This window comes from Lytechinus variegatus, chromosome 3 (assembly GCF_018143015.1).
Source record: "Lytechinus variegatus isolate NC3 chromosome 3, Lvar_3.0, whole genome shotgun sequence".
Lineage (NCBI taxonomy): Eukaryota > Metazoa > Echinodermata > Echinoidea > Temnopleuroida > Toxopneustidae > Lytechinus > Lytechinus variegatus.
The window spans coordinates 73,635,830-73,696,591 of record NC_054742.1 but is presented as its reverse complement, the minus strand read 5'-3'; the positions used below and the strand labels follow the sequence as shown (position 1 = coordinate 73,696,591).

General features: G+C 36.0%; 1 protein-coding gene and 1 long non-coding RNA gene across 3 annotated transcripts; one reads left to right on the top strand and one right to left on the bottom strand.

Moving 5' to 3' along the window:
* Positions 1-23,273: 23,273 nt before the first annotated feature.
* Positions 23,274-43,686, top strand: LOC121411901 (inactive tyrosine-protein kinase PEAK1-like). The gene is given in 7 exon segments (XM_041604789.1): positions 23,274-23,491; positions 26,363-27,020; positions 27,022-27,168; positions 27,170-28,999; positions 29,001-29,724; positions 39,152-39,903; positions 41,207-43,686. Coding segments are annotated over 6 exon segments (5,055 nt in total). The 5' UTR covers positions 23,274-23,491; positions 26,363-26,456; the 3' UTR covers positions 42,245-43,686.
* An 8,321-nt stretch (positions 43,687-52,007) lies between these two features.
* Positions 52,008-59,994, bottom strand: LOC121411900. Of its 2 annotated transcripts, none has more exons than XR_005969552.1 (2): positions 59,134-59,994; positions 52,008-53,572 (listed from the first exon to the last, which is right to left on the bottom strand). It is a non-coding gene; the product is annotated as an uncharacterized LOC121411900 (long non-coding RNA). The 2 variants fall into 2 exon arrangements; XR_005969553.1 differs by lacking the exon at positions 59,134-59,994 and adding an exon at positions 55,380-55,578.
* Between the last annotated feature and the right edge of the window lie 768 nt (positions 59,995-60,762).

Below are 60,762 nucleotides of genomic sequence, written 5' to 3'. Positions count from 1 at the left end.
TTCTGAACGGTTTTCCAGCACAGCCTGCATTCGCCGATCGGAATAGAATTTTGAGATCGCGATACCGGCGAAACCCCGTGAACTACTTTACACTTTCGTCCATGATTTTATAGTTTACGATCTTGCCGTAAATGTGGTAATTATTTCTTGAATTGGTTTTGTATAAATTATGAATAATTTGTGGACAAAATTAAGCCTGATGAATATTTTTGAAAAGTGCGCGAAGTTTGGACACCCCATCATACATGTTAAGTTCCCTGAGTCTCCTTTCATATGGTAAGTTTCTCAAATCCTTCACTAGTTTTGTTACTCGCCTCTGTACTCTCTCAACCTTGGCATGTTCTATAAATTTACCATTCCAGATGAAGCTCCCATATTCCAGATGTAGTCTTGTTGGAAGCTCCTTGGTCTAATTAATGTCTTGAAGAGAATTGGCAAGGTAGATTTGTTTAGTTGAGTGAAAGTTCTCTTATAATTCCAAGCAGTTGATATGCCTTATTAAGAGCTAGAGCCACATGCTGATGAAATTTCAATTGATTGTCAACTGTTACCCCAAGATCCTTTTCATTAGCTACTGATTTCACTTCTTGTTCCAGCATATAAAATTTTGCTTCTGGATTATTCCTTCCGATGTGTAGAACTTTACATTTAATGCTATTGAATGGTAACTGCCATTTCTCTGACCATAATTTAGTCTATCCAGGTCCTCTTGCAGATCTTTGATCTCTGATAAGTCACTATATTGTAAAGTTTTTGTAAAATGGGACCCAAGTCTTTTGTGTAAAAAATTATGGGAGTAAAATTGCATTTACATTAACATGTTTCCTACCTTTACTTTGCTCTATCGTGATGTTCTAGTGATAACTAGAGAGAAACTATTAGTGGTTCCTGTCCTGTCTATCTAACCTCACTGATTCCCATGGAGACACATTGTGTAAGACCGGCGAAAAAGCTGCATGCTTGCCTGGAAATGTAACCAAATCTATCAAGACATTTCACCTCTTATACGAACCTAGAGCATCGTTCTTTCATTATGAACTTTTTTGAATGCATAAGCGCTTGTAAGCTTAGTTAATAATGCGAGATACAAAAAATGTAACTTAGGTTATTACTCGATTTTAATTGTAGCGAATATTCTACATGGCTTTGTGTGTCGGAGTTGGCAAAAAGCCCGGGGGGGGGGGCAGTCAAATATATTGCTGTACACACGCGTGACCAAGGAATTTCCAAACACCCGGGCGGTATTCTGAAAGCTCAATTAGCGGTCGATTAGCGCTCAATTAGCATTTTGGTATTCTGAAAAGTCACTTAAGTGCCCCTTTCCTTATTTGGCAGGGTTGCGTTGCGCGCACTTGCAATAGTACGCGTTATGACCGCGCGAAGACTTAATTGAGTAGTTACGAGACTTTTGGTATTCTGAAAAGTCTCTTAGCGCTCAATTAGCGGACTTTCCAGTGAGGAAAGATAATGGTGATAAGAGGTCCATTAAGTCTCATCATATCTTGCTAAATGTGGCTTTCATTTCGTATAAATATCATCAAATCGGTTTAATACTAGGAGGAAGGAAGAGAATAAAGGAGAGAGCTAAAAGGGGAATAGAATAAAGGGGGAAATGTGGTATATAGAAACAAGTAACATAAGGATTAGGGACTATATTTGGTAATAAAGAAATTAGAAAAGGGGAAAAAGGAGACAGAAATTGTGTACTTATAGGGAAAATATGCCTTTTATTTTGCTATATTTTCTTTTATTATTAGCTTCATCATAAACTATTATGTGTTTTTGCTTACTTTTTTGACATTAATGAAATTGCCAAATCTCGGTAGATGCAGCAATGTGCAGGGGTGAATTAAACCTTGTTAAAAATAAGCATAGACCCCTTAATATTTAAACAAATATAGAATAAAAAAAAAAAGAAAAAATAACGAGTGATGCCATCGTTTTCCCCACCTATAAAAACCTATAAATGTCATAACGTTTGTACGTTTTTTAATAAAATTTCGGCTTTCTTTGTAAATAATGCTTGTTTGATTTTTAAAATATGTTTATTCCCATTTGTTGGAGAAGATTTCTCATATAAATGAAAAGTATGTAGTTTTTAATATAAGTAGGAATTAAGTTAAAGAAGAACCCCCTATCATGGCCCCGAGACGGAGGCAAATAAAATATTGTAAAAAAAGAAAGAAACCTACAAATGGATTCAAATAGGGGGATGTGAAAATCAGAACGCGTTCGAAAAAAGGGGAAAAGCACAAAGGTACAATAAATGAGAGAGAAAGTGAAAAGACAACAGGTAATTTCAACAACATAACGAACCTCTAATCTCCGATGCAAATGCTTTAGCATTTCAGCAAAAATTCTTTTTATCAAGATCGTGGTGCAGCGCACCTGCAGCAGCCGGGCGCTGCGCTGTAAGCAAAAGGCTGTAAGGCAACAAAGTGAAGAGACACTGCCACAGAAATACAATACACTGCGCGCCAGTAGAAAAATTTACGTTGTAAGAGCGCATTTTATTGGCTAATTCGGCTCAGTAGGGGAGTGGCCTAAAGGGAGTTAATTGAGCGCTAATAGAGTTTTCAGAATATGAATTTGGAGGTACATTAGCGCTCCATTAAATGGGTAACTTAAAAGGATATTTAAGTGGAAACTTACGAGACTTTTCAGAATACCCCCCCGAGTTTTTCTTTGTGTGCAAAATAACCCCCTAAACAAGTTTTTCGCGAGCTTAATTTACACATTTTTACCCCTAAACAATGTGACCTCGGGAAAAAAAGCTTTTGATACCCTTAACCAAGGGCGCCGGAAGCGGGGGGGGGGGCAAAACGAGATTTTGCCCCCCCCCCATGTGCCCTCCTGAAAGTAGAAAAATGATAAATTATTTAAGGACAAAAGTAAACGAAGGCACTTTTCTGCCTGAAAATTGTCATTTCCATTGTCAAAAATAAAAAAAAATTTGCCCCTGACGGGGCAAATATATTATCATAGTAAGCCTCGCGTCTTTTGACGAACAGTTCCTCTGTGAAACATACCTTTGATAAGCCCGTTTTCCATCTTATTACAGTGTGAAAACGTTTAACCTTTTAATGAATACATTTCAGACTAAAAGCGAATGGCCAATTGATAGTGGTCCACCAATTATAAGGTTTATAACTCTATGATGCTGGCTGTGTCGTCTAACAAACGCGCGGTCTCCCAGAAACGCTCAGACCGGACCCGATATCACTAACGCGCGTGAACACTTACTCGAGCAACATATGGAATCTATATGTGATTGGTGATTGAGTGATTGATTGGTGGTGATTTTTTACCTGATTGCTAAGAAAGCATGAATGCTTGTAAGCAAGCAACAAGAGGACCGACGGCTTAAGGTCCTCTCCGAAGGACCTGGTACTGAGGATTAATGCCTTACCAAAGGGCACTAGCGCACCAAGTGGGAATCGAACCGGGTCACCGGAATACGAATCCCCCGCTCTACCGACTGAGCTATCGCGCCTCCATATGTCATAGCTGTCAAGCCCAGAAACCATAACATCTCGAGAAACTTGTTTCAAATATTTTATTAATACAGTGATAACAATTCAGTGCCCTAAAGAATATATCAAGGTCATTTCAACTCAATATAGACTTGTTATCAGAGCATTTCACACAGAATAATCATGTGTAGAGGATTATAATTTATAATTTGTGAAAATGGTGAATCCCACTCGAAAGCAACTTTGAGATAAAGTTTAGACATGAAAAAAATAAAATCATCTGTGAAAGTGTCTTCTTGACCGGACTCATATTATCCGAGATATGAATAAAAATGTAAATAAAGAATATAAAAGAAAAAATAAGCGTTACAGTACTGCTCTACTATAAAAAAAAATCTTAAGATATTTTCACAGCCCCGTATTTTCCTCTATTCCTTTTCATTGGCATTATTGGAAGGCGTTTTGTCTGATACTATGTCAGCTCATATGATATAGCACTTATGTATTTTAGATTCCAAAACTTCTTCCCATTACCTGTTACTAATCAAATCGAGATGGCAGCTATGTTCTCTGGTTCATCCCAGCTTTTGTTATTCATATGATGGACGTTTGCAAAAATAAAAAAAAACATCCGGGAGTGGGTGGGGCTGCAAGACCTAAATTTTCGAAGAAACTTAAAGGGGAATCCAGCCTTGGCCATAAAATGTTGTGTGGGGAAGGAGAAAAATAAATGAAACAGAATGGTGAAAATTTGAAAGAAATCGGACAAGCAATAAGAAAGTTATAGCTGCTTAAAAATTGGGATCACTAATAGTATGTAGATTCCAAATTGGCAACTGGGTAAGTAAATTATGACAAGGGGCAAGGACAACTTTCCCATAGGCCATGTACTTTATTATCAGGGATTTGTGGTTTCTCCTAAGTACCCACTCCCCTGGGGCAGTAATCTAAATATAACCCAGGTAGTATATTGTTTAATGTCCTCATGAAAGAAAAATATTATTTGAAATAAAACTTTTGGGAAAAATGACATTTTAGCCATAATATGTAGTGGAGTACATGAAAGAGTAGTCCTTGCCTTACATCACAATTACATCCCATATGCGGCCAATTTGAAGTCTCCATGAATATAGTGATTACCAATATTTACAACTTTTAAAAATTCATAACTTTCTTGTTGTTTGTCCAATATTGTTCAAACTTTCACCTATCAACTTGTCTGATTTTTCTTTTTTTATAAAAAACAAGTTTTTATTTGGGTTGGATTCCCCTTTAAGAGCGAGGGGGTTTGTGATGGGGGAGCTTTTGCATTTTCTAGAATAAAATTGAAGGATTTCGTTCACACTCAATTTTGTGAATTTTGCCCTCTCGATCGGCGGCCCCCGGTTGCGTACGGTCATGTTTGTCAAAAGTCTTTAAAAGGCCTATATTACATTGGTTTGAAACAATTTCGTTTGCAATAAGGCTCGTCATTTGCGGGAACTGGGACCCTGATCATGAAAAAACACCATTCTGGGTAGGAGGAAACAGAAGGAGCAAAAAAAACTCCAAGACTGTTTAATTCTCAAGAAATTTATTTTTGGATGGTCTTAGAAATACAACTTTTATACTCCATTTTTACACAAAGTCCTTACCGGGGGGGGGGGGTCCCACAGCCTCTCCCGCTCGATCGCTTCGGTATCTCACGCTGTCAAAAATATTGTGCCTCCTTCGGGATTTCGCCCCCCCCCAAAAAAAAAAAAAACTGAAAGTGTTCCGGCGCGCCTACCCTTAACGAGTCCACGCGCGGACCGCGTCCAAAACTGAAAAAACTCTCCCCTTTAAACGGGTTTTTTTTTTGGTCACGCGTGTGTACAGAAAATATTTGACTGCCCCCTGGGGCAAAAAGGGCAGGATCGTCATATTCGCACATCATTGAAAAGGAACTTTGCTTTCCTCATGCCAGTGCTCTCTTTCGTTTCTTGTATGGCGCCATCTCGCGAAAAGTTAGCGATCGATTTGTTTAGCTAGCTAGCTTTGTGTTGTTGTGTTGTTCAGTTGGTAGCAGAAGACGGTCGGTAGAAATCTTGTGATGAATTCATAATTCATTTAATTTGGATACTATTACAGGCCATATTAAAAATCTCGTCGAATTTCAAGGTGAGTTTTGTGATGTGTTTTGTTTTCTGCGGCATTTATTGGCGCGTACATTGGACTGATCCGCTGCTAACCGTTTGCTGCTGAGCAGAAGCGTGTGTTTGCCGAGTAGTGATCGGACTTTCTCTCGCTTGTCTGCCCGTGCGGTGTGTGTGTGGGACGTTCCATCGCTCTCTGCTGCCCTGGTACTGATATAGGGAGGAGTGCGATGGTGTTGTGGGGATGAGATTATGACTGTGCTGTCGTGTGTATCATTTTTTTAAGTTTAATAAAGATCAACCAATTAATTCAATTTTGATATAGATCTACATGGTAAGTGTGTATAGTCACGTATTGTATTACCGGACACTATCATATTTCCGGACGCGCATAGTACTGCGTACGAAATCAATTTCGTACCGTAAGACTTCCGCAGTTCAATTTCACAGATCAATTAAAAGAACAAGTTTGCAAAAACAAGGCGAAAAAATCCAACTTTTACCTTATTTTTCTCTAAAATGACAGAAAATGCTTAAAATATCATATAACATAGTTTTGCATTAACAATTGATCCCAATTGATCTATTTTCTGATGGCAATACGGGCCTGATTCGCCGAATTTTAATCTCGTCCGCTCCATCGATCAGATCGTCGACGGCGGCTAGTTCTCAAGGTATATATCCCGGCCGTCCGTGCGCGAGGTAGAGAGCCGTCAACGATCGTCTGCGCATCGATAGAACTTGACTGAGGGGTCACGATATGAACGAGCATAAATACTGGAAAGTGCCATATCGAACACGCAATCAAAAAAATTATTAAAAAAATGAAATTAGTTAGCAAACACCAATTTATTACAAAGATCTGCTCAAAATCGATATAAGAAAGCAAACCAAAACTTAGAATTTACTCATGAGATGATATATCATGAAAAAATCACACCAACTTTTTCTTACACCATTATAATTAAGAATATTTTTACCCGTCCGTGGCGCGTCCGAATTATGATGTAATTTGTCACGCACGAAAATAATTGTTTTTCCGCGGAGGGGTATGCGGCAAGTGCAGTGCAAAGAAAACGGTTGGAAAATATAAAATAATTTCATCATATTCATAATTTTCAGAATATTTGGAATAGCAAGGTATAATTTTTCTTCATTGTATTTCCTCTAGTTGTCATTTTTAAAGCACTGAAATAAAGGTGTCCGGCAATAGGATACACTGCCATATGTGATGTATTTTCTAATTTCAAATTCAATGTCATGAATCAAGAGATAAATCAATGATTCTGAAGTTGAAGAAGGGAAGAAGTGAATGATCCGTGACTGAGACCAGGGGCCGTATTCTGAGGTCATTTTATCTTTAAAATATTTTATTTTATCTCTTAAAATGAAATTGGTATTCTGAGATGACATTTTATCTCTGAGATAAAATTTTCAATTTTATCTTGCGTATAAATTTTATCTTGCGTAACAATAGACGATACGCAACAGAACAGTGCCTGCGTAGACATACCCATCGCGTATCTTGGTATTGCAACGCGATGATGTGCTTGCGCTCATGTTACTTTGAGGAAAAAAATAAAATAAACTTAAAAGAGGGTAGGGGCTATTTTATCTCCGCGACGTTGATTTCACTAATATTTGTAGGTGAATTAACCCCAAATTTTGACATGAAAATGAAGAAAAATATATATTTATTGAGAATAACACCTTAATGTTATTCCTATACAATCAGAAAGTATTTCATAGGATATATCTTGACTAATGTTGTCTTTGAAATGATGCTTGAAAAAATGCGATGGAGACTTCGAAAGAAGAGAGTATTGTCCTTTTTGTTAAAAAGAAATCTCTGTAAAGACGCGCAAGCGTATAGTGCAAGCGTATTTCAAGTCAATAAATTGACGCAATCTGTCCCCTTTGACACACCTCCTGGCGGAATGGATTTCAATTGGTTAAGTGACACGAGAGAGCTATAAAAGCGCATTTCTAATTGGATATTGATTAAAAAGTAGGTGTGTCTTACAGAGATAAAATGAAGATGAAATTGTTCTCAGAATACCAATTCGGAGAGATTTTAAGGGTATTTTATCTCACTGATTTTAACGGAGATAAAATATTTTATCTGAGATAAAATGGATCTCAGAATACCACCCTGGCCCGAGTCTGAGTGAGAGTACGGAGTGAGGCATCTAACGTTAAATTTTATTGGTTCAAAGTTAAAGTTTTATATAATTAACTGACTGAGCTCCCTGGGTAAAATTTATACATTTATTCGATAAAAAGGGATTGCGACTTTATGATAATAATAAGAAGAAAAGGTCTAGATGGGATTTGTACAAAACTAGCACGCTAAAATGCACTCAACAGAGTGCCCAAGGCACAGTGAGAGACAAAAAGAGAGAAAAGTACAAGTCAAATACAACGATAAATTAAGGAACAATTTACAATCTTTCAAACAAATATGAATGTCCCCCCATAGGCCTAATGTACCTGTTTATCTTTTGCCCTGTTGATTGAGTATGCTCATTCTAAGTTTGTGATATACAGTGATGCTAAAAAATTAGTGAACCCAAGAAGAAAGTGAACATTTTTTAAAAGTGTTGAAGGTCTGCCCTCTTATAGATAATTTATTTTGAAGTCAGGTAATGAATAAAATATACAAGTACACTGAACTGAAAGTTTGTTTCTCTTAGCTCACCAGACAATGTACAGTAGTCTACATTCAACACTTAGAATATTATAAGGAGTGCATTTTCTGGTGGGGTTCACTAACTTTTTAGCATCACTGTATAGTGAGTGATTGTATTACTGACCGGCCTTGTATTACCGAACACGCGCATCATATGCGTCAGAAAATAATCAAATATGCTCAAACCTTTGCAACTTCCTCTCAAAGGGAACTTAAATAGAAAAATGATGAAAATTTATCAAAAACACAATATCGAAGTCTTTATATCCTCAAAACAATAAAATATGGTCAAAATAGTTCATCAGTGACTTTGTTGTTTTCCCAACTTTTCCCATAGAAAACACACGTTCGGTAATACGATACCTTTTCAAGTGACCAAAATATTTCACTTGCGAAGAGGGGTCCGATTGGAAGCTGATGTCGTAATAATGAAAAACAATTTCGGCAAAATTTCTGCATGTTTATAATTTGTAGGTATTTGTGTATTTATGGTGAGAGTTTGGTGAATTTTATTGGAATAATGTGTTTGATATGATCAAATTCATGAAAAGTGTTCTTTAATACGATCCACTACCATATGTGCGAAGATCATGCATTATTCAGTGAAAAAAAATAAGTGGAGTAGATTGTTTATCAGAGGCCAATGAGATTGAGGCCAAATGAAAGAGGACCATATTCTAAAGTCGGGTTTAACTTAAACTCAGGTTTAAAGTTGTGGTTTAAGTATGGATAGCCAATTAATACATAAATCACTAATGGTAGAGATATATTTCAGCTCATGTGGCATTCAAATCATTCATGATTGTCTAGGAAGTATAAATAAATGATTGTCTTCTCTATTGATGAATCAGGAAAGAGCACAGTAAACAATAGAAACATACACCGTAATAAAATTTTTGACCCTTTTGGCTTTTTCCATTGTCAATATCATGTATGTAAGTTTGTTTCAGGTGAGTTTACATACATCATTTAATGTTACTTCTCCAAGCTTGAACTTTTCTCTAACTTAGACTCCTTGAGCAATTTAAAGAGTATCTTGCAAACAAGGACGAGCCTCCATATTCAGTGGCCTCCATGATCAATAACAAGCTGGTCAGTTAAATGCAGGAAATAAGAATAGAATCCCAACAATGGCCCTCTCCCCTACTGACAAAAGATTTGTCACAAAAGGCTATTGAGCACTTTCCTTTGAAAGCCATCACATGGCTTAGTTCACATACACTGTGTAGGCTAACTGTATCGCTTATTACTAAATCGCTAAACCAAATCCAAATATCATTGTCATCTTGTGCATTTCTTGCTTCATTCATAGTGAGTATTGGACTTTGGTGACTTTGAACCTCTTTTCATATTTTTATTTTATTTTGGGGGTTTTGTCTTTCTTTTGTTTGTTGTTTCTGTTAAAAACTTGCTGTCATGTTTCATATTGCTGCCTACTTTTTATTATTGCCTAATTGCTTATACAGTGCTTGGGATAAAAGTGGAATCCGAAGTTTTGCATGCTCTGTACTAAGCCCAAGGTACTGTAGTGTACTGTATGCCATACCCAAGAGAGCCCCCCCCACACACACACCCCAAACACACACATGTTTAACTGATTACAAGATGGGTTCTTGTATTAAAGTACAGCTTTCATAATCATTGTAATTTGTATTATAGAATTTTGATATTATAAATTATCTACCGGTAGTTTGTTTATTTTGATTTTTACATTTCATTGTCAGAGGAAATGAAAATTAGCAAGCCTGGAAATAAGTATATTATAAAAAGAAATGTTGAGTTAAAGTATTAGTGTGAACAGTTAGAATTTGAAATCATAAAATTATTAACTTACATGTACATATAAAGAGGTGAGTCTTAAAAAAATCTCGAAATTTATACATTTATGTTATTTCATTACCGTACTACATGTACATGTATGTTCAGCAACCTTATGCATATGGGGCAAACATTTCATAACCATCTTTGTGAATTGCCTTTTGGATTTATTTAGGTGTTCTCAGGGCCACAATATCAGTGCTAGTTTTGGTGATGATCTACAATGTAGAGTCTACATGTACATATTAGTTTGACATACAAATAAAATAAAATCCAATAAAATACACTATTAACATGTGAATCTATACATTGTATGTGACAAATGAATCACATCATTGAACCTTTACCAAAGCTTTATGCAGGATTTAATGTCAAAGAAGGCAAATTTGGCTGGAATATCAAAGATTTTTTTAAAAATTCATATACGTGTGTAAAGTATTAACTCATTCTGATGGAAAATTATCTTCTGCAATCCGGTGTTCATTGTATCTTTATTTTGTGGTATAAGAAGGAGGAAAATAGCAACACATTTTATAAAACCGTTGAATATTGGAGAATAATTGACAGCACAGGTCTTTGTTGTGATGGAACTGTATTATCCTTGTATTGATCTGATTCTTGATGCGGAGTGAGGGTAACAAAAGGAAGAAGTTGAATCATTTGAATTGGGAAAAGTACACCTAATATAATAATGTAACCTAATTTAAGACATACACATAGGGAAGCACCCTCTCTGCAATGTTTTTCTGTTGTTATTTTAAGAGAGCCTTTTTAGCACACATCATGCAAATACATGTAAGCCTACATGTATGTCAGAAAGCTAGCGGCAATGATTATATCCGGAGATTTTCATTCCATTATTAAGCTTAAGGAGTTTCACAAAGAAAAGTACAGTATGTACATGAATTTATTTTATTGGAAAATATTAATAAAAACAAATTTTCATGCAAAAATCACAAAATAATTCATATCTACATGTACATGTACATGTAGAATGAATTGCAATAGTGGAGTATTTGCCAAAATATGCTTCAAAATCTCTAATGTTCATATTTATTGTGCAAAAGATCATAGCAGATTGGTGGGTTACAGGGGCTATGGAAATGGAGGGGGGGGGGGCACTTTTTGAAAATCAACATGTACAGGAGTGTAAAATTATCTGATTGTTTTTTTTTTCACTTGGTCACCCCTCCCCTCCCCCAACTTTCATTACCATTTTGTGGCCCCTGTACTGGAGAATTCCTCCATAATGATGTCCGCCTACATGTACTAGCACAGATCAATAGCTGTCGTGGGTAGTTTAAGTAACCCGGGGTCCCCTTGTTGGACCCCTTTATTTAAATACCCATCTTCTCATAAAGAAAGTGAAACTAACTCCTTGAAAACAATCTTGTAAACAGGAAAAAGAAACAATCAAATACTCTGATGTATTACACAAGACCGATAAAGAGGCTTATAATGGTCTTAACTTCGCACAGATGATGCAATGAGAAAGTTAAGTCCATCTAAGCTTAATTCAAAAGATTAATGATGACGCATGACATTGTTCCTACCTATTATTCAGATCTGTAGGCGGTATTTTTGTTTATTTCAGGGAGGTGTTACAACATGGATCACAAAGAGTGAAAAGTTTGACTTAAAAAAGTTGTACACCATGCACTCACGATATTGAATGAGTAATCTCATTGTCTAATACAAGGTAGCATGCAGTGGTGGATCCAGGTACATGAAGGAGGTCCACCCCCCCCCCCCATTTTGAGAGGCACAAAAAATGAGGGGAATATGTCAGGCAACAAAATGACCTCAATTTGGTCATAAAAGCTATTTTTTTTGCTTGTCAAATAGGGCCTACATGTATTTCCTGTACGAAAATGCTTTCCCCCTTTGGAAAATCCTGGATCCGCCATTGGTAGCCTATATCCCATACGTTACTATCCAATATGCTGCAAAAGAGAATTTCCATGTGACTGTTCAGTTTGACTTAAATGTTTGTGAAAACAAGTGGAAAGCAGACAAAATTCATGTTTAGCCTACAATCATTAAACATACCCAGGTATAAAAGGATGCTAAAATTAGCCTTTGCCCTATAAGCCTACATTTCCCAGGTTACAAAATCAACCCCTGGCACACAGCCTAAAGGGCTACTTGGTCCAGTAATTTTGTCATGAATAAAAGTAGGGAAATACATAAGCTACAAATTCAGTTCAATAAGAACAAAAACATGGAAGTCATGAGCGAGGTCATAGAGAGAGCAGAAGTTAGTCACATTTTGATGTTGAAAATACCAACAATATGAGTCATTCCTAGCTAGCAAGGGGTCAGTCTCCTTATTTCGTCTGGTCTTGTAAAAAATTTTATTGTGGTATTTTTTTTCTGGGAAGAAATTAATACTGGGCAGGTTGAAACATGGCAGGAGGGAGGTGATTATAGAACTTGAGAAACCAGCATCTGATGTCAATATTTACCAGAGGTTTCTTCTTGTTTGCCTTGATCCCTGACTCTCCTGAAGATTGTTTTGGTGGAGGCAGACCAGGAAAAAAGGGACAAAATAGAAAGGAAAGGACAAACTTTGTATCATCATATCCTGTACTGTAGGTCCATCATATTGTGTACATGTATGTAGCTCTTTTAAGGTGTTCACCCTGGAGAAAAGTCTTGTGTAAAAGTAGCAGAAAAGATAATAAAAAATGAGGAAAAGTCTTTTGTGAAAATTGTAGAAAAAATAAAAGATATTGGAGAAGAATCATTAAAGATCAAGAAAGTAATCAGAATTTAAAGTTTTGATTTGTTCCCCAAGTCTTAAATAGCCCAGTCCTCGATACATCTTAAATAGGCTGGTCCTTTTAAGGAGTTGTGGACCAGCAGCTGCCCCATATCTTAAATAATAAAAAATTATAATGATTTGTGACGACTTATTTTTCTTGGGTTTTTTTAGAAATGGGTGTGGAAAAAAGGTACAGTAAAATCTATATTCAATTTTCTGAGAAAATGAAATTTCATTGAGTTTTTACCACACAATGTACGATTTGAAGGAAAACTGCTCGCATATGACATCACAAATCAAATAATTAAAATTGTGATAATTCTTAATATTTTATTTTTGATGAATTTTTCTCAAATCTTTGGCATTATTTTCTACTATTTTTACAATGAACTTTTTGTCAGGGTGAACTTCCCCTTTTACTGCCTATTTGGTTCTGTCTGGCCTAACTTTTTTCCTTACCACTCCATCCCTGTCCCCCCCCCTCATTCTCTAAAAAGAGATTTTCCTCTTTTTTCTTTCTTCCTTTCTTTCTTTCTTTCTTTCTCATTCCTTGAGTTATGGTCAGTCTGTAAGATGATTATTTGAGCACAAGAGGGAAATATCAATCTTCTTCAATGATATGTTTACACATACAACTTTGTAATAGATTATCATTATAAGAGCTTGCATTGTAACCATGCTCTATATGAGATTAGAGAAATTCCTTGTTGAAACTTGCCAAAGTGCTTGTTGGGGATATGCAATTATAGGATTAGCCTTTCATTCAGTCAAATCAAAATAAATGGTTCCCCCATTTTAAGCTGCTTAAAAGCTTTGAATAATTAGAGTAATAAATAATGATTGATGAAGATGTATGCAGGCTAAGACCTATAGTGCACCCTTCAGCCAATACATTTGTCCATATTCAAAAAATGAAAGAACAACCCTCTGAGAAAGAGTCAGAAAGGTAAAAAGCAATTGCTCTTTGTTTTTTTTTTTTTGTGTGCGAACTCTTAAATTGATTATGTTAATGAATTCCTTGAATCTGATTGGATCAGAGCAAACTTGTCAGTGATAGATGCTTCATGAAACCCTCCCCAGCTCTCCTGTTTATGGTATCTGTTCTAGGACAGACTTATGACAAACTTTTGATACAGTCCAGGCCTAGGGCTACATGGGGGGGGGGGGGCACTTGCATTGATGAGTGGATACCATGCATGTCCATGGGCTCAAAAAACACATTTTCCATATTCTGAAAATGCACCCCTTAACAAGTATTGGCATGTGAAACCCTACAAGTATTGGAAACAAAACGATACTCTTGCCAAGTATTCCCTGAATTGACCCCCAAAACAAGTACCTACATGTACGTGTAAAGCGATATTTTTATTGTTATGTCACAGTAATTGGTTTTACCATGGACCTACCTGCATCATTGGGTTTAGCACAGCCCCACCTCCCACATCTCGGTGCAAATCGTACTCTTAACACTTAGTGCTGACTTGTGGGGCAAAAAGTACATCCTTTATCAAACATTTTTGTCTTAATTTTTTACCCCTCTCAAATTGACCCTAATCACATAGCTTTCCTTTAGAATGTAAATAGATACCCTTTATCATTATTTTTGTGTTTTGACACCCTTATTACTTTATACGTAACATGCCCTACACATCTTGAAAAAGACATCTTTTTTACAATTTTTTTTTGGTCGTGCATGGTATCCACTCGTCAATGTAAGTGCCCCCCCCCCCCCAGGCTACATGGTCTAGGGTGCGTTTATTCGACACTTTTTTACCCTAGAATCATGATTCAAATCACGATTCTGCAGAATCACGATTGCGTTTAGTCGAAATTGAATATAATCATGATTAGAATCACAAACATGAAACACGAAAAAAGGGGCGTTTGGAAAGACGTTTCTGTAGAATCACGAACGAAAAAGGTCGTATGAACGATATCGTGATTTGAATCATGATTCTATGACGTCATTGTGTCGTGCTTCTTCCGGGTTCGACTCAAAGGCGCGCGCTGTGTTCGTGCAGGTTAATTTTCGTGTAGCAGTATTGCCAGCATTTAGAATTATCATTCTGTGTATTGTACCCCCGGGGTTGTACTGTAGCGTCATTTGTATATTTCATTGTTTTCATCCATCATTTCTTCAAGTTCCAAAGGCACAAATTGGACTGACGATGAACTCAGGGCTCTGCTTGTGCTTTGGGCTCAGCCTGAAGCACAAGCATCCCTTACCGGGATTCACAGAAATAAGACGATCCCTTTCAGCGGCGCTTGCGAGGAAGGGATTTCAACGGAGATGTGGCACCGCCTGTCGAGACAAAATTAACAGAATTCGTGCCCAGTACAGGACCATCATAGACAAGAAAAATCGATCGGGAGGTGGGAGGGAGGATGATGACCCCTTCTGGTTCCCGATCAAAAACAATACGAGGTACAATACACAGAATTCTGGAAGTAAAAGAATTATTTTTCGGAAGCCGAGTAAGCGTTGCACTTGCACAAACGATCGCGCGTTAGCTCCGGTGGCAGCAAAAATCTAGCAGCCGACGTGAAGTTAGAAACACGTGCGAAAATGTTGACCTATACTTCCTGGGTCAAACTGCACACTGTGATGCGCACTGGATCGGCCCGAATTCAGGGAGAAACAGCATTAGAAAGATGGTCGTATAAACGCTGATTCTGTCGGATCGTGATTCATGCTGCTGTTTTGAATCATGATTCAAATGGTGATTCAAATCATGATTCTGGGTCGAGGTCGCATAAACGCAGCCCTACATACAAATTCAAAAATTTATTGATATAAAATCCTGACATTAAAGGATCATCATAAAAAACAAAGAAACATAAGAAAAAAAAAAATAAACAACATAAACATAACATACATGTAGGTAGCCCATAGCTAGGTCAATGGTACAATGTAGGCATGTCATGTGCTTGCCACAATGAGAACAGAAGTGTCCTCTTACATATTACTGTTATAAATTTACATGTAATAATACAATTGGTTTCCCATGCAGCCTGTCAAAGTGCAACCTCATTATCATGTTAATATTGATGATTGTTGACAAAGGCAACTCCATCAGTTCTGACACTCAGAAGTGGTCCAATGTTTGTTTTTGGCCTGCAGTACCAGGAGACTGCTGAGGAGTGTATCATGCAGTGTGTGGTCAGACATTGGTTTGTTTACTGTCTACAGGCTAGATTAAAATCCATGTGTCAATCATTCTTGTGGACAGAGACATGGATATATTAACTTTATTAACATAGAGTTAAAAAGAAAATAACTAAATTGATGAGGATACTCTTTATACAGTGTAGTGTGTTTACTTTCGAGGCCTACAAGGCTACATGAATATCGGCCTAGAGTACAGGCCACCTCCATATTTTATATGGTTAAATGCAAAACAGTTAAAGGACAAGTCCACCCCAACAAAACATTGATTTGAATAAAAAGAAAAAATCCAATAAGCATAACACTGAAAATTTCATCAAAATAGGATGTAAAATAAGAAAGTTATGACATTTTATTAAAAGTTGTACTTAATTTCACAAAATAGTTTATGCACATCCTAGTCGGTATGCAAATGAGGAGACTGATGACATCATCCACTCAATATTTCTTTTGTATTTTATTATATGAAATATGGCATATTCTAATTTTCTCTCCTTGTCAAGTAACAACAATTAATTACCCTGAACTGAACATGACATGTAGACATTATAATTATACTATACATGTTGTAAGTGACATGTCATTATTTATTATAAATCTATCAAAAAATAATACTGTATTATTTAATCAATTAAAAAAAAAGGAAACTGAGTGAATCATTGATTGTATTTTTCATGTGCTGGTATTAACTGATGTAATATTGTCACTGTTTTGTGAAAATTAAGCAAATTTTAAAAAATCATAATCTTTTACTTTTAATCTGATTTTGATGAAATTGTCACCGGTTTAGTTTGATTTTTCTCTATTTTTTTCATTTTTTTTTTCATTTCATTCGTTTATTTCCATTTTCAACAATTACAGTTTCTTCTGTACATGTTGACCTATATAAATAACAAAACATATTTCAAATATTCCTGTACAGAAAATTATATTCAAGATTTTCAGGTTGGAAATGGAGGAGGCTGCTAAAAAGCGGAGCTTGTAGAGTGCAGCCTCCTAATATACATTCAAATCATCATTATTCTGGAATGAACTTGACCTTTAAAAACAATAAAATTGAGGATACTATTTATGAATACAGTGTGTTGACTGTTGAGGCCTATGTACACTATACATGTAGGCCTACATGTATGGGCCTACAGTTAGCAAGCATGCACTATGAAACCACCCTTCCCCACCTCTCAAACCTCAATTTTAAATCTGGGTGGAAAGGTGTTTTTTTTCTCCCTAAATAATAAGATTTGGAAACATAGACATTTGTGTGGGCAACATATTCATGATAATGGTCAACACAATATACATATGCAATTTGTATATATCTATATGCCTATGGCCTATTATTTTTTAGTATACAAAAAAGTCACTAAACATTAAACAGTTAACGTACATTCAAATTTCGCTAGTCTTTGAGGCCTTTATATATTTTCTCCAATCAAAGCTAAATATGATATATTTTGTTTGAATTTTCAGTATTTTTTTATAGTGTGATGTTAAAAAAGCATAGAAAATACATTGAACATATGGTTGGGTACACATAGATCAAAATTGTTATTCACCAATTTTTTTTCATTAAATCTACTTCGAATGATCCCCCACGAATATGGTCCAATTGTATGTGGCTGATAGCACCGGGTGTTACCCATTCAATCAGTGGTTAAACGGCTGCAATCGTAAGGCAAGGGTTCTTCTATTCAACTCGGCTGATTCAATAACAAAGTTTGTTTACTTGATCTACCTCAGATCGATCTAGCAAATATATGGATTCATCATCTGTATTTGGGTTTCTTTGTTCTGGGATGATTAAGCTTATTTTTAGTACTTGATGAAATTTCCTTACTATAAAAGTGTTCCTGCATTAATCTTGGCATAAAAATATGATTTTGAACTTCATGTATTTGAATAAAAACATCAGTGTATATACTTTACTATTTGTTCTTATGATCACACTTCAATTGTTTAGTTATAAGTAATGTATGTATAGGCCTACCCCACTCCCATTTAGTTCAAATTTTGTATGGGCTAAAATAAATGTACCTGATGCAATATACATGTATCCATCACAGTGTACTGTACACGTACCATGTGGGGCTCTGTTATTTTCTTCTTTTTTTGGGGGGGCATACATGTACATCATGGGTCCTGGAAAGTACCACCATAGCTAACATCGGAAGACGTCAAAGACACTAACCCGGATAAGAAATAACAAAATATGCAGCGTGCCAATCCAAATTCCAAAATGTAATTTCAATTAACATGTAAGGTTTAAATTTGAATGTCAATATTGTGAAGAAAGTAAAATGAAAAGAAGAAATATTATTTACACAAAATTTTGAAGTCTTAGGTTTAGTTAGCAACATGATTGGAGCAAGATTTACATGTATACTATAATGAAACTTTAAGCTCATCTGGAATTGAAGGGTTTTTCATCCATTATCATGAGTAAATAATGTGTTAGATTGCTTCCTGTTCCCAGTATATTTGTTGTTGTTGTTCTTTTTATTGTAGTTAAGTGAAAAATAGTCTTAAATTTAGGATCATACTATCATAGAATACTGTAATTATCTTCCCAAGGGTGGGAAGCTGTATAAATTCTCCCTTAACATGTTGTTGATGAATCAAGGAGGAAGTGGACTGCAAACAAGATTGATGTAACTAGAATTCAAAATAATGAGAAAATAGACTCAATAATCTATGATGTAAGTCCCTGATTTGAGTAATAACGTTCTTGGAAGATGAATGGTTGCATCCTTGATAATACTTGACTAATCTTCCCAGTGGTTGTAGTGTACAGTACAGTGAACCTTGAGACTATAGATAAGCTACCACCAGTCAGTTCTGTTTCCTTATAATATTGATTATTCACAAATGGGGGAGGGGATACTGTATATATCACCTAGGCCTATATGTTATAAATGAAATCCAGGGTAAATTTATATGATTTTTTATTTCCTTTATTTTAAATTCTAATTTATATATTTTGTATATTTTTAGGCAGTCCTGCCTAAGTATTGTCTATCAGATTACTGTACTTTCGTTGATAATGTTTTCTTGTACATGTATGTAGTTTTTAGTGAATGAAATAAATTTATTGCTTCAGATCAAGGCATTACTCTTTGGAGGTTGCTAAAGAGATACATGTTATTTGCAATATTATGTTGAATAATAGCAATGCAACTGTAAACAAATCTTTTTTTTTTTAATTTCTATTCTTCATAAGAGACATCCTTGAAAATGATAACAATTAGTTCATTCCAGAATGATTGAACAAGCGTGATAGCATTACATGAAAACACACTTTGTGGTTGATCAAGTTTGATTAGCTTGAATCTTTTCTAAAAATACATGTGACTGCAGAGCTCAAGCCTTTGTACATACAGGAGGCAATTGTACTCACATGTGGGCGGAGTCCAGTTTCCCTGGTTTGGGCACCAAAGCAAAGAGAACATGCATCACTTTTAATACATTAGTCAGTACTTGTAATGTAGACATGTTTGTTCAAATACAGGTGGAAGTACCACAGACTTAAAAATCTTTTTATCACATGTACATATAGACCCCACTGTTATGAAAACTCATCTCATTAATACAGGACTCCTAAACCGGTTCAGGGAACCATTTTGAAAGATAACATTTGCTAATTGCTAGCATTCCCATCTTATCACCTGAAAGTGGTTTTCAAACCATTTCACGTAAAGCGGTTTCGTTGCTACGAGAACGCTCTCAGTGAGTGGACATGTTTTGCAAAATTTGAACGGCGACATTTTACACACAGTTTGTGGAGTACATGTACATGTAGCATGCTCAAAATGTGCGAAGCTTGCCATTTTAACGAGGCAAAGCGATCTTCAAAACTCCATCGCGAGGTTGTTTTCCAAACCTCTTGGAAGACCACTTAAGGTCGGTGCCAAGACCGCTTCCCATTATACATGTACTTTAAACTGGTTTCAAAACTAGCTTTTAAGATTGTAATGTGAATGGGGTCTTTTTGATAGATCATGATAGTTCAAACACAATAAGCAGATGGGTGTATGAACATAAGGTGACGGGAGGGGCGGATTGTCAACAGGGTTGGGTCTTCTCATTGCAGGATAACCTGAAATGTACAACATCTAGTACACCAAGCGAAAGAGAGTTATGACGTTTAGATTTTAAAAGAGTTTTGCTATGGTAATGTCTGCAGAAACTACATGTATATCGCAGGCTTTCACCTGACATTGTATACAAAAACTAGAGTATGAAGTGTCTATAGTTTCTTGATTGGAAAGAAATAAAGTGCCTGTAATTAGATCTTTGTCCAATAGAGATTGCAGGCTTTCTGTTCCACAAGATTCTACAGACTCCAGAATCCAAGAAACATCACAGACACAATTAAATTTTAGCAAGAAGTGTCATAATCTTATGTTTGCTTGATTTGAGGTTTCCATAATGAGTACTATACATGTAAAATGGAAATATGGAAATTTTCAGAATGTTTAACACAAGGTTATGTAGGTTCAATATTCTTAGAAAACGTACTGGACTTGGGTGAGAAAAATACTCTGATAGGTTCAATTGGCCCCAGTTCAAACGGTTATGGAGTTTAAACCTGCATGCTTAATACGGTAGCTATTTTTAATATCGCGTCATTTACTTATAAAACCATTATAAAAATAGGCCTACATGGTTGTTGGTGTTGACATAGGTTTTGTGAACCTTTGATCTACAGATCAACATCCTGTATGCTTACTTACTATTGCAAACAAGGATGCTGAGTGTGTTTGATGCCTCCCTCAACCTGTTGCAGATGATAAAACTAAGGTCAAATGTTTTATTATTTAGGGAAACCTTGATGTAAAATTTTGAAGAGATTTGGAGGGAAAATCCCTTTGTGAAATTACAAGTACATTTAGGCGTGTAGGCTTCTATTTGATTTAAAACATGCTGTTAGTAACAGGTACAATTTTAGTTTCTTGTCCAAATTATTTTTTGTTGTAGATTTGCAATGTGTGTAAATATATCACACCAGTATATTTTGAGTTTATTAAATTAATCAATTTCGACAACAGTAACAATAACTTAGGCAGAAAATTCTGCATGTTTTGTTTTTGTGTACCTGTAGGTGTACAGGCCTTTATTGTAGCTAAAAACTATTAGTTGTTGCCCCTATACTGATTTTTTCCTCTAAATATCTCTAATACAGAAAAATTAATTAGCTCATGAAAAAGAATTACATGTAAGGATTAAATGAACGTTTGTTTCCAATAAGGCTGGCAACAAGTAACTGAGCCATTATTTTCACGTCATTATTCCTTTTCGCCCTGCATCCATTGGGTGTGTACAGACCTATTCAGTGTCTCACCTGCGCAACAATCTCCCAGGTCATTGCGAAGTGCGAACATTTGTCAATTTCGGGTCATTGAATCAGAATATAATGCATTTTACGCCTCTCGCTCTATTGTGCCTAAATATTTATGGTATCATTTATTTGTGTAGGAGATATTAAACTGACACTAAGAGGAAATTGTCATAATTTGAGTGCTTTACAATTACATGTGTATTTTACATGTATGTCCTTGACATTTACAAATTATATGTTGAGAAGGTTGTAGCTTGGAGTTAGAGCCTAGATACATGTAGGTCTGGGTCCAGTCTTACAAAGAGTTACGATTGATCCAAACTATGGAAAGCCAGCAACATCAACATGTTTGTTCAAAATATACTCTAGATATGATGTATATTCATATATTCTGTTTTCTTGAGAATTCAGTATGCTTCTCTTTGTTTTCAAAGCGCAAATTTCCTAAAGAAAAAACTTTGACATTGATAGATTTCCATATACATTAGGTTAATTGGATCAATCATAACTCTTTGTATATAGGGGGGGGGGGGGCTGGTGGTATCGGTACAGTGATGATAGTGCAAAAAAGGAGTACTTTTATAATCTTATTGCATTATATACGGGTGGTGTATCAAGCTTTTCCTAAAAAGTAACACACATCTTTGCAAAGGATCTGTACATGTAGCCAATTACTTGCAGCCACCCTCCTTGGTTGAAATATTCACTATATTATTTGCAAAATAAAAATAAAGAAATACAGAATACATACATGTACAGTATTATGTTCATATACCACCAATGACCATGCCTATGAAAGGATGGCCTCAATTCACTGAGCATCTTGATTATGGCTTTATTTCTCCCAGGATACATCCCCAGGAAAAGAGAAAGTTGATCCTGCTCTAAACCTTGAACAAACATACAAGGTAACTGATCGAGGTCAACTGAGGTGAAAGGTCATGGAAAGTGCATAGTTGTTTATGCCTCTCCCATGATTTATTATGGCCCATTCCTCATCCCAATTCTTGGCTTCTGAAAAAAAAATGTGGGTGTGGGCTGATATTAAGTGCACTATCGAAAGTACTTGTCTACACCTGTGATTTATTGGTATGCTGCATGTACATTTGAACTTGAAGGTAGGGTCCATGGTTTTATCTTGACTCGACTAAATGTTCATCTTGGCCTATTTATACACATCCATTTCTTTGTTTTGTAATGTGCTTGAAAAGTTAAGATTTAATCATGGAGGTGTAGGCCTGCCCTCATGAATTACTATAATTTTAGGGCAAGTTATTTTTGTGTGGGCATTTTCTGTGTAACAGCACATATGAGACTTTTTTTTTGAAGGGGCAAAGTAAATATCCGATGCCAATGAAGCAAACTATAATGGCATCCAAGACCATAGATTTTGATCTACATTGGATCTAAACTTATCATGTCAAGCACATTAAATTAATATGGAAATAAATGGAAGTGTATAGGATAGGCCAAGATGAACATTTCAACAAGATAAAAACCTTTTTTTATCAAGTTCACTAGATATATGTTTAATTGAGGACATTTGGGGTTCTTGTGCAGGTCTACATGTACATCACAATGCATCACAGTCCTTGGAATTGTACAGCAGTGGTATGTTGACTATGTTCATTGAATGACTGTGATCATTATGATCATTTAAGTTATAGTTATAGTCAACTTAAAAACACTTTATTTCAAGTACTTTAGGCCAATGTAAATTGTGTGCAAGTATGCTGTACCAAATCTAAAGCGAGTATATACATATATTATAAAGATAGGAGTTTGCAGGAATTCTTCTACAGTGTAATAATAATTTTGACACCATCCGTTCATTCCCATCGGATTGATAATTTTTAGCTGAACTCTTGGCTATAAATTATCAGAATTTGTCTGCTGCCCTCTTGAGTCGTGATTTACCCAGGGTAGTACAGCTGATCAAACTTTTGGAGTGGTGTTGTGTGCAGTTCTTAAACTGCCGGTTTCCTTGAGTCGTGATTACTCTGGATTTGGTTACCTAGTAGGAAGGATCCGAAGGAATATTATGGGATAAGGAGAGTAGATATATCTTTGTGATTTTGTTGTGGACACGGACCGATTTGGAAATGGACAGTTTTGTAATCAAATAAATCATGGTGAGAGGCCTCTTGTTTATGAAGCTTAACATTATTTCTGCCAGTTTTAAAAAGTTTGAAAACCTGTATTGTTTGAAATGTAGATTTTGTTTAATATTCATTCATCAAGCCTTGTAATATCCTCTGCATTTACTGCACATAGGAAATGGGGATAAGAAAAGTATTTCATTGAATAATATTATAATTTACATGTATATTCATCTCACATAGATGATGAGGATAAACAATATTTAGAAAAAAAGTTTTTCTAGTTTATTTTTGTCATTTCAAAAAGTTTGCAAACCTGTATATACAATGTAGATTACTCTATCCATCCATGAAGCCTTGTATTTTCCTTTACATGGATGTGAGAATATTAGTATTTTATTGAACAATGTTTAATGATCTATATTCATCTCTCATTGATGATGAGGATAAACAATGCAAAACTGTTTTACTCCTTTTCCTAGAAGAGAGAACTTAATTGTAAAATTGTTCTCATTGATCTATTTTACCAAAATAATATTTTTTTTTTACATTCTCCTATTAGTTACTGAATTCCAATGATACACCGGAAAAAAATTCTCACAGCCCTGACACATCATTCTCCATACAATGTACAAGTATGGAATTATCAAACAAGTACATCTGATGAAGTGAATGTTTTTTACATACTTTTGTAAACCAAAAGTTTTGGTTACAATTTCTTTTTTTCTTTTCTACATCAGGTATTCTAAAAGAGATTTTGGGGGGATTAATTATTTTTTGTGAGGAATGTCCTCCGAGAATGCTGAGATTTTACTTTTATTTAAGAGGCCTGTATCAAGATCATTCTTTTTCAATATTAAAAAAAATCCTTTGTAAATGATTGCATTCTGATGCATTTTTTTTCTTGATTGGTTGTCAGGCACATTTTTCATTTCTATTCACATTTTTTTTTATGAGTCTTCAAATATCTTTTCTATTCTCCAAGACTCTAGAAATCATGTCATACATGTAGTACTCTATGCAAAGTAAAAAAAAAAAAAATCCCCAGTGAGTCACCTTGAAAATTGTAATCCTAGGATGGAATCCCACAAAATATCCAAAAATTGTCTTTATTAGAAATAATCTCAAAATTATTTTGATTTGGAAGATTTGCTGGAACAGAAGTAGCATGATATTGAAATCTCTGGCTGGTGTAAATATGCCCGTACTATCAAGGCGTATTTGAACCTGAAAAGAGGTCAAACCTTTGCCGAGCGTTGATAGCCCTCGGTTGCCATGAAGTCTGAGCAGGAACTTAGCCCTGAATGGAATGGATTTCTCCGTCATTGCTACCAGCTTTTATACCAGCAATATATTTCTTATCCGAAGAGGATTGATAGGGTTAAACTTTGGATTACTCCTGTGGAAAAGAGGTTAGGACGGTCTGTCCTAGTTGACAGAAGCCATGATGTTTGTTGTCATTTTTTCCACAAATATAATTTTTAGGGGGAAAAACATTTCATGTTAACTTTAGTTTGTAAAAATGGTGTAATGAGTAATTTAAGAAGAATTCGGCCTACTATCTTCCCTGTCAGTGACACAATTTATGTAGTTGTTGAGAGGAATATGACCTGTGTTTGTAAATATTGAAGTTCTTTATTAACTACAGTAAAAAATATTAATAATTCTTTATTTTTAAATTTTCTAAAGATACGTCTTTAGTTATGTTGTTGTGTGTGTGAGTGTATGTTTGGTTGGATGCTCATCTGTCTATCTGAAAAGGGCTTATTGTTTGTATTGAAAAATAAGGTCAGAATATATTTAATCTTGAAATTATGCACATTTCAGTATAAAAACAGTTGCGTGCATGTTGTGATGAATAGGTTGACGTTAGTCCACAGCATTTATAGTGCGCCATATTTCTGTTAAAAACATTCATACATGTATGTGCTGGCACATCCAATTCAGCTACATGTAATTACTCCAAATCTGCTGATATGCAATTGATGGTGATGTCTTAATACTTTCCTTTTTCTTATTTTGTCATATGAAATTTTAAATGTTATTTTTTTCAGTATACTTGTTGATTTCCCTTGTGACAGAATATTCAGTCAGTAGTCAAATATTTTTTAACATTCTTAGAGAAGAATAATTTGAATAATTTGATTACATACGTAAAAGAAATTCCAAAGAAAGGGTGAAGATATGACATCATCAACTGTTTCAGCAAAATATGGAATAACCCAAATTTGCCAAAACAATTGTTTTTACACATTTGAATATGATGAAATTTTCAGTGCTGTGCTTGTTCAATTTTACTTTTATTCATTTTATAGTGTTATTTTCAGCCTAGAGTATAAACTATTTAAAGCTTAATTTGTAATTTTGTGTGAGAACATAATATAGGACTAGGATGTACATTTGGCCTGGTATGATGTCAATTTGTCATGCAGTTTTACATGTATCAGAACAAAGTTTGAAAAAGCTGTTTAAGCTTGAATACATTCATGTGAGCAATTTTTCATCAAGTGTGATTCACCCACAAATGGGAGTTCATGTAGTAATTTGATGATTCATTTTCAACATTTTAGAGTTGTATCTGTGTGTCTGTATTATGGAATAAGAGTCAGAAGACATTTCAAGCATGCATTTCCCATTATTGTAAGTGATCTTATACTTGGTCGATAATATTTAATGTTCTATTATTGTTACAATGTATCAGGAATGCACACTTTGAGGTCGATATGACTTAAATCAATTAAAACTAGCTTATTGTGTTTTTTTTACTTTGTTATTGCATACTTGGGTGAAGTGCTGTACATGTACCACTTCAATGTTCCCACATGTGATATTGTTTTTTGAAACCTTATCATCAATACTTTATAACTAATGGTATTTTGTCTCATTGTTTTGTCTTTTCTTCAGGTCCATTTTGCGGATGAATAACCAAGTTAACTTGTCAACCATGAGGCTTGAACATCAAAGATTTTAAGGGAAGGGATCTGTTTCATTTAAAGAAATGTTGGAAGATCAGAAAGCTACCACTTCGGCTTGCTCGGCTTTCGAACAACATCGCTTCAAAGTACACCTCTGTGTCCACTGCTTCAAACTGAAGTCAGCTCATGTGGAGAAAGCGGACAGCATGATGGAGTCAACAAAGATCCTCGCTCTTGACAACAACATCAACAAGGTGCAAGAGAATGATGGGAAGGCTGCGAAGCAGAAGTACGACATTCCCAAAGTCATCATTCGTAACCAGAATAACCTCCAGAAGGATGTTAAAGGGCGGGGCGAGAGACAGGCCGAGAGGAATAACAGGAAGAGGGGTAAAGAGAGAACTAAAGATTCACTATCCCACAATGCAAAGCATGATGTGACGAGCAAAGCAACAAAGAATGCCTTGACCTTAAACATCCCCTGTGAAGCAGAACGCTCGTCTGGTTTGGACAACAAGGTATCATCGAAACATGATTCGACGCAAGACAGGATAAAGGGCTCTGAATCGTCTTCAGAGAATGGAAGTATCAACATCAATGTGCTTGCTGATAAGCAAGGAATAGAGACCAATGGCAACATCTACCCGGGATAATAATCCATCAGACAGTGAGCTGGAGCTCAGTGGTAGTTACAGTGAGCAGTTTAGGCGGGTGTTGCGCCCTGTGCAGAAGGCAGGAAGCCCATCAAAGACCAGAGACAGGAACCGCCGTGATCCTGAGCTCCCAGAGTTTGTGAAAAGTCGCCAAGAATCTTAGACACATCCAGAGCATGGGGCTTACCTCTCCTGCTGAGGTTCATAGTAGCAATAACAACAACCATTCTGTTATCGAGACGGAAGAAATGCTCCCAGATCTTCCTGACTTGCCGAATGTGGTTGGAAGTGATGCCAGTGCTGATGAGCAACAGAAATTAGTGGATTCAAAGTCAAATCTGCCCAATTTTGTCATGAATTCACAAGCTCCAATTACAGGCCACGAGACATTTCCAAAAACCATAGGAGGAAAGTCAAGGCCATCTATAAAGCCACTAACAAAACACAAGAGACAGACATCTGATCCAGAGGTCTTTATGCCGCCTGTGAATGAAGAAATAATGGTGAATGTCAGCACTTCTACAGGTGAAAACATGAATGATGTGCAGACTGAGAATGTTGTGGTGAGAAGCAGCCAGCTCAGTTCAGATGTTTATTTTGGCAAGTCTCCGGTCACGTCTCCCCAGAAACATGCTGGCAGTGATGCACAACAGGATTTGACATCCCGATATGGGCATATTGCGGATTGTGTCACAATTATTTCGCAGAGTGGGGAGGTATCTCATCACTATGAGAGAGACAGAGGAGACAATGGTAGCGAAGAGATGGCAGAGGGGTCTGTTGCATCTCCAACGGTGAAAACAAATCCTTATAGGGTCGTAGATTTGCATGATACGCAGGAGAAAAGGAAATCAAGCTCGGCATTAAGCAGTGAAGGAACCTCATCAAGTAGTGGAAGAATGTCAAATGAACTCGACGAAGGTCTTGGATTGATTCAGCAAGAGGATGGTGGAGCTGGTACCTCCATGGATCCATCGGGTCACTTCTCAAGGAGAAATGTTGCCCTTGCAGATGGCATATATACTGCATCTCAGTTCCACACAGACTCGGGTATCAATGATTCCATGGAATCCAGTGATTCGAGTGATGCCCCCAAGCATGAAACACCACCTACTCAGAGTAGTAAGAGAAATACACCACCATACCCTATCATTCTTCATGATGAACAACCCCCTGATAATAATAGGAAAAAGAAGCGAAACTCTGGACAGTATAAGGTTCCTATATATATTATGCCAAAGGTGTATAACAGCTCCGACTTGGATGCTAGTAAAAATGGCAAGGATGCTGATGTAGATGGTCGGGTAGAGCTGGGTCCTAGTCAAAGCATTGATTACTTGCAGCCTACTGAGAAAAGCAGTGAAAAGCAAACTTCCGCAACCAAAAGGGAAAAAACTGCTAAGAAAGAAGGTGCCCAGAATCTCTTGGAATCAAAGAGAGTTTCATTGAGTGATGAGACATTACAAGAATCGAGAAGACCATCTCGATCAAGGTCAAAAACTCATCCAGTTTTGGAGGAGGAATTATCAAATGGTTCGAGTGGAAAGGACCAGGATATACCAGAGTTTAGTAGGACTAGGCTTAAGAGGGTGGCTCCAAGGCCACCATCAATGGAATTTGTTGAACAGGACTTTGTAAGGGAGAGGGATGACAGGCTCGATAGCTTGCCACATCGTTCCCCACCCTCTCCCCCTCAAAAACACAAAAAGGACAAGAAACAATCAATAGACAGGAGCTCCTCAGACCTATCGGATGACATTGACAGATCATCACATCCGCAGGCATCTAATAATGATAAGTCCAAGGTAGAAACCTACATAAGTGGGAGCTCAGGAAAGGGTGATGAAGTACGAAGAGAGATGTCTCCTTCAAGACACAGAGACATGTCCCCTCTTAGAAATCAACATGAATCTAGAAAGGCAACTCAAGCCAAGAAAGAGAGTCATTTCCGAGCGAGGCTGCGAGAGTTTTCTCCCCACTGGACGAAGGGAATTGTCACCCATGAGCAGAGAAAAATTGAAGGATGTCTCCAACAAGGAGAACCAACCAAGTGTCCCGCATATGAGACGAATGGCCTCTCCTCCACCTCCTCTCAACAGACCACAGCCACTCAACCTCCCAAACACAGTTGCCACACAGGATGCACCTGCTGTCACCACAAAGTCCAAACGGTCCAAGTTGCCTTGGAAGAGAAAGAAGAAACGAAACGATTCTGGCAGTCCGGAGAGAGAGTTCAACGCGGAGGAGGTGGAGAAGTGGCTTGTGAGTTCTTTCTCTGCCTCTGCGTCCCCTCCTGCAGCTACTGACCCAAATCCTGCAAATCCTAGGAACTCCCTGGAGCGTCTGGAGGTCATCAATGCCTACAAGGGGGAGCCAACAGTCGCTATCAAAAGAGCATCCCAAGCTACTACTAATGCTGCCTCTCCCGCCACACCCAATACCAAAGAGACCACACCCAATGCTGCAACCAATCACAACAGGAACAGCTATGTTGAGAGCGAAGACGACGATGTAACCAGAAGTGGGGGGAAAAGAAAGGCGCCCAAACCTCCTACACCCCTCCCAGATCACCAAGATGAAGGCCCCAGTGAAGACCCAGTCCCACTCCAGAAGTCCTACTCTTTGTCACCCAGCAGCAGGAGGAAGAATAATGAGACGAACAGAACAGAGGATGAAAAGCACCTCTATGAAAACATGGGTAGGTACAAGTCTTGAAATTTTCATACTTAAGTTTCCAATATAAACAGTCTTAGGAGTATTGTGGAAAATATGCTATCAACAGGTACCCCGTCAATCTTGATTGATAGCAATTGACGTTGAAATGGCAATGAATTAGTTTACTTCCAGGGGAGTGTTTCATTAACATCTGTTTGACAATTTGTCAGGTCTGACAACTTTCCTTGATCTTTGAATAACTGAGAGGCAAAGTGTCTGACTGTTACTATGGTTACTATCAGGTAAAACAGACTGTCAGATAAACAATCCAACAAATCCTTACATGAAGAAACCCAGCAATATATTTTTTCCGTTTGTGCAACGTATGGAATAAGTTGTTATATAATTTGTTGGTAGCAGATGCTTTCGATTCATTTGCTAATAAGTTTCTTGCAAAATCCCTCTGCTCTTGCACCATAGTCATTCTTTGGGGGAAGTTGCTTTATTCTTTGTGCTATTCAGAAATACAGAGGTCATACAATTGATCAAGGTCATTGGTTCATTTACTTTAAATCTTATGTCCAATATCTTCAGGTACATGTAGGAAGATGGAACTAAATATTTCATATGAATTCACACATCTTGATTTATATGTTTGATCTGATATCTTTTAAGGTGACCGTTCCCCTCAAAGGATTTGCGCTTTATGTAATTGCTGCCAGATGTGGGCCTTATAAAGGTCTTTCTTCAGTCCGATTGTGAATTTGATAGTACAGGCTTTCTTTCCTCCTGTTTGTCCCCATTTCAATCTTGATGTATTACTCACTCTGTGAACGGAGACTGGGAGTGGGATGAACAGGAACCTGGGAGTGGGGGACTGGGGCGCAAGGTTTGAGGAATATAAGATGGTTTCAGACCGCCTCGAAGTTTGTCAGTTCCAGGTATTTTCTGATCGGGAAATTTACCCTGATCAGAAAATACCAGGTAATATTGTGAAAGCAAATTACGCGTAATCTCCCCGAAAGAAAATACCCACTAAATAGTAGGTATTTGTCATAATTACGAAAACTTTCGCGGGGATTTTTCCAAGATCGCAGGTATTTTGGCAATGTGAAAGCAATTTACAGGAACTTTTAGCCCAGCGCGTAGTTGGGCGCTGTGGGTGGCTGCTGAGCTAGTGATTTTGAATCTCTCACCTTGCCTGCTTATCAGACCATACTGTGCATGCTCGTAACTTCAGGAACTTATCCCGAAGGGGATGTTTCGGGTCGGTGTGAATGCAGGAATAATTGATGGGTATTTTTTAGCCTAGAAAAGTTCTCGTAATTTAACAGGGATTCTTATGATCGAGGCGGTATGAAATCACCTATACAGTCCCTTGTCACGTACTGTGCCTCCAAGCAGCTTCTGATTTGCCTTGGTTGCTGAACCAATTCATCCTCGCTCAACATAATGAGCTGGGCACCGGCAAGATGTTGCCTATGCACCAAAGAGGTGTTAACTTTCACAGTGTATGAAATAATGGTATCCAAGCTTGTGTGTGCTTTCACATTTTCTTTCATCCAAACTTTTAAACTCCTTACATGTATATTTTGTAAAATCTCGCTCTCCATATATACAAAGGTCTTTATGTCTACTGATGGGAAAAAAATATTAAAGACAGACAATTCTATAATTGTAAGTGGCGCATGTTATCTATGATTTTTTTTTTAATGAGAGCACTATTGAAAACTTAGCAACAATCCTAACATCCTTTGAAATACACCAGTCTTGTCTGATGGACATGTAGAGTCCATTAAGAACACACTTGTGACTTGTTGAACATATCAAACAGGTGTTTTTTATCCAAATTATTCTAATCCCCTAGATTTGATTTGTAATATATTGTTACAGTAGATATATTTCAATCAAAATTATGTGTACTCTTTCTAGTACATTTGTGAAGTACGAATTTATTCACTTCACTTACGAGAAAAGGTTAATTTTATTGAATTCTACAATGAGAGTGTTGATACTTCATGTTTTTTGCTTAGCATGGAAATTAACATAACTTGATCAATCTTGTAACGAAGAACATACTTCCTGTGTATTCTATTATGTCAGGATGTTAGGACACCGGCCAAAAGAGTAAATATCATCAAAAGAAATACAGGATCCAAATTTCCAAATTCTAAGTGATTTAGGAAGTGTCATGAAATAATACAATTGAAAAAAAATTAAATAGTTTCAGTTGAAAAAAAGATAAGCATGCAGTCTAATACAGCAATAAATATAAAGAAGTTTATAGGCTCCTGTGTCAAAGATGTGGCCCACTTATCACAACAGAATAATCCAACCTTGTTAAATCAAGGCCGCTTATTTTCAAATACATCACAATCATAATAAAGTAAATCCAATATTCCTTTGTATTCAGTCATATTTTACCACAGTACAAAGATCTATTACCCTACCCAGCTAACTTGTTCATTTGAAACTCCCTTTGTGAATGTTCAATGATAGCACAAATGGCAAAAAGTCTACAATGCCCATTTTGGAGGTGTATTATGGCAACTCCCCCAACAAAAGCTCTCCCTCATGTTTGGTTGATCTTGAGCTTGGAGATTTATCACAAAAAGTGAGGAATGCAAATTGAAACAGAGCTATTGTAGAGAGTGTGTCTGACCCGCCTCGCCATTGTATATATTGGGAGGGTTCTCATCAGCCCAAATTAGCCAGAGTTTGAAAACTCAACATGATTTATGCAGATTTCATGCTTTAATTATGCTTAATTCAACAGGTAATTTGAGAGAGAGAGAAAGATAGACCAATAATGAATGCATTTTTTTATATAATTAGGATGCATTATTCATACATGTATGTTACTATAGCATCAATGATGTTGCAGTTTGGATCATTGAGCTCAATGATGTATCAATTGATTAATATATGAACAGTAGGCTTTGATAATGCAGCAGGTCTAACCTTATTAAAAACAAACATGAATTTAGTGCCTATTTATATAAAGGATGGATTCATTTCTTGGACTCAATATATGATGAAATAAGCATAATTAGTGAATGAAATCTGCATAACGCCCACTGTCAGTTTTAGAATTCAGAGCCACCAGTGCATATTTGGGCTAATATGTGTACAAAAAACCCTGGTGAAATCATTCCCTTTCAACAACCAAAACCATTTAATAGTCAAATGAAATGTAAAATTATACCTGGTTTTGATCCTTATTTACTTGAATAATTAGTATGATACAGACCATTGCATCCTTTAAGTTTAAGCCAAAGAAGTGCACATGCTCAGAGTCAAGTTCACTTTAAAATTGTTTGAGCTGGTACTCTCCATTGTGGGCTAATGGGAACAGGGTTTTAAGTTTTCTCTCCAGAGTAGGATTTCATCCTGAAGAAAAGTTTGTTGTAAAAAAAATAATGAAAAATATTGGTGTAGGTTTGAGGAAAATTCATGAAAGATTAAGAAAGTTATTAGAATTTTAATTGGATTTGTGATGTCATAAATGAGAAGCTGCCCCATAAAGTGCATAAATTTTAATTTTTTAATGGTTGGTGCTGACCTGATTTTGTTTTCTTTTTAAGGAAAAGTGTGAAATTATTTGTCTATTTACTTTAAAAGGTAAAGTAAAAACCAATTTCAATTTTCTGAATTGCATTTCATTCGATTCCTACCATATGATATGCAGGAAAGCTGATCGCATACATGTATGATGTCACAAATCAATTAATCAAATGATTAAACTTCTAATAACTTTCTTATTCCATGATGCATTTTTTTCAAACCTTCAGCAATATTTTTATTATTCTTCTGCTATTTTTGCAAAAAAAAATTGTCAGGGTGATTGGGTGAACTTCCCCTTTAATTTCCAAGCATACAAATGTTAGCAGACTCGTGCTGATGATGGCTCATCGACTCTACTATGCACACGGCCTGGGCGAGTTTTAATGTTCAATATTCTAGATGGAGCTTGCATGGTCCCTGTGAAAATAAACATGTTTTGAATGAATTGGACTGTAAATGGATCGGGAGATTCGTGGGAATCGGCCAGGGGTCTTTGTACTGTTCCCTTTTTTGTGTTGAAACATTGTGGTGAAAGTTAAATGAAATCAGGTTTCCAGCTTATTTTTTGAGGCACTTTTCAAAACTGGTATAATTGAAATATTAAGAGGCTTGTATTGTATCGTCATTTTGTGAGAGAAAAAAAAATGGAAGTGGAAAATAAAAAGGGATCATTAAGGGCAATCTTTCTCCAAAGTGAAGTGCTCAACAAAGGCGTACTTCTTTTCCGGACCATATACATGTAGCTCACCATGGTCCAGGTACGTGCATGTACTGAAGTTTGGGTTCCATGACATTTTCTCCAGCGATAATTGATCTGGCGACAATTGCTCCCATAGAAAATCTGCTCATTAAGTCAAGCATGTTAAAAAATTATGTTACAATCCTAACTCTAACCCTACATGTATGCCCCCGTAGATATTCAGACTGGACCAAATGTCGCAAGAACATATCCTGTCACCTGTATGTAGGCTAATTACAGATCACATTTGTAAAGTTTATCTTTCTATCCAGTTACTTTCAAAGTTTATTTGAGGACAAGGTGAACAACTAGGTTTGAACTCTTCATTAATTTAGGCTGAATCGCATCTTCCTTTATCCAAGATCTGTTTATGAATAATTTGTTTGATAGAAAACAATTGACAATAACTATATTGTCGCATATAGCAATATAAAGAATTTCAGAAGCAATATTTGATATGACCTTGATAAAGCCATATGCTCTCAACAAATAGCATCTCAACCAGAACAAGGGAAGATGACACACAATAGAAGTCGAATAGATTTCAAACCACAACCGCCAGCCTTGGATGGGATAAATAACAAGTGGTTTTATTTTGCATTATTGATTTGTTTCTGTCTGTGGCAAACAAGAATAAAGAAAGAAGATGCAGTGAAATGAGTCAAAATATGATTATAGTATGGTGTTGATGAATCCACCAGGCAACGAAACACTCCCTATTTTTTATTATTTACTGAGGAAGATTTGTACATGTAGATCCTGATAGTGATATGAATTACTTTGTATGTTTATTCATGTTAAGTCAACAACAAAGGTGAGAAACATGGACCGATCTTGTTGACTCTTGCACATGTACATGACAGTATGTAATGTTCTTGTGGAAGTACATGTATGAATGTCAAAGTTTGTCTCATTGCTTGGTAATTCACATACTACCGGTATATGTATGTTTAATTATACATATTATGCAGTACTGTTTTAATCTCACAAAGATGCAGTGACTGTTATAATTTCATTAATTGATTCTTTAATTCAATCTGCTCCATATACAGCCTACACCTCTATGCATGAACATAATTCACATTTTAATTAGTAATATCTTCAAATTATTAATTACAAAAAAGGGCATTGTATTACCATTATGTGTATGTACATGTACTTTATTTGAAATAATTCTAGGGTTTTGAGAATGGCTTTGTAGGGTGAAATAAATATGTTTTAACAATCCATATCCTCCAACCTGCATTTATTGCTCAAATTGGCTAAATTGCACCCCCCCCCCCCCAAAAAAAAAATCTAGCATAGGAAAATGCCATAAGAAATACATGTATGTGTTTGTATGTATTGAGACACTTTTAATCCATGCCCCCCCCCATTTAACATTAGCAAAAAAAAATACACACCAAAAGTCTGTGTAATTGTTCCCAAATTCAATTAATCTTTTATAGTCATATATGTACTTGTACATAATTTTCTTATTTCCTTATTTATTAAAAAATGGCTTTGGTGATATAGAGGTTAAGCCAAGGTTATCAGACAATTGTTTGTGTGAGCATTAATGTTTACAACGCCCACAGTCATTTACAAATGACGTCATCTCTATTCCCTAAAAGCCTTGAATTGATGAATTGATGTTTTAAATACATGTATCTAGGGATAGATTTGAAATGAAGCTCTAGTCGAAACCCCTGCATGAATATTCAATATACATTTTTATCAATGATAGTTTTTTTATTTCTTCATTTATTCTGTCTACTTTTCCTCGTGAACATTCTAGAGATAAATGTAAATATCTGCACAAACGCAAGTTTACATACTTTTGCTGTATTGTAGTAGTTTGCTATCATATTGTCTTTTTGTAGCTGAAAACAAATTCTTGTGAGAAAAGTAAGCTGAGGTTAACCAAGGCTAGCTATGTCTAGGAGACAGTTTGTTCTGGTTTATAAAGGTTATTGATAATTATATCAGTAATTGCTTACGTACCAAAAGTACCAATAATCTTTATTAATACACATCTATCTCATTATAAAAAATAAATGAATATAAGTGTTTGTTCACAGCTGTGATAATTTGAAATAAATTACTATCATATTATACTTGAATATAAAGATCTGATTTTGATAACTTTTTATTTTTTATTTCACATGGGGGTATATATCAGCCTTAGAAGACGGATATTCAATTTGACATGGCATTTATACTAATCAATGCATCTCAAAAGTGATTCCTGAAAGCAAATGTCAACTCAAGATCTTAATCTAGGAATTACAAACAATGAAGGGAGCTCAATTTAGTTCAGATTGAAACTCTTGAACTGTCAGTGATGCCATGCCCTGTCTGTTCACGGTCTTGAATGAGTATTGGTATGTGTGGCTGTGATACCAAAAGTCTGTTACCTGTGTAATAATGAATGCAATGTTCTCAAATTGGTTTTAAATTGTTTGTCAGTGCGTAAAACAAACAACTTAAAGATGGCTTGTTAGGAAAGCATTTCACCAAGTGGCCAGTTTTCCATGTGTAAAACACATTCAGTAAACAATGGAATCAATTTCAATTTATTAGTCAATGATGTGTAGAAATATTTCCTCCACTTGCTAGAAACTGACATAAAAATTGCAAATGTGGACATGGCCTATACATACATGTAAGCACTGCAAACCATGATGGATCTATAATAGGCATATCTATATGAATATAAAACAAGATTTAATTGCATAATGCAGTAGATACCTATAGCTCACTAGTCTGCAGACCCTGATTGAAACTTTGATCAACAAGTGGGTCTCCACGCAAAGACTAACGCACAGAGGGCCTTCAGTGCACAAGGCATTATAGGCTGCACATTCAGACCCTTAAAGTTGAGTGAATGGTGTGCACAGCAGACTAACAGCTCACCACGAGGCCGGTCTTGAAAAGAACTGCAATGAATGCTCCTCACAAAACAGTTCAAATCAGGGATGCTCATTAAACATAAATCACAAAGTGACAGATGTGTCCGCAACACTCTGTCCTTTGGTGAAAACACCATTTCCTGTGTTACAGTGGTACATCTACATGTATCACACCCTGTAGGTTTATCGTTACTTTTTAATCAAAAGACAAAGTGCAAGAACAAAAAAAAAAGTAAATCATGATTTTTTTCCTCCCAGATTATCTCAGTAGGAGAAGTCATTATCCCTGGGACTATATATAGGCACCTCCTGCTTACTGGTTGGTTAGTTTGCAAGGACTTGTTTTTGTTTTATCATTTCAAAGAATTTTGTCATCAACTACATGTACGTATATGATTTATTAAGACATTCATCTTCAGCTTAGTAATCCTTACACATATTTAGACAGGTAGTATTCATTATATCCAACCTTGTTGTCACCTTTTGAGAACTCAATTTGAAGATAAAAGAGCTGATTGTTCCAAGGAAATCCAATTGTAATCACTAAACACAGAACTCCCGTCCCTGAATAAATTTTGGCTGGAAATGTGCTGACATTTACCGGATTCCTAATAATGAAATCAATCCCATTTTATTTCTTCATTTTTTGGTGGTAATTCTTTTCTTGTCAGATTTTGAGTCAGTCTGACGGGGCATTGTGAATCACTTCCCGGAGTGAGCTGGGCCGTGTCACATTTGGCAAAATGCTAGGTGTTCTTATCTTATTTGAAGTGTGAAGGACACCATAAATAATGATTAGTGAATGAAGAAGAGCTTTAAGTGATATTCTATGATCAACTCAAGGATTGTATGAAGGTTTCATGCTTGTTGAGCATTTTACATAGGTTCAAGCTAGGATTTATTTCTGTAAGCACAGGAAACAAGGTGCGGAAATGGCTTTAATAGTTTTCTTTTGAATACATATTTATGTAGAAATCATATGATTTGCTTATAATTTAGTTTTTAATTCATTTATTTATTATCATGATCGACATATCAAACAAAAAAGGCTTGGTTTACACTAGGATTTTATTGAGTACATGCAGGCACAGGAAACAAGGTGGGGGAAATGGTATTGATTTATTTTGTGTACATGCATACTTGTTTCTATAATTGTTTATCTACATGTACATGTATTTTCAGCATCAACATGTTAAGAAAATAGCAATCATTACATCTAATTACTTTGTGTGTAGATGACAATTCAATGAACAATGAAACATTAGTTTTTATTTACTTTTTTACCTCGATGAAGCCCATTTGCTCCATATTTTTCTTTGATTGTTGATCATGAAAGTCAATAAAACATTCAATATGATCCCAACAGTTAACATTATTTTCTGCCAATTGCTTCTTGATACAGAATCTTACTTCATGTGCACTGTTCTATATGCTATAAAAGAAACCTTATTGGACACAGTTTTTGTTAAGCTTTTACTTGTACATAAGAAATAGTTTTTGAAAGGCATGAAGAACATTCATTCTGACCTTTAAATTCTAGGATCTTAAAGGTATATCTACATATTGATTTTAAACCACATAAAAGAGACTTGTAAGGAGTTCATATCCAGCCTTGACCAAGAGTAGATATTTGGAACGTTGTCAAGAATCAATTTAATCCTCATAACCCTGCAATATCTTAACAAAATATTTCATAAGTGGGGAGATTAGATGGATTCTAACAGGAAATTCCATATTCTTTGAATTTATTCATCATTTCTATATTTTCACAGGGCCTCATGTTTGAATTATCTGCAAACCTTGCCAATTTTATTTGATATTTGGGAGAATTCATTTGTACCTCCATGAAGTCTAAGATAGTCCTTTTATGGCATCATTACCTTGGAAATCTGAATGGATTAATATATAAATGAGGGGGAATTACTTCAGTTTTTTTTTGGTTTTTGACTTGATGACAGTATTTATTTATCTCTTTCATTTGGCGGAACTAGCTCATTGAGCATTGTCCTGTTGCACTTATTTTAGTGGACAATATGGAATGTTATTGTCTAGGTTGTTCTTCACCTATAGGGAAGAGGAAAAGAAGTGTCAATGTTGACGGTATGTGTCAATGAACCTTGGAGGGGTTTCACTGAATGTGAATCATTATTCCTCAGTGAAATTCAATCTTTTGATTCACTTTGATAAACTTTTGAATTTCCAGGCATGTACAGAGTTGTAGTAGATGTCAAGTTAATAACCTGCTTGTATCTTCCATTGTTATTATCCCAATGCAGGTACCGGACGAGCGAACATAGCCCCTCAGAAGCCAGCGAGGCGGAGACAACGGAACAGGACCACAGGCTTCGAGGACTTACCATCTCGCGTAAAACGCATGGCCCCAAAGACTCCTGATAAACCAACCCCTGATGCTGATACAGAAGATGATGTAGTCGAGGTGACCAGTGCGAAGCAACTGGTGTTTGAGGACGTCGCACTGACTTCCTCACAGCCCCTGAAGTCCGCTCTCCGGAGCACACAGTCAGAACCACTGCGGGTAGATGCCGATGGCAAGGTTGTCCCGAAGCGTCCAGTCCGAATCATTGCTCCGGAAGATGAAGCCATCGACACCCAGTTCCCCCTTTCCAGTGTCCTGCAAAGCGACTATAAAAACCTAGCTTTGGTTCCTCAAGTGGATCTGGATGGCAAAGTCCTCAAGGATGCAGGGACCCAAGTAGAGGACAGTTCTCAAAGATCAAAGACATCCTTTGCAGATGCAGATGTTCAATTCAGTTTGAACTCTCACAAGAGTTCATCCCTCGATCAGCCAATTCTGGGTAATCTTCTCCATGATGTTGGTGTGGTCCATCTTCAAGCCTTGACACAACTCTCGAGGACTATACCAACAACTTCACTTGACTGGGCAGGGTGTAAAGACTCGGTCTGGAAGGAGCAGATGACATCAACAGATCCTAAGTGTCGTTCAGCAGGAGCTGCATTCTTTAATGTAACACATCCAACAAACTCTTCCACTTCTCCAGGCTTACTGGTGAGTCTTTCTCCTACTACATTTGTCTCTTAAAATTATCAATATATCAAATCTTAAATGGAGTCATGTTTTCTTCAAAAAGAAGATTTTACAAAAAAAGAATGGAATAAATCTGTAATGGACCTAACTGTTCAGAATTTGGTTCATAATTTTGTTGGCCTCAGTGATATTTGGTGATATCTGATCCATTGATTTGGAATTTTGAATTTACTTAATTGATGTGGATATATTATCTATACCTGACCACATTGGGTTTCTTTTATAAACTTATTATTAAAAGTACATATTTTTTCTTAAACTCTGCAGTAGCAACAAAAATAAGGAATGAATTGTGTACTGTTCATGTTTTATTTTTCAGTACTAAATTTTCCTCTTATAGCTCAGTGAAAATTTACAGATGAAAAACAAGTACATCTCTACAAACTACCTTCTTTACTGACACAGGAAAAAAGATATGGAATGAATATTGTCGTGATGCCAATTGATGGTGCAAATATTACTATTTCGGTGCATGTGTTGATTGAAATGCTATCTGCTAAAGATATCCGTGACTAAGTAATTTCCGGATTCAATCCCGTCCTGCTAATTAGATTAATTGATTCATTTGGATCAGCAGACGTGTCTGAGTCTTGTGGTCAGGTTTGTCAGCAAGGCATTGATTCTGTGGTCACATTACGGCTGATTAAACCCAAATCATGGTCAAATACCGAAAGAAAATGAATTGGATAAGTACTCTTGTTAGTGCTCCCATTATGAAATATCATCCACATGTCATTTTATTCTTATGAAATTTGAGATTTGGAGTTACAAGCTGAGGAATTAAATGTCAGGTTTATCAACTTGTTTGTCAAAACAGCATGACAGTTTCTAAGTACTTATTATCATTTGATATCTGTGTGAGTCAGGTTATTTATTGTGCTTGCAGAATCAATCATTTTGTTTACAAATACAATCAATCATATATGTTTTAGTTTACTTAGTATCTATTCTCTGAATGATATTTTACCAAGGAACAAATATTTCTGCTCCCCTTCTTCTTTGCTTGTTTTAGATCAGTAGAGTTTTTATTCACCCGAATGTATTCTTTTTGAATATCTGGTATTTGCAAGCCAGTATTTATTTTTTTTTATCCAGACTCTTGTGCCCTTACCTTACTTGTAGTTGTAGGGATCTACATGTTTTTTTCTCTCTTTCAGAGAGTATGGAGGTGATGAGTTTGTCTTACAGTTATCTCAAAAAATTAGAAAGAAGAGCATAAACCTCATTAATATCCTTTTCATTTTTATATTTTTGATGCATCTAGGTATGTTGTGATCCAAGCAAGACAACTCAGGTGCTTCAGATGGCTGAACTGACCAAGTCAATGACATCCCAGCCCAACCTTATATCTGTGTCCCATGCAACCAGAGACACTGTGACCATTGATCCTTCACTTCTTGAGCAAAGAAAAACCAGGGGCAGTTCTACCCAATCAGGTGGATCCATAGAGACAGCCTTGGTCATTGTTGATGACTTACCAAAGGGGAACGTTGCGGAGTATGTCTCGCAGAATATCGAGAAACATGCGAATCTACCTGAGGTCTATGAGCGGGATGTTGCTTTGATGCTGCTGCAATTGTGTCAGGGACTGTGCCAGCTTCAGTCACGCCACATGTGCCTTGAGAGCCTGAAGCTCGACCACCTCTTGCTGACAGAGAGTGGGCTTCCAGGCGGAGGACACCGTCTAGTCATCAACCACCTGATGGGGGCAGAAGTGGTATCCCCAACGAGGGCAGACGAGAAGGAGGTGGCGTCAAAGCTGGAGCAGAAATGCCACGAGTTTGATGTAGGGATTCTGGTCTACGAATTCCTTCATCAACCCAACCCTTTCTCCACCAGGACGAGCTTGATCATCTCCGACTACACTGCAGATGACCTTCCTGATATCCCCGTCAAGTCGTCCCTCTCTGCTGATCTACGCACAATCGCTGCAAAACTCCTCGCCAAGAATCCTCAGGACAGGATCACCTGCCACCAGGCTGCTGCCCTTTTTCAGTGCCTGCTCTGGGGCCCACCATCAACAGTATTCACTGATAATGCAAGCACAGCCGAGGCACTGAACCAAGGACTAGAAAAGTGGCTCATGACAGAGCAAGCAAAGGTCGTAACCAAAATAGCCCTGTATTCCTTGCTCGGGCAGACATCCGTTGAGAACAAATCCGGACTCACTCTATCAGACCAACTTCAGTGTCAGTATCTATCTGATTTGACAGTGGACTCATGCAAAGAGATGTGGAGGATGCTCCATGGAGAAACACCAAGTGATACTGTAAATGTCATTGATTCCAACTTAGAATTGTGAAGTATGTTTCTGAATCTTATAGATATGCCATACTGTGCTTCCTGTACCCACTGTTTTTTCATTTTTGAAAAATGATGGAATTCCATGAAACCAAAGTCAGACTCTGTGGACATTTCTTTCAGTCTTTGATAGATTTTCTCCTCCGTTTTTCATTTTCAAGTGCTTTTTATACTTACTTTATTGAATTCACCAACAATGCTATTCTTGTGCCTTTATCATTATATTCCTATGCCCATGGAAGAATATTGTTAACCAATGGTTCTATTTTTCATATCTTCCATCTCCAGTGACTTTCACATTTGAAAGATCTGCTTCAGATGACTATTTATAGATATCAGATATTTATTAATTTTAAAATGTGTTTGAATCTCATGTTAAATTGGAAGAAGTACAAAGAAATTGTGCACATAGGGTGCTAATATGCATCTAGAGTTCACAATCATTTCCATTTATTATCAAGTATTTCCTGAAAGTATTCTCAAAGTTTACGATTAATTGAAATGGATATTACTGAGTCGGTTTTTCATGCGGCTGGGTTTTATCACCAACAACCTCCCAATTGACATGGAAGTCATAACTCTCAACAAATACACAGCAATTAGTTTTGTTTTTCTTCAAGGTGGGATAAAGTCAAAGTGTCAAGGTTCATTTAGACGAGATACAATGTAGGTATAGAAATGCTCATCCCGAGGTGCTCAAAGAAGTAATGTGCATAAGTTTGAAATCATATTAAACTGATAGTGAACCTCTGTCCTCACAGATTAAGAACCTAAAAAGAGGTTACCTACATGTACATGTATTTGATGGTGTCCCTGAAGGAAAAAATTTGAGTAAAAGCAGTACTATTTTGTAAGTATGCAATCAATGTAGACGATATGCGTTATTAGATCGCATATGTAAACTAGGCTGAACGAAGAGACACATTTTTTTCCCAATACACAGTTTGGTGTATGATCCTAGCATGTTATGGTGGCTTGCGATTGCTAATTTTTTTTTCATGCAGAAGAAGAAAAAGTGACAGTCTTTGTCTTACTTTGGGAGTTCTGTAGGCTTGCTTCATCATTTTCATTTTTTTTCATTTGTACACACAAAGATCAGATTTCTGTTTTCATGCGCTACAATCATTCATCATGCAATCACCCATCCAGAAATGTGCCAGGTTTTGAATAATCTCTTTTTTTCATGCATAACTATTATTTGCCCCATGGAGCATTCATTTACAAATGTATGATGACTTTCATCTTTGATTGTATTTTTCATATGAAGGTGCAAAAAATATATGTATATCTTGTGCAATTTTCATCTTGTTAATATCCAGTGCCTCGTAGGAGCTTACAATTTTATAGACCAAATGTATCTGTGTGTGTGTTGTATATAGTTTTTGTACAGTATACATTATGATTCATGATGTACGATGTACGATGTATTTGCCCAAATTCTTTGTAATACATGGACTTGAAATCTGTCGTTTCTTATATCACCCAACTCCTGTTTGCAAAGCCTAAGAAAAAAAAAAACATTAAATGCTCATATCACAAATGAAATTAGCTGACATGCTGGGTATGTGTCCTCAAAAAATCCCTCAATTTGGTTGGCTCTGTGCTATCCAATTCTGCTTAAGGAGGAATTTTGGTGTAGATTTTTCATGGCAATGAAAACAAATGTATTTTATAGTTAAACTGACTTCCTAATGAAGGGTCTGAGAAAAGATACTAATGTCAAGTGTTGATTATTTTCATTATGTATATACATTCCTCAAACTTAATTGTGGCTGAAAAATGACAGTTCCCGGCTTTATGATATGTAAGAGTCCATAATGGTCACACCAAGAAAATATGTATTCCCTCTGTCTTCTGATAAGTTGTGTTTGACATTTCAAATATACAAAGTCTGAAGAAAATTTATTTCAAAATGATAATTTTGAGAAAGTCATGGGACTTTCTTTAGACTCTCTTCAAAAAACTATATTCATAGATAGCATATTGGACTACAGTTATGTAAAGCAATGTATATGCATTTTTGCAAGTGAATTGAACTTGATTTCAATAGAATTTACTCTTCAATTTATATTTATTTTATCAAGCAGTTCTTTAGCTCAAAAGAATATAGATTTGCAGGTAAGATAAAATAGTCATTTTAAAAGTCCAAAATATTCAGAAGTAATTTGCATAATCTTAAAGCTATATTTATATACATATATTATGTACATTATCAAATATCCTACTTGCCAAATGAAATAATATCTTTAATATTTTTCAAATATGTAAATCTTAATCTGTCAAAATGTGCTTTGTTGTGTTTTTTTTTTTTTGCTGTCCGCTTCATGAATTTGACAATTGTTTTGACGTCGCTGCATATTTAATCGAGATGTTCATGTATGAGTTTACATGTTTTTCATAGTTGGTTGTGTCTCTAGCAGAAAGATATTTTGTGTATATCTTTATATATTTTTTACTTCACTCATGTTGATGAAATAAAAGCTTTACAAAATGATAATAATGATGTCAGAAAAAAGTGTTCTTTGTAAAATTGTTCTGGTTGATAGGAGGGGACTTACATATTGTAGGTTTGGTGAAAATGTAGTTGAATTAGTTGAAATTCCATAAGTGTATTTGAATGATGATAACATGGAGTTGTTATGATGATGATGATCATCTACTCCTGCAACCTTTGCTGCGGTCTTAATATTCCAGTGGTCATAAGGTTAGAATTGGGATCGTACTAGAGCTTTGGGTTCAGTATAATATAAAGATAAGGATTACGGTTTATGAAAGTTTATGAGGTAAGGTTTTGGGATTGGCTTAACGTGCAGATTTTCCAATGGAGCAATTGTTGCTGGAGCAAATGTCATGGCACCAGTGATGATGATGATGATAAGTGAAAGAAGAGCAGTGAAAAAATTGGGCGACTGGGATCTGTACCTAACAAAACAAAACAGTGTGTGTGTGTGTGGGGGGGGGGGGGTCTTCAATAGTGTAAGCTCTCGTCTCCCATTCAGACATCTGTTTATTCCTTAAACATAAATCCTAGCATTTTGCTCACATTTAAGCGAAATGGCTTCTATCCTAAGCCCCCCCCCCAAAAAAAAAAAAAATCATTTTGCCAAGAGATTTTTTATTTGCCGACTTTTGCTCGGATATTGCTATTATAAGCATTTTCTTGCTTGAACTGTTTTATGCAGCATTATAGAGCCTGTTTCATGAAACCTTTGCTGAAACCATCAGTTATCGGACAACAGATAAAATTATAAACTTGTATTTTTTTGTATGAAGTAGTTGAGGCTTGAGATCGATTGCATGTCTAAAAAGTTGGAATGGTTCTTCCATGAAATGGCTTGCTTCATCACGCTCCACGGAGAGAGTTCATGAACTTGAGAAGTGAGTGGGATGATTCTAGGACTATCTTCTGCATGTCAGCTTATCAATTTACTTGATTGAATTTCCAGATTTCTCATTAAAATATCATGACAGATGATCTTTCACATAATGGGAAAAACATCCCAGCATTCTATCATCCCCAAGGCCTTGTCCGGGTTGCAATTTGTAAAAAAAACAACAACATCGTCTTGTTTTATAAAAACCGTTTTTCACACTCCACCCATGAAAACCTTCATTTTGGATCTCCTCTTGGAACTTCATCTTGTGCCAATTTCTCTTCCTCCTTCCTCCACCTCTAGCAGCTGCACTGCGCTCTTCTTTCCCTCTTTCTCATCGTCCCTCTATCACAGCCCCCATTCCCCTATTTTTTTCGCCGATAGAGCTCTGCAAATTTGTCCGAGGCATGATGGGTCAGATGATGGTGATGGTGATGATGATGATGGTCATGCCCCACCCAGTCCCACCACCAAGAACAAAATGAAAAAAAAATGAAGAAAAAAAAACGAGAGAAATAAGCTTATAATATTGTTTTCTGAACTAATTGTCAAATTTCATATACTAGTATCAAGAAGTCCATATTTTGCCCGCTCGCTTCACTCGCCTGTGACTTTTTTCAATAGAAATGTTGCTCTTCAAACCATGTTTGGCCACCTCAAAATTTTCAAAATATGGTGACATGCCTCATTTTTATCATTTTTATTGAACTACTTCATTCTCCACGAGTCAATAGTGTGGGTTTTTTCTGACAATTTGTCCTAAAAAATCATCGCGTGTTGAAATTTGAATGATGAAATAGGCCTACGTAAGTTGAATCGAGTTTGATCACAAATTGATGGACAAAGCAGATTTGATACGTGTCTATGGGGCTGCACAGCGGCGGAAAGGGCGTGATTAACAGATGCATCGCTGGCCAGCTGCAATGATGCGGCGCTGATGATGGTTCGAATGCAAGGAGTTCTGCCATTATTCATCATATTTATAACATGACATCTCAAGGTCAATGCTTTGTCAAGATGGATTATAATTCTGGAAATAAACATGCTTTTTAAATGAAAAATAGCTAGTGTACACTCTTCACAGTAGTGTATCGAGCCAACAAAATTGGAGGGGGCAGGCATGGCATTGGGGCCAAAACTTTTAAAAAGCTGAAAGAGAAGCGAGCGAGCCATTTTTGTTTACCTTAAATCGAAACAAAAGTCTAATATTGAAGCAATGAATAACAATTAATATTTTCTTAAGTTGTTAATGATAGATCAATACACAAATAAATGGATGGATAAAAAAAAAATGAATAAATCCATAAAATAAACAAACAATAACAATAACATGAAAATGAATAATTAAAAATTGAATAAGTAGCCAACAAAAAAAAAACCTGAATAATCAAATATAAAGAACATTGAATAAATGAATAACATGAATTATAGATAAATAAATGAAACCAATAAATGAATTCATATAATCGTGACATTGTGAATAAATGTACTAAGATTTTTTATAGGGGGGGGGGGCGCCATTGCTGGGACCCAAATTTTTCAATGTGTACAAAACCTTAATAAATACATTGTGCTTGTGTTTTGGTACATGGTCAGCCCCCCCCCCCCCACAACTTTCGAAACTAGTCCGCGGCGGCCCCAGAAGCTAAATGGAGAAGTTTATACAAAGATTTTTTTATGTTAAACGATAAAGCAATTTATTGTTTTATAAGTAGATTGATCACTGAAAAGAAGTAAAAAAGAAAACCATTTGATATCAAATTAATGATTCACCTTTTTATCGCATCGAAACTTGCAGTTACAAATGTTTACGTCATTTAGAAAAATGCGGCCATCCCCGAGGACCCCCGTTTAACGAAGTTAACTGTCATTTTCAAAGGCGGTCGGTTTAAAGAATTGTGATCGGGTGAAATTGTTTGAGGGTGAGTTATATCCTGAGGGAACTATATTTGACCTTGGATAAGGACAATCCTAATTTCCTACTATTCTCATTTTTTTTTCTTTCATGGAGGATTTCTGACAATGGACTTCGATGAGTCAGTCGGAGAATGGGGGTAGCTCGAGTATTCTATGGGTACGGGGGTTAGGGTGTGTCCCTGGGGGGTGGGGGCGGGGGAAGTGCGGAACTAGGGTAGCTGTTCAGGGGTGGAAGAGGCCAGTGGAAGAGGGAAGGGGGCGCTTATTAAACTTTAATCATGACAGACGAAGAAAGAAAAAATGTACACCTTTGAAATTACAAGAAAACAGAAAAACTATTTGAAAGATATTTCATCTTTTACCCCATAAATGCCCAAATATCTCCTCTCCTAATTTCCAGGCTCTATTTTCGTTAAAAGCTATAACGACCAGTTTAGGGCCTATATCTTTTATTGAAGATCGTTTAGAATTTATCATTTTAAAAGTGCCTAATCATTCCCAAGGGGGAAAACAGAATGATAGAATCATTTTTTTACCCCTAAAGGGGGAAATCAGCCTGAGCCGTTCCAAAGGTTATCTCCCTTGTTACCCTTGATCGAAATGAGTGTCAATTTATTGTTGTGGCTTGATGAATGCTTTGATAACGACTATCAAAATATAAAGTACATGCGTCATAGAATTGAAAACGTACGCAAAGGTCTTAACGCAGCGCAGGGGCAGGGCCCCTTCGCAGAACGCAATCCCACAACACCCTGATGTGTTAAAATTACACCAATTAACATAATTACACCAATTGCACCAATAATTACACCAAATTACACCAATTACAATATAACACCAAACACTGTGAAAGTAATAACCAAAGGTACTTTAATAAATATCACCCATTTGAGGATGAAGATAACACTTCACTTTAAATTCAACACCCGTGTAAGAGAATTGGTGTGGTACTCTATGTGCATCGGTTACGACTGTAGTCCACATCGTGCTTATGATCGTTTTTCATTCTGATTGGTTGAAAGTTTCTGAGTTCGTTGAACTCCGGTGGAACTCGGCAGCGCATCCTTTCGCCGCATTACAACTAAATTACAGAGATTACTCTGTCGTAAATACTTTCTGATCTTTTTATTAAGCCTGTTACGATCATAACCACACGATCTGAGTTTTGATTTAGTAAAGAAAAATATTATTTTGCCATCAATTGCCCTAAAATCTTCTTTATTTGCTCTCCAAGCTATCAAAAAGAAATGTCTCTCGTAAAGGAATTTTCCGACGGTCTTTCTCTTCACCTTTCGAGGGGGGTTCATACCTTTTGAACACACGACAAAAATTCCGATTTGTAATTAGGGCCAGAATACTCCAAAAAGCATTTTTTTTGCCACTTCATCTCTAATTTTCCCCAAACCGCTCGCTCGCAGAATAGATAAATGTACATTTCATATTTAGTAATCAGAACCCCCTTCAAAAGCATTTTGGTCGACTTATTTTCCCGTGAAACATATATAACTATTTGAGGTAGAAATGTAATCCGATTGTGATAGTATATGTTTCGCCCAATGTCCCTTTTCACGTAAAAGTGACCTTTTTTCTTCACTTTGCCCCAAAACGAAAATACGTTTCGCCACCAGTTAACCATTGCTATAATTTCATGAAATTTGAACACTACATGTATGCATTCGGTCATTTTATAGTGGTGATTTTGGAGGTTATTTTTCCCCCTTTGTTTTAAGATAGTGTCCTTTCGAAAGATAGAGTGCCCCCTTTTCCCTGCCCCCCCCCCCCAACTTCTGACTTCTCTCCGCCGCCCCTTGATTTAAGGGATGTGTGTCGGGGGGGGGGGGGGCGTACTGATGATTTTCCTGAAAACATACAGGTATGGCCCTCACCTGCCTCTATAACTCCAAATATAAGGTAGATTGACATGGAAATTCATGTTAGTTGCATTTTCGTTGAAATTTTGTTTTAAAATTGAGAATCAAAATAAACGACTGGGAGTGCCGTGAATTTATGACCTATCTAAAAATACTCAAATTTTGTCATAAGATATAAAAATACACGATGAGGTATGTGAAGGAAGAGCATTATCATCCTTGTAAATATATATGTTCAGCTCTGATAAGGGTGATATAAAATATTCATATCAATAATAATTAAGTTTAACTATGTTAACCGTGGTTAGCTAAACGTTTCCCCAACCATTTATCATTTCACATTATTTTAACGCGAAGGAATTTGTGAAGGAATCGGATATTCCTTTTTTCAAACATTCATTAGAAGGGTTAATAATGTTCATGTTTCTTTGATATAATATGCTATACACAGATTTACCTATTCAACCATAATCCATTATTCTTATCAAGTTTACGAGTTCATTATTCTGAATATTTAGTTTCATGATGTCCATGAAAAATAATATGTAGGTAAAGTAATGAAACAATTAAAATTATATCCCCAATGTCATGATATATTCATACAGCGGTAATATTAAGAAGCATAAAATCGGAATAGGCCTACTCTTCGAAAGCAGCCTATATCACTCTTGGCGCATTCCATGATATCCAGTAAAGTTTGAAGTGTTTAATAAGGGGATTACAAGCCATCCATGAAATACCCCTATTCAGGAGCGTAATGAGACAAATATTATGATGGGACCAGACATGGCGTATGGGAAAAAAATTCTACAAAGCTGCGAGCGAGAAAAAAATGTAGACCGTTTTAATACCCCCCCCGAAATTTGTGATAGAGTTTGCCTTAACATTTGGAAAAAAATACATTTCACCCGTTTCCCCTTTTCCTTATCCCCCTTTTTTTTTGGGGGGGGGGGGTGAAACTTCAGTGGGGCCAGTCCCCTATATGATCGCCAGCGCTCATGTTACTTGTAAGTTGCATAAAAAAATTGTTGCCAGGGCTTTTTATGTGCGTCAATGACTTTGTTTGCCAGAGGAAAATTTTAATGCAACGGGCCCCAGGTGTACCAAAAGATTTATCTGTTTGAAAATAACTTTTAATATTAGAGGTTTTATATAGGACATGGGCTTCTGCTGTCAACTAGTCTGCTGTGGATATCAATGCTTCCTGAAGACAAAACTGGACATCTACTTTTGATAAGCTCTGCAATTATTTTTAGTCTCCCTTTCCTGTCAAAATAGAGATCTTATCCCAATCATGTGATTCTTCTTTCGTTCGTGATTTTATCAGCTATTAAAAAGTGCATATAATTATTCATATTTCTAGGCATAACTACCTTCTCTGTACACTTATATATATATACTTCCCTTGGCATCGTTTGTGTTTACAAATTGTGAAAAAAGAAAATTTCTGCAAGAAGTAACTCATACATAAGAACTTGGAATGATTTTTGGCATGACATGAATGAGAATGAAATGTATTTTTGGTGCTGAAAAATATATGTGGCTTTTTAAAAATAAAAAGTGAACCCCCCCACACAATCACCTTTCGGATTAAAATACAAGTAATTATGTAGTACGATAAAAAGTTTATATATTTTGAACATAATGTAATGTCTTCATAACATGCCCCAACATCCTACAACAAAAACTACAGAGACGTTGAGTTTTTATTTATGGTACCTTTTAATTAATTTATATAATCACTTTCTACATTCTCTGTGAAACACTTCTATATCTTCATTAGAGAAACATGAAAAAGAATCAATATAACATCTATGATATGTAACATTTCAAAACATCAACTGCATGTCTGGAAATCTATAAGTGACAACATACAGGCTATGGATCTGATAGAATCAATACATCTCACAAAGTTTATGGACGATTCAATAAAATTCAAATAATCAATAAGAAACAAACAAAATGCTGTCATATAACACAAATTTATTAGATTGTAAAGAAAGATAATTATCTACCACAAAACATTGATGTGGAAACCCCCAATATTATCAGTTAACATTAATCAGTTCTATTCCAACACAACAATGTTGCCATAGTAATGTATATATTATAAAACAAAATGTTCATGTCAAGTGAATGAAATTTGTTAACAAATTCTAAATTCAATTCAAACCTATATGAGATACAAAACAACAACATTAAAATATGTTGTCAACATATTAGGTACTATTTGGTACTTCTCTCCGTAAGAAAAATAGCTTGGCAACCGTTAGCTTGTGATTCATGATCATGATTTGATATTGATATATAAAAAAAGTTTTTCCGAGCAATATTTGTTACATGATCATACTTTTATTCGCCATGATTATCTTTGAAGGCTGAATTCAGAATGCTTTTAAATTGTTCACACACACATACACAAAAAATGATATATTAGAGAAAATAGCACATTTTTTGAAGGAAATAAATCTGTAGCAAAATTACCTGCTCAATGAAAAGATATTGCATTCTTACATGCCAAATGACAAACTGTCATATTTGCTTTGTTAAACAGAAAATGCTTTATTCATATCCAATCATTCTATCTCTCTTTCTTTTTAAGAAGAACAGATGATTATCAACAGCAAAGTTCTGCAAAAAGCATCGGGTGGTGAGGGGCGCCACTTTCAATTTAATAAAGATAAAGTTTTACAAAAAGCATAGTACAAGACAACAAAACATTATGATATAACAGAGTCAATATTGCCTAAAGCCCTAAATAAAAGAAAAAAATGTATAGATTTATTTATGTAGCAGCTACACTGCATAGAACAATTGAATAGCATGTTATACATAGAAATTATATATATTATACTTTTAATATCTTTTTATAAAGGCTGATCATACAAAAAATGAAAGACATGAATAATCTATCTAAATATACAGGAAAGAGGGAACACACTCTCCACCCATAACAATCTTTAATTTTACATCAAGCAATGATATCACAAAGACTTCCAAAACATATCAATTAATTATCTATTTTCTCATATCCATGAAACAGCTATTTGTTTCAATACTAACAATGAAATTAATTAATGCTTGTATTTGTATGATTCAAACACATTCTAGTATAACATGTATCAGAAAATATGATCTTCTAAATTTTAGCATACAGTAGCTACAATGGTCAATTTTTTGTTGTTAATAATAAAAATATTTGATGCACTATACAATGTGCAAAATAAAAATGCTATCGTTGCATATTAATATTCACCATGGAGAAATTAGTTTCCACAATATGATCTACAAATACTACATTCTAAATCTCATTTTCATTATAAGTAGCAAACCAAAGAAAATATTAAAAAGTACATAACATCACTGTCTTGCAATAAGTACATGTTACAACTAATGTCACAAAGAGGGGCATCATGCAAATGTAATACTCTTGGCTTATGTCAAAATGAATTTTGATAATTGGCAGCATAATCTAAAATCCTCCAATTTGGAGCTCATGGTAGTAAATGGTGATAAAAACACAAAACAAATCAGAACAAATAGAACTAAAATTATCAAACACTACTCTTTTTGATTAGTCTTATCTATAAATTCAAATGAAATTTAGATATCAGGCAGATCAAACACTTGAACAACGCTGATGTCTGGTCTTATGTCTGAACGGAAATTTATGATTTTAATATCAACAAATATTTTATACCATGCTTTGCCTTTTCATGAAAAAAAGTCAACAGTCGAGTCACCAAGATCAAGGGTGTAAATTATCATAAATAAAATAAAATAAATAAAATGAAATGCTACAGAGTGTTAGACAAAAGCTGAAATTAAACTGAAAATCAAAATCCCAAATAACTTAAATCAGCTAAAAAAGTTGAAGTTGAGAGTTAACAAGATCAGGGGAGTGAAAGAGCTGAAAAATGCTGTAAGAGAGTTTGAATTAATCTGGAGTTAAGCTGAAAATCAAAACAATAAATAGCAGAAATCGGCTAAACGTTGAACTCTCACACCCCACAAGACGGACAAAATTAGTGTTCAAATTGTCTGATCTTATTGTTTCCATTCAAGCAGGTAGACGTTTCCAAGTTGATCTCCACACAGAATTGTATTGCTGGTCTGAGACATGGTGGTCAGACTGGTCACAGGGGATGGACAGAAGAACTGACCCACCTAAATGATAAAAGAAAGGGAACAAGAGAGAGAGAGAAGAGGATGGGTTAATAGAGATGAACATATTGAGAGATTTCAAAGACAGGCTACGAATATCCAAAGTACTTTTGGAAGTGCAGAGAACGTTACATGACAATTAAAAAAATGCACTTTACAAGAACTGAATATTGCTGCTGTTATTATTATCATTTTCATCATCATCATCACCATCATCATCAATTGCAAGGTTTTTTCTAACACCATATTACACACATCACACAATTACAATATGAGGTGGTTTCAGACTGCCTCGGAGTTCGTCAGTTCCAGGTATTTTGGCAGTGTGAAAGCAAATTAAACCTAATCTCCCCGAAAGAAAATACCCACTAAATAGTAGGTACTTGTCAAAATTACGAGAACTTTCGTGGGATCTTTCCAAGGTTGCAGATATTTTGGCGGTGTGAAAGCAAAATTTAGCCCAGCGTGTAGTTTGGTGCGGTGCCGTGAGTGGCTGCTGAGTTCGCGATTTTGAATCTCGCGCCTTGCTAACCAGACCATACTGCGCAGGCTCGTAACTTCAGGAACTTATCCTGAAGGGTACGTTTCTGGGCAGTGTGAATGTGGCATAAATTCTTGTGATCGAGGCAGTTTGAACCCACCTACTGAGGAAAATAATGTACAATCAATGAAAGAAATGCATACATAGATATTGTATCATATCAAGTGTAATATAAACAAAATGTATGTAGGATAAATTTTGGATGCTGGGCAAGTTGAAGGACTAATCTGCTTGATATATTGAATTTGCAACATATGTAGCGTGACATTACCATCATGACAATGAAATATAATTCCTGCAGTTATCATGGCAACATCACACTCGAAACAAAACTTGGCTGGAGCCACAGCAGAGTTAGTAAAATGGCCGTGATGTTGAATTCATCTATCAGTAACCAAAAGCCGGGATCGAACAGACGCAAAGGTGGTGTTAATCCGCATATTGAGGTATTTCCTTACCCCCTATGAGATCCGATAACAACAAGTCTCTGGGAGCAAGATCAACCCCAAGCCCTATTCAGGAAACTAGAAATATCAGGCATGGGATTTAATGACATGAACCACCAGGGGTAAGGTTTGGTTTGCATGCCCATGCTCCGATATCTGGCACATACAAGAGAGAATGTTGTTCAAGAAAATAGACATTTCTTTGAATTGAACCCTTGAAATATGGGTCATGATACAATCGTGTGAGTTAGACGCTTGAGATGCAATCTGGGTTTCGATCCCTGGCATGGCAGCTATATCCTTGGGCAAGGCATATGATTACTTGTCTTGAAATATTTGTAACACTCTATGGAAACTGTGTGGAATCAATCAATTCACTGAACAATGATCGAGTTAGAGAATAAATGTTCTTGAAGATTGTATATGATGCATAGATCTGTCAAACATAATATGCCCTACTTGAATACTTAGTATTGACAAATGTCACATAGCAACAATTGCCTTAATAGAGAAAGCTTTCAAAAATCTCGACAAACTTTCCAGGGTAACTCTGCAACCATGGCAACTAATGGAAATTACCATGGTAACAGTTTCCAACAGCCAATAAGAACCAAGGATTCCTTGGAAGTTACCATTTGATGGCAAAGTTACCACAACAGCTACTTTTACACAAAGGTCCAAGGAAAGATAAGAAATAAGTCCAAAGAAATATAAGACATGGAATGACAGACTCCTTTGTCTGGCGCATACAAGTTTGAATGTTGTTCAACAAAACGGTCATTTCATTGAACCCTTGAATTACAGGTCATCCAAGCGCACTCACTACACAAAAGAGATGCCATCTTGGTATCAGTCCCTGATACAGCAGCTATATCCTCAGGCAAGGCATTCAGTTACATATTATATGATAAGAAGGGTTGTTAGTGTAACTCCCTACGGAGAGAGACAGGTGTAATGAGATCCAGATTGTAATCAGACTTTAAACAATACAAGATCTGGGGACTGTTTCATAAAGACTTACGACCATTGGAACTTTGCAAACAGTGGCAGACCATGATCCAGAGGAGACAATGATTGGAGGGGCACTGTATTGTTTGTGAACAATGCTGTGCCTCTCCAATTCTTTGTCTCCTTCGGGGCACGGTCCACCACTGATTGCAATTATTGTAACTTCCATGGAAACCTTGATAGTGATTGGCTGCTGAGCCCTGGGTCCTGTTTCATTAATAACTTACAACCATTGTAACTTCACAATTATAAATAAAAAAATAATAAAGGATTTGTAAAGTACACGACACGTATCCACCTTGCTAGGTGCTCAATGCGCTCCTATAATACCCCGGCTAAGCTGGACTACCAATTCTGGTGCGGAAAGCTTTTTGAGGAATCACTTCCTGCCGGTACCCATTTACCTCACCTGGGTTGAGTGCAGCACAGTGTGGATTTCTTGCTGAAGGAAAACACGCCATGGCTTGGAATCGAACCACGCCCTTCATAATGAAAGACGAGGCGGGGGGGGGGGGGGGCAAAATCGCGTCGCTAAAGAAAATTAACAAGCAAAAAAAATAAGGTCTTCAACTTCTCGACCCCCTTTCGGCCCCTCCCCCATTGTTGTAACTTTGTTACATTGAGATGTTGACGGTGATTGACTGCTAAGCCCTGGTACCATGAGAGTTGCCATTATGGTAAAGTTACCACAGTCAAAACTCTTTATAAAAAAAATCAGCCTGGCCGGGGGTGGGGAGGGGGGTATCATCCAAATTTTTCACCCGAAAAGTTATCAGATCTGACATCTTTCCATGATTTTTATTGGCTGAGAAGCACAGTTCCTATGTTAACGCCAGATGAAAAAAAAAATTTTATCGGATAAATCACCTGACATGTTCTTTTCGGAAATGTTCCCCTGGATGACTAGGTCTGCCTCACAATAGCAACATTTTTCTAACATCTTTCAAAACAATGGAAAAAATATAATTCACTGAAATTTTTATTTTGAAAAAGGTTACTCCATGCTGAACATTACAAAAAAGTACTATATGGACTAAAAATAATTTAATGAAAAGAGTTAAATTTGCCATGCAAAATGTTGAATATTTCATCAAAATTATGAACAAAATCATTCAGAGTTGCATCAACCTCAAATACAGAGTGGGGACAATCGCAGGGGATTAAATCCTATGACTAAAAGCATTCAACTGATAGAATGATACTACTATTTAAAGACAATATTGATATTGGTAATCTGACCTACACAAAACAACAATCTCATAATACACAAAAAACAGCTTAGAGGATAAGAGATTAAGCTTCTTCGTTTGATAGAACTGATATATCTAGTTTCAAACAAGGGTGAGTGACCGTATAAATATTTGAGATCTTTGTTTGTGGTAAAGACTGTAGAGGCTACATAACAATCATATATGCTTTTCACACTGCACATATTTTCCACCAATTTCCCAGGGTTCAGCTTAGCCCACTTTGATTTCATACTATGTTTCAGCAAAGTAGGCTAGCACGGTAAATAGTACGGTACTATCTGGCTCTGTAAAAAAGCAGGGTTAGCCAGCATATTGTGGTGCTAGCACAAAAATTGCAGTGCTAAGAGATGCAGTGTGAAACGAAACCAGGCCAAGGAAAAGTGGGGCTAAGCATTAGCCATTCACAAAAGTCAAAATTACACATTAATCATCAATATTCATGAGCTGTGCAATAGTCAGGGGTTAAGGCGTTAACTCCGGCTAAGCAAATACTATGGGGTTAAGAAAGACAGTGTGAAACAAAACAAAAGATAGTATGGATGGGGTTAAGGAAATGCAGTGTGAAAAGCATATCTTGTCAACAACAAGCTTTTATTTTTTCCCTAATTTTCAAATAGATCTACTTTTCTTTATAATTAAGTAGATTGAAGTATTGCCTACTTGTCTATAAGCACAGTTGCTATACATTATCTCATTCACATTCACCACTATAAATTAATAAATAAATGAACGAACGAAGGAAGAACGACCAAAGGAACAAATGAACAAACAAAATAAATGAATGAATAGATAAATAAATAAATAATTGCATTGCATTCACAAACTTTCAGCTACAGATTAAATTTTGCACTTGTTTACAACTATCTTAATTTAACACAAGCTATCAGAAAAGATTAATCATCACGGTAACTTCATATGCCACTTACTTTAATATGTTGTTGGAAATATTTGATTCTTGATATTGAACTGATTTAACAGTATGGGTCTTATCAACTTAAACCCATTTTTTTTATATCATCACTTTATTTGCAAATCTGCACAATATATCACCAGGACACTTGCCTTTAACAAGAAAAGGCAGGGCAATAAAATTTAATACAGAAAAAAGACAAATCTTAGTATATAATACAATAATCAACATATTACTAGAACTACCAGCAGGCGCCTTTGAGGGACCGCAACAGGCACTGGGCAAGCTGAAACCGGTCAAATTTTTAAAGCAACTTGTGTGGATTTTTCTCCTACCTTTCAAACAATTTTTTTTATTTAGGTTTAAAATTAAATGAAAAATATTACCCTTTTTTATAAAGGAAGGGATTGCAGTTTGGTCATTGGAAGGGAAAAGCTACTTAGTATTTCCTCTCCGGCTGGGGGTTGGTCTAGACTTAATAAATCGGAAAATATTTGACCAAATACTGAATAATTGTGGAAATAATAAATTAATGGCAAATAGGCTTTCATTTGATGATTATTTCTCTCCAACAGAGAGTAGGATAAAACTAATTTGATCGTTCTCTTTTTAGCCTGAAAATTCTAAATATAGCTTTCTATTCTTCGGGCCTGTGAGTGACCGCATTGAAAAAATTGATTTCGTACTTTGTAGAGTGGAATTTAGAGAAAAAAAACACTCTAAAATATAGAAGACATTATTCTGATCACTCCGAGGCCTGTTTTTTTTTTTAAATAAATGATGGACAGAATGAATGAAAAAGTATAGCACTTGACCAAATGAATTTAATAATTCATAAAAAACTCAATTCACTTCTGTTTTTTTTTTCCAGGAATCAATCATCAATGTTAGTTATGCAAGGTGAAGGTGAATATCTGCTTTTTGGACATGCCATTTTATATTTCACTATATGACCTTATCATTTCCTCTTAAAGATGTTTCTTTAGGTATATCCAATTTACAATGAATATTTACTTCATTCCGTTATTGCTATTCTTGATGTATCATTTTTTCCAAATAGGCCTACACTGTAAAAACTGTGGTGTTAAAACTGACACCAATTGGTGTTAATAGAGGACCACACCCTGAGGTGTTAAAATTACACCCTAGAGATTGAACATATCACCAAAGAGTGTAAATGTAACAACCAAAGGTGTTGTAATAATACCTATAGGTGTAAAAGAAACACCACCAATTTAACACCGGTGTAAAATAACTGGTGTGGTCCTCTATGTACACCGTTTAACACCAGTTTTTGCTGTGTATATATTGCAATTATGATGGAAACAAAAAATAAACCCCACTCCACAGAAAATTTGAAACAGATATTTAAATCAATATTACCCTATTCACAGAAAATAAATGCTTACATTCTCCAGAGCTCTAAATGCATACTGCATATCTTCTAAACAGGTAAGCACCAACATCACAGCTCAAATCCAAAATATATTTGTACGGAGGCCAGGTATTTTATCTCATTTAATGCTATATCCTGATAAAAACCCTGGCCTACTTATGGAGTATGTCTCCCAGCTTGTTGCCTCTGATCTGTCAATGTACATGCAATCGTTTCCTCATCATCACTTCAAAATATTAGTCAATATCCAGTGTGAATTATTGGATTGTTGACCTTTTCCACTTCAAGCTTTCATGTGGAAAATGCTGAGAGCAAGGACTGCATTTATCCATGAGCATGAAAGTTTGATTACATTTTAGATTATTACTAAAGAGTTCAATTACAAATCCATTCGCTTCAGAAGCAGAAACAGAATCAAAGAAAATTCACAAAAGTAGTACAGAGCTGTATGATAAATATTCAGTTTCAAGCATTCGTTTCCTCAGTTCTTTGTGTCATTTTAGAATCTATCAATTACTAATTACACAAGAACCGAAGATGAATATGACTTCTTTCATTAAAAAAAAATTCCTTGCAATACAGCTGATAGTATGTTCTTGGAAAAATCCCTGAGAAAGTCTAATAATATTAAAGTCATCATTTTGCATCTGGACATTTGTTTTTGGTCATATCACTATTACAGCGCTTTCACACTGGCAAAATACCTGATCAGAAAATACCTGTTTTTTTTATTGTGTAGGTGTTAATATTAATAGGCCTACATGTATATGCCATAAATAGATCTAAATGGTTGTTCTTTATTTGGACAATTCTGTTTCTGCTATTTTTGGATTCAGGACCTCTAGTAGGATGATGACGATGCATTGCACTATGTCATACATCCAAACCCATTGTTCTAACACCTGATGTTTTTATTGTAGTATATAAGAAAATACTGATATCTATGATACATGTATGTCATTTGTGGACTGGCCAACTGATCTGCACGCTATCACCATCGCTTTCCTAACCCAGGGGCCCCCTGTTAAGAACAACTTGCTACAACAACAAATTTGCCGAAAACACTTTAAAAGCTACTGAAATCTTCCAACTTGATTGGCTGAAAGTAATATAAGTTAGTTATAAAAATTGTGCATTTGTAATTATAACAAGCCTTTAACTATTAAACAATGTCATGATAATCTCTTGCATGGACCTTGGGTGATTCAGGACTATTTTAATCAGTTTTGTGTCATTTATTTTAAATTAGCTTTCACAAAAATTTCACAACTGAACCTATCCTTTGAAAACAAAATAGACATCAACAAACTCAACCATTTTGGGGATGAAAAAAGGTTAAAAGCATGATTTGTATTCTCCTCCAAATATCAATTTTTATATTTGAACAAAAAAAAATATAATGGTAGTAGTAAGCAGTTAACACCTATGAAATGAATGCAGCAATGAGTTTATTTTCATTTTGTCGATGACTGTACAATTTCTCAACGAGCCTATCAACTGGCAATCAGTCAATCAAGCCTCTATATCGGCACTTCTGAGAGGACTTCATTTCTGAAATTGGCATTAACTAGATGTCGGCTGTTTCGTTTTCACTTCTGTCCGCTCAATTAGAGCGAGAATGAAGAAGCAATTAGTACATATT